The sequence below is a fragment of the Drosophila tropicalis genome, unplaced genomic scaffold (genome assembly GCF_018151085.1).
Source record: "Drosophila tropicalis isolate 14030-0801.00 unplaced genomic scaffold, ASM1815108v1 contig_859, whole genome shotgun sequence".
NCBI lineage: Eukaryota > Metazoa > Arthropoda > Insecta > Diptera > Drosophilidae > Drosophila > Drosophila tropicalis.
Window position 1 is genome coordinate 9,671,399 of NW_027173353.1, and position 72,089 is coordinate 9,743,487.

The 72,089-nt window shown below is 39.6% G+C and overlaps 2 protein-coding genes and 1 long non-coding RNA gene across 4 annotated transcripts; 2 read left to right on the top strand and 1 right to left on the bottom strand.

Annotated features, from left to right (window-relative positions):
- The first annotated feature begins 253 nt into the window (after positions 1-253).
- LOC137583046 (uncharacterized) lies at positions 254-15,464 on the top strand. Its single transcript, XR_011033346.1, has 3 exons — positions 254-283; positions 13,883-13,931; positions 15,402-15,464. It is a non-coding gene; the product is annotated as an uncharacterized lncRNA (long non-coding RNA).
- A 2,902-nt stretch (positions 15,465-18,366) lies between these two features.
- abd-A (abdominal A) lies at positions 18,367-39,587 on the top strand. Of its 2 annotated transcripts, none has more exons than XM_068296156.1 (6): positions 18,367-18,405; positions 20,659-21,686; positions 22,327-22,577; positions 25,221-25,268; positions 36,960-37,183; positions 37,326-39,587. In XM_068296156.1, exons 2-6 carry the CDS (start codon positions 20,833-20,835, stop codon positions 37,713-37,715), a joined length of 1,767 nt encoding a protein of 588 aa, XP_068152257.1. In that variant the 5' UTR covers positions 18,367-18,405; positions 20,659-20,832; the 3' UTR covers positions 37,716-39,587. The 2 variants fall into 2 exon arrangements, with proteins under 2 accessions (XP_068152257.1, XP_068152256.1); XM_068296155.1 differs by lacking the exon at positions 18,367-18,405 and adding an exon at positions 18,607-19,948.
- A 25,439-nt stretch (positions 39,588-65,026) lies between these two features.
- On the bottom strand, positions 65,027-66,556 carry Glut3 (Glucose transporter type 3). The gene has a single exon (XM_068296703.1). The coding sequence runs from the start codon at positions 66,554-66,556 to the stop codon at positions 65,072-65,074; it is 1,485 nt and encodes a 494-aa protein (XP_068152804.1). The 3' UTR covers positions 65,027-65,071.
- Positions 66,557-72,089: the final 5,533 nt, after the last annotated feature.

Genomic DNA, 72,089 nt, shown 5'->3' on the forward strand with positions numbered 1-72,089 from the left:
GTCATTAGCCGCTCATAAATTAACAAACGTATGTTCTTCTACTCTCCAAGCCGCCCCACCCGTCCCGTCCCAACTCTCCCTCCCCAAGCAGTCCAAGGTACAGGCACGATCATTGGTGGAACAGTTGGAGAGCCATTGCCAAAGATCTGATGGCAAATCCGCTGTTCTGCAGCGATCATCGCCACCGGAGCAGCCACGAAGAGGTGGAGGAGGTTGCTGACAAAGACGTTATTCCAGTTTTTAATCTGCTCATTGGATGGACCAGGCGGGAGAGAGGCAGTGGGTAAGGCCACGATATGACAGTATGCGAATACAAAGTAATTAATATATTGTATTGCATTAAATGCCCATAATCAGGCATTTTTATTGGGGAACAAGGGAAACAACACCATCCATATTCTTTTTGTTGTCACATTACACATTAGGGTGATTCACTTTAAAGAAATTGTTTAAAAAAATCTCAAATTAAAACAAACATTAACAATTGAATAACACTCAAATTAAATAACGTGAAAACGATTTTAATCTCACTAATCCCAGCAAAGTATTGAACCCATAAATTCACAGTTTGAGTTCCAATGAAATTTGATTATTCCATGAACTATGAGAGCTTCCATTAAAGATGGGAATTCATTTTTAATTGGTTTCTTTCGTTTTTTCGTTGTTTTTTTGCAATGGCTGCCTCTTATTGGTAATCCGTAATGAGCTTTATTGTCAATTAAAGACAGATTTCAATAATTTTATGACATCATTTGCCGATCAACAACAGAAGCGAAGGCAGTGGCAATCTAGCCGGCTTTATCTCATCCCATTGTCGGACCCTGGCTTAGTCTCCGTCTGCCATAATGCTTTGTTCGCAGCAGCGGAAAGCAAGAACAAAACATTAATAATCATTTAATTATACATAATCAATGACATTTTCACCCGCATTCCAAATAATTGAGCTCAATAAATGTGAAATGGCAGCCAAAAATTGTAATAACCAAACATATAAACTTCATGCATATATGGACTTGATGCGATCAGACATTGAAATATCAATTCGACTCTACACAAAGCCATATCTATTCACATAAAAGTTCCTGTTGGGTGTATCTTTTGAAAACAAAGTAATTGCCATTAACAGGTGTGAAGTAGAATTGTTATTACAGTACTTTGTGCTTAGCCAATAATAATTTGGCCAGACCTCCTTTAAACGCCCCATCGACTTACACAATTCCCATCACAATGTGTATCTTATGACTTTTAAGCATCATTATATAATTATATATTCGATTCCAGGTATTCATTTACACATCAAAGTTTCTATTTGAATTTCTCTCTCGATAACGTTTAAAAAGAATTGGACTGCTGTTAAGGTGAATCGAACTTCCTATGAACTAATAATTAGTATCTTGACTAAAAACACAAGTTTCTTTAAAATCATCTAAAATTAAACTTAATAGTTTAATTGAATTCAATTTCTGGTAGTTTAATCTGAATAAGTCTTTGTTTTGCGAGCTTCTTATTAACTTTTCATACTTTTCAAACTTATATTTTTATATTTTTTACATTTTTTTTTCTGATTACGATCTTCTGTATCCCATAATCAGATCAGAAGCCTCTCTTCCCCTTGTGAAAACTTCTATCTTAGCACAATTAGCTGTAGTTAATAATATTTTATCTATTTGTCCGTTTTATTTGTATTTGTCCCCGTTATCGTGTCGTCCGAATCAGGTTATGTCCTGGTGTCATATGGGCCACTTGTACATACTTCGCATTGTACGCTTCAACGTCCAGATAATACCAATTAATTTGTATACTTTCTGAGCTCTAAGTGAATAAAACTAACTTTTCAAAGACGTTTTTCAATTGTTAACAAAATGAAACTATCAATCTTATTATTTAAACTAAAGTTTGTACATTCTTTGCATTAGTTGATGAGATAGTTAATTTTTAATAGTACTTTGTTAGTTTTCAATTTTGAAGAGATTTTGTGTACACTTTGGTTCAAAAGAAACCAAATATCACAATGGAATAATTCGTGCTAATTACTCGGTACATTGGGACAAAGAAGCGTCAAGTGGCCATTAAGAGCATTTCCATAACACTAACATAACAATATCAATACGCCAACCATTTGCATAATTTTGGAGTCTCTGTTTGGCTTTGGACTCCTTCGACTTCGACGACTTTAACGCTGAAGCGAGGAATGTTAGGGCAAGTCGCAAAAAGTCGCATAAATTGTGGGAAAAACGCGATACTTGGCTAACAGAAAAACGTTAGTTGAAGTGCGACAGAAATTGGCAATTAAATAAATCGAAAGATGTCACAAAGCGACAACACACAACGACAACATTCCGCCTTTTGTGGACTAAGGGGTGTGGCTGCAGCAGGAGTTGGACATGGACTTAGACTCTTAAAAGTGAAGACATGGACATGCATTCGCTTTCGCATTCTCATTCTCAATTCACATTTGAAGTTTTGAGTTTGAGTTTCGAGTTTGATATGCAGAACATTCACTTGCGTGACAGTCCAAGTGAGAGTTGTGTGAGAGTGTGTCTGTGTATGTTGGGGAGGAGAAGAGGTTATGGCAGAGGCATCGAGTTAGTTTGTTAGCATTTCGCACGCATCCGACATAAATAAATGAGATTTATGCCACAAGGGCTTAGATTCGCTAGAAAAAATAGCGACTAACATTGAAGGCGCATGAATACGATATGAAATCGATAATAAATTATCCTCTTTGGCGACACATTTCCTCCCAGACACACCCAGAAAATCCACTGTCAAATGTATCTCTTGCTCTTTCTTGCTCTCTTTCTATCTCTCTCGCACACTCATTATGCGCACACATTTTGTAGTCGAAAAATCGATGAGACCATGGAATATGCAAAATGCTCTTTGGGTATTTAGCTTGTGGCCGCTTCAAGTGGCATTCGCCTAAGTCAACATAAAGTTTGCCCTTCGTTCCACAGATTACCCCACTACTGGCAACATCAACAAAAACAACAACAACAGCAACCCCCAAAAAGATGGCTCCGACATCCCCCAAAAGTCGTCCGCATCACTCTCTGCCCTCCTCGCATCAACAAACTCTTTTTGTAAATGTAAATTTGAACAAGGTTTTCTTTGTTTTCTGTTCGCCAAAGGGCCCCAAAAAAAAAAAAAGTATTCAAAATGTTTTGCCTTCCAGTCTCAACTTGGTTTTCATTTCTTGGAGCTCCAAGAGTGGCTCTGTTGCTATCAGTAGGTACCAATGCCGAGATACAAACCAAACCAAACCACTTAGCCTCTCAGTCTCTTTTCAGATACAGATAAAGTTTCAGTTTGCTTTGCTTGATTCCATCGGATTTTCCAGTTGGAGTCTCTCATTTGTGAAGGTAGTCAAAGTGGTTGGCCTATACTCAGATTTGAATCGCTGGAATTTGTTTTCGGGCATGGAAATTTATTTGACAGACGAAATTTTAAGTGTGACACTTTAAAAACATTTTTATAGTTTATTAAATGAATATTCGATGCGTCCCAGACTTTCAATCTCACAATCAGCCTCACTAAGACAGACACGCTATTTTGAAATGCAAAGCAGAAACTTGTTTTTAATTAAAATCTAATTTGTTGGATCGCCATAGGAATAAAAATGGGAATGGCAATGGGAATAGGACACTTGACACTTGAGCGAGAGAGATTTGCCAATACATAGAGCCAAGTGGCCAAAGCATTCAAAATCTTTTGCGGAATATTCTCGGACTTTTTCTATATACACTAACACTAACACTTGAGTCCCTTTTAGGTATTCAGATACACACAAACACAAAATACTTACAAAAAAATCGATTGAAAGCCATAAAACGAAATGTTTATATTTCGAAAAAAAGTCAAAAGTCAAATACGTAATGTAAGAGATCAACAGTCCACAAATGCTTATGGCCATATGAGGCGGGGGGGCCTGAGAGTATCGTATATGTTTCATAAGGATGCAATTGGTGGATAGAATTTGTGGTGTGTGTGTGTGTGTGTGTGCATGGGGTTGTGGCTGGGAAGTCTGCTCTCTCAGCACTTGGACTTAATTGAAATTTGAAATATGGTATTATGTGCGCGCCGTTCAAAAACAGTTCATAATGCCAAGCCCGAGCCAAGTTCGAGATGTCGATTGTTGTTTATTGAAATAATTATTCAGTCGAGTGTAATGAGCAACTGGGCAAAGTGGAGCGAAGGTATGTACTTACTTGGGGCGCATGCTCCAATCAGCCAATCCCAGTGACTCGATGCCAACAATTCCTCTTTCCCAGTAGAAGAATAAGAATGTCGAGTGCTCTGTTTAATTAGCTGCAGATGTTGTTCTCGATTGTTTTATAATTGAAAATGATTTCGGAAATAGTTTCTATTATTAAAAAATTAAAACTATAATTTTAGTTTTCAAATGTTTTCTGATCAACTTTTGATAGGGAAATTCAAGAATTTCTCATCAGAAGTGTCAAATTTGGCTTCGTTCTAAATTTGTAGAATCGTTTTTCTTACTAATTTAAAAAACACATTTACCACAATCAAAACAAGTGCCAAAAAACAAAAAGTTTTTGCAGCTAAATGGCTAAAATGGTTCAGAAAATGGTTCCGCAATTGGGCGAATAATTTGAAGGCATTTTACATAAGCCTTTCCTCTATTTGCTTACCACATTTTGGTTTGTTGTAAATAAATTTGTCAAGAGTTGACACATTTACGATTTAAATTAATAGAAATGCAAAAACCAAAAGCGACAAATAAGTAAAAGGAACAAAAATAGATGGAATACGGCAAAATAGAGGAAAGAGAAGCGCCCACGCAGATCACTGGGAATTTCTTTATATAAATAACTAAGAAGACGCCTCAAAATCAAAACAACTTGGCCAGAGAATTTTGATCACATAACGGAATAAATAATAATGTAGCTCTTGGATCTTGATCTTGGACAGGGCGAACGAGGAGAAGGCATAACCAAGACTGTGTAGCGACACAAAACGAGCAAAAATAAGTTTAATGTTAATTTAATTGTATTTTTATTGATAGTAAAAACATTTTATGCGTTATACAAAATGAATTATGAATGAATTGGCATATGAGGAGAGACACCAACAACAGATAGATCGAGGGAGATAGAAAGAGAGGAGATAGAAGGTATTAGATAAGCACAAGCTGACTCTACTCCATTCTTAGATATGGCCCATAAAAGTGACACCAATAGAAATTATTTGAAATGATCCTACTTCTTTTCAGCAATACAGGATTCTAAAGTTCATAAGGGTCAGATAATTATGTAAACTTCCTCAGAACTAAAAGAATATATCATTCCATAACTAAACTAACAGCTATAAGCTTTTTGAAACCATTTTCTTTTTGGGGTTCATTTAGAAACCGGTTGAGTCTTCACAACCTTTTACCAAGTGATGGACTTTGGTGGACTTAACTCCACTCTAGTGAGTTTAAAATGTATCTAGATAAAAAAATGGATTGAAACAAAGCCAAGCTTGTTGTTTCCTTAACATTTCTACACCTGAAACTAACTGGAAAACGTTGTTACTTTTTATGTCAGTGCAAAATGCAAGCAGAAAATTCGCAGAACGAAACGAATTTGGTCAAGGACGTGGCTCGATAGTGCATTAAGGGTTACGCTCGAATGGGAAAGCATTTCACCATCATCAGCAGTTCTATTATGTCCTTGAGTTACGCAATTAAGCAGCATTATGTAATGCGTTTTTTACGACAGCTGAACGGATATTTTACCTGTTAGCCTTTCCTTTTCCATGGAATATCCTTTCTCCGACTGCGACTATAGTGTGTCCTTGAAGATGGGGTATTCATTAAGATACAAACAAGTTAATGTTTCTCTTTTTTCACCAAGGTGAACTCTTCTTGTGAGTTAAAAAACTGCAAACGGTTGGCTCTGTAAAAAATGAAATGTTCAGGGGATCACTTTGGCTATGTTCAGTCGCTGTCAACGAAAGTGAAGCAGTTAAAACTGTGACTGTGAGTGAGCACAAGGACCTTTGGGCTCAGGCCCAGAATAAGGCACAGGAGTGAGCTGCCTGAACTGGCCATAAAATGGCCAAACAAAAGATGAGCGGCGGTCGTAAAACGCGACAACATGGTGTGACATTTTGCCGATGTTGTTCCCTTTAGCTGCTTCCATATTTCTTGCCTCGTCGACCGATGGCAATATTTTGGTGGCCAAGGGGTGAGGTATTGGACGCGACATCGACCAGCTCGTCCTGCAGCGACATACCGCGACTTTTGTTTGCCATTTTATTGTTACTCTAAAGGGGTTTCCATACCATTTCAGAAAACGAAAATCCTGCATTTTACGACCCTTTTCTGCAATTGGACAGTTTAACCCTTCAATGGAAGATGGCATGGTGTGAAAACTGGAAACCTATTCACGAAATGTGAAAAAGTCCATCCATTTGTATTTGTGTATACAAGACACATTTCAACGACGAGTCCACCTGGAAATGCTTTGCCTTTTCTATTGTGAAAAGTTGTTATTTTCTTTGCTTTTGTTTGGGAAATGAAAGGCGTAACAATTTTAGACATATTTTGCGACTCTGTTTCTTAACTCGTTGATTGTGATTTATGTATGTGGAAAAACCAGAAAGGCAGAACAATGCCATTACCAAGTATTTATATGTCTAAAAGTTTAGAAGTAGTCTAAAGTTATGCAATAAGTCAATAATACTCTTCAATTTCTAAGTGATCTAGCTTTGACACGATCTCTGTCTCTGGATCTCTGTTCTTGGGACGTTTATCTACAAGTAATTCTTTGATTATTTTGTATTAAATGGTTTAAGAAAAGCTATCCAACAGATATATTTACACTCTCATTGCACGAAAAGTCTCCAAGTGCTGTCGGGCAATGGCCATAAAGAGAAACATTAAATTATTCGCATTATGACCACTGCGGCACTGTGGTCTGAGCAATTTATTTACGTTAGGTTAATCCCCCGCATAATTACGCACCACAGTAGTGGAGGGTGAGGTGCATTGGTGCACCGACCGAGCACATTCGCCTTCGAGGAACTCGTAAATATCGCCTTGTCGCTGTTCCGGCTGGCCAGCCGTCCAATGCCCGCGAATGCCACCTTATGGATGGCTTGAAACGGAGGCGGGGACCGACATGAATGTCCGACTGTGCGCATAATTGGCGTGCGTTCACTTTAGAATGATCGGGGAGGCCGAAACGTCTATTCCGCTACTAAAACTCTCTTTTAATGGCCATCAGCGATGATAAGGCCAGCGAGTTTATGGCTCTAGATAGCAAGTGTCAGTGTCACGTAAATTCGCCAGACCCATTCCCCAAATAAGGGAGACGCGCCATTGAAGGTTCTCAGACCTCCAGACTAAACCCTTTCATTGCCAATTTCATTATCGTTATATATTCTGGAGTTTCTTGTGGTCTAGCTTTCGGCAATTTGTAATGAGAAACCAAATTCTTACAGTGTAGAGAAATAAATAACCATTACCCCCATGAAGAGTTATATAATCTCGGGCATTGCTTCAATGAATTATCTAAATTTGTACAATACATTATTTGGTCTTTGTTTATGGAAACACACGTTTTCCATTATGGCACTGACTAGCAGCCATAAACTAATCTGAGTTAAATCTTCTCACAATTTATGCGTTGTCTCTCTCTCCGCCTCTCTTCCTTTCTGAACTCCTTCAAGTCTGTGTGCTGGAACTCACTTCAATTCAATTCGATTCATTTGTGCCTCAATCAAACAATAATTCGGTCAATCCCAATCGATAATCGGATGATGATGACCCAAGCATGCCAGAAAACGTCACAAATAACCAAAAACAACGCATTAAGGTTGAATGCCATCCGCAAGACTTGGCGATGGCCTGCACGATGAGTCAATGGCTCGAAACGGGTTTCACGCCATGCCGACAGATACCAAGAAGGAGAAAGAAAAAACACCGAATCGGCCTTGCCTGCCTCGTCCAGGCAATGGGGGAATGAGGGAGAAATGAGCAAACGAGTGCAGAAGGAAAAGGGGATGAACCAGAATCATGGCGGTCAGCTACTCTCTCTCTCTCTCGCGTTTGAAATCTTGTCCATGCGGTTTTCTGCGTTTGTTATCACTGCCATTTCTAGTCTCTCTGCTCATTGCTGCTGCCATTGTGACCGCCATGCCGCCACATTTAAAGTGGTTGATCCGGTTTATTGGACCCCCGACTCTACTCTAGTTATGCACGTACGTATATTGTATGTATGTGAATGCGGTCTTGTTTTGTCATTCGTGTGAATCTGCCGTTTCCCTGACTGCACATTTGGGCGGCACTTGCTCCATCTCTCTTGTTTTCCCATTGCATAATTGTATGTTAATTCAATTCAAAGTGTCCCGCCGGACACTCGAACCTACACTATCCCTGTCATCTGATTATGAATGCGCACTTAGTTCAATCGAATTGACTTCATTATACCGAATTGCGGCCTACAATTTGTCAGCATGCAAATTGACCAACCAATAGGCAGTTCATTTAGTAATTAGCTTTTTACTCCACGCTAATTTATTCACTTTCCAATGTGCATTGGAAATTGATCAACAATTGTAATTATATAATCTATCTAAAATGTCAAAGTCAAGGGCCCTAAATTTATTTCTCTTTACGTTGCTGAGTGATTTACTTTTTAAGCTGATGTCTAATTAACTGATTGTCATTCGTTTCACTGGCCTAATAAGAGAAAAAAAAAGGCCAATTCACCTGAAGAATCAGTCTATAGAAGAAGCAGTATTAATTTGGAGTATGAAGTAAAGCGCCATGAATACCGACACTTGAGTATGAATGAGGCTCTAATATAAAGCGAATAGAGGCGCAAATGAAATTAATATGAAATTTGAGCAAGCAATTTTATTTGGATATAATTTCTAAGATTAGCTCTGGAGTATGTACAATCAACCTTCTAAATGTTGTTCAACAATGAGGAAGTTAAGTAAATGGATGAGCATGTTGATATTGATTTATTCTTTGAATATTAGTACACATTGATTACCAAGAATAAGTGAAGTTGGAGTTCATTTGCCTCCTCCCTTTCAATCCTTTTTGCAGGCCTTTAAGATATGAGAATGCATCAGAGGAAAAGTAACTACTGATATTATAGTCATTTTTGGGACTGCTTTTTCAATAAAGATTTGTAATTTCAATCGATTCCAACTCTTTCAGAGATTTACAATAACAACTGTAATAAATTTCTTATCTTTTGCTTGAGATTTGTGCATTTTCTTTTTAAATTTATCGGTTTAGATTATGGCAAGTGGTTTAGAGATTTGGTTCTTTTAATGTTTCAAGATCTCAAATTGTAAGAAAACTTAGTTCTGGCCATTGAAAATCGGAGAAATCTGAATTTCGATCGATTTTCTTTTATTAAGGGTCTTGATCCACGCGAATCCGATGCCCCAAACAAGCGCCAGGCAAGAGTTCCCGCCTCAGCATTTCTCCAAATAGTCGCCCTCATTGGACGCCGGCGATTGGAGATGGAGATGGAGATGGCGATGGCTCGTAACTCATGTTTGTGGTCGTGTATGGAGGAGCGCCGAACAGACGGTTTACGAGCCCATCAAATTGCCCAACAATTTGAGTCTCTGCATCTAAGCAATATCGTGCGATTGTCGGTCCGCCCTGTCCGCACATCTCGACTATCGGCTATTGGAGCTGGCGTTTGGCTTCAATGGCCCGCTGGCAGAGCAAATATCTTTAAATTGTTGCAAATTGTATTTGATTGTTGGGGCCCTGTTGGCCGGACGTGCCGTTTTAAGAAGATGGGGCTCTGGGAATGCGGTCGGGCCCCGGGCCAGTGGAAAGATACATGCGAATTGTTGACGCGGTCGTGCCGTTGCATACGAGAATATCTCAGTGGTTAGCACATTTTTCCACTTTATTCCGTTCGACACTTTAACGAGTTCAAATACAAATTACTCATGAGTGGCTCGCGGGTTAAGTCTGCAGTTTGGCTGACTCTGTTTCTGACTCTGAGATCTTGTTCTGGCCGAGTTAGCAAATGCGAATGTTACGCAAAACCATAATTAACAAACATTCGTCGAATTGACGGAATTCATTTTACGACCTGGCTAGTGTGCACTCAGCACTTGACACTGCCTTTGATTTATTCGCCCAAGAGTAGCCCAACGAGTAGCCGATGGAGATTCCGAATCTAAGACCCTCGGCCGGGGCACGTCTACTACAAAGTCGTAAGTGTTGTCGACTCGGTTCAAGCAATTGTGGCAATGATTTATCCGAGTACGCGACATTGGGAAGTGCTGGAAATTATAGGAAATCCTTCCAGCAAGTCACATATTTCTCTCCGATCGTTACGCGGACAGTTGCCTGATGTATGTCCGCATCTAATGAAGTCGTCTGGTCATTGTCACCAACCAGCCCCACCACAGGCTATTTGCTAAGACTAGAAACAGTCTTTCTACGTGACTTTACCTACGAATTATACCCAAATGAGCAAGACAACTTAGCTAGCCAATAATCTAGCCACAATAGGATAGTCCAACCAAAAAACACATGAAGGAGAAGGCATATGAGGGGCCAAAAAATAGAATTCCTAATTGAAATGTTGACGTAGAGACAAGAAATGAAAATACAAACATTGCCATTGGACAATACTAATCCACGATTGGAGTTAAGGATGTTAGTTAGTTCATTAAATATGTAAATACATGACTATACGATCATACTAACTATTCTTGCACACTTTTTTGTCATAGTTCTTGAATTATTAGAGGCATTCTTCTATATCTATAAAGGCCACCACCATTACACAGACTATTCACAGGTTTGGTTGAAAAAGTTTTGATTGGGATGGGTTAAGAATTTCATTATATCGAAGCCACTATAAGCACTTTTTTCAAGATTTATTTGCGATATTTGTTCACTACTACAGCGATATGATTTTCCGCGATCCACACCAAACCAATGCAATTGCCACTTTGCCAAATTACTTCAAAAACGTTCTCATTGCTACAAGGGGTCTCTCAGGACCTTCCTCTTGCTCAATTGAACCAATGGTAGTCCTACTCATGACCACACCCACACAGACTGTGATCTCTTGCTCTTGCCTATTTCCTCTTGGCAGATCTGTTTGTTGTCTCCTTTACCTCACCTTTGTTTGCCACTCACCCTCCTTTAAAGGAAGCAGGACGAAAGCGAACTGCTTAGTGCGCACTGCTTCGTTAACGTTTAGACAGTTTCCCATTGCTGGGCACAGATGGCACCACAGTGCTATAACGAAAAAAGGATTTTACATTTTACCTTCATTGCCATTAATTGAAAGACTGCTCCGAATTCACTTAACAAAACAAGAAAAATAAGTTTAGTTTTCCCCTTGAAAATGGCATCCCGGACATTTTTGCTGTCCATAGACATAACCGCATCCGCATCCTCCACATTAACCAAACGACTGTCTGGCTGTCTGTTTGTTTGTGGCCTTTCATTGGCGTGCAAATGTGCATCTTTGTCCCCCGATACCACTCTCGGCCATATTTTACCGCTTTTAAGCAGCGCGTAAATACTCACGCTTACTGCAAGAGTCCATTAAACGCTCGTAAAAACTTTACGATTCCCAATATGAGATTCTCTTAATACGATTTTTTATGATATTGAAATCTCCTTACCCTGCGAGCCTCTATCATCCCCAAAAAGAAAACAACATCTTGGGATAGCAGGCAACATCTGAGGCCTCTCAAACTTTTGCTCAAATTCGACCTAAGGCAGAAACGGAAACCAGCTTCAGGTACGATATGTATGATGGCCGTCCCCCAGTCCCAGGCCCAGCCAGAGAATCCTCCCTACACCATTCCATCTATTTGGGGCTCATGGAAAAGGGGCGTGTGCGCGTTTTAATGTCTTGTTGAGGACTATAAAACACGCTCGTCATCTCATTGCGCAACTGATGCCCATGCCCATGCCCATGTCGATGCCGTGGCCTTTTCGTTTGGAATTCCCCTTTCCCCTCATTGGCCATCAATGGAAAAAGAAAAATAAATCATTCGATTGAAATTACTAATTGGGAATATGTATATTTCGGTTTGTTCTAAAGTAATTCACGTTCGGGGAGAAGGTTAATTAGAAAAGAAGCCCTAATAATAATTTGTACCTAAAAAAAAAAAAAAGAAAAACTCAGAATAAAATACATGCATCTTTTGATGGAATCTAAGTTACAATCTGGATAGTTAACAGTTTGTTAGGACATGCTGGAAAGCAAACCCATTGCGGGCTAAACCAAGTGATGACATTATTTGTATCTTAAAAGGCCTGGTCCTTTATTTGCCATAAGTTTTCGATTATAAGTGAATACTAATTGAAAATTTGTATTTGTGCGCTCAAAATATAAGTATTTGGAAAAAGCTCCTTTACTTAACCTTTTTCAATACTCTTTCTGGAACTAAATTTTACAACAGTACCTACTACAATTAGCGTAGATTTAGTTTTATTCCCTCTTGTGGATACCACATACCACAAGATCCGTCCTAAGCTAAAGAATTGGAGCAAATCTATAATAGGTGATATCATACCGGAAATTATTAAATTGGAGGAGTTGGTGTTGTTTATCAACAATATATACAAATAGGGTCAAAAAGTTGGAAAGGTTTATGAAATTAAAATTTAAGGGCTTAGCACGTGAAACAAGTTGCTGCTTTAGAAGGTCAGTCTGATGTCTTTATGAATGTAATTTGGCGTTGAACTCTTGGGCACAACGTCTAACTCATTGTCAGACATTGAAATTCTGCAGTGATTCCAGAACAAGAAGCGTTAAAGCGCCTCCTGAAGTGCGTAAGTCAATCATCCACCCAGAGACCTTAGCATCCCGTCAGTTAAGTGCAAAGTCCAAAGGTATGGCATTCGTTACTTCTGCAGGCTAGAAACCCAAGATATTGCACTGCCCCTCAATCTCCTGGACAACAAAAAAGCAGATTAGACGTCTGACAAGAAGTCACTCACTTGACCTGCCATTTAGACCAGAGACGGACTGGTGATTCCACCCCCATTTCATGATTACTTTTGACAATAGATCGCAAATACAAATAAATATGTATTAAGAAATGTATTTCGAATGAATAAACAGTAATTTGCTTTGGTTTTCTTTTTCTATTTTTTTCAAAAACCTGCGAAAACTTGAAAGGGCTGTTCCTGGTGGCTACTATACTGTCTGATCGTCTGTTTTTATCGCTTCTAAACGGTTTTTGTTAAAGTTTCCATGATTTCTTAAGTAATACTTACTACTTAGTTAACAGACATTCAACTATATGCACGAAATGTGGTAATAAGTTGTAAAGCTTACTAAATTTATGAAATTAAACAAGACATGAACTAGACAAACATATGTTAGCAGTATAAATGTATTGGTAGGATAATCGGCTAAGTAAAAAATTGCACACCCTTAAAAATTATATCATTCTTTTCAACTTTATTTTGTATTTCTGTTAACTACCAATTTAGGTGATAATCGCATAAGAAACAAAATTATGACAGTCGCTTGCAAAAATAACAAAATTTGGCCAAGATAGAACAAGAACAAGATCAAGAACAATTCTTGGTCGGGAAGAAACAGCTTCTGGTCAAGAGAACACACTCCATATAGTTGAAGATGGTTTCCAAGAATTCTGGCCAAAATTAATATTCTTTAATTTCTTTTTAAAGGCGAATATATAAGCGTCTTCCTATAGGACACACCATTTCCGTCAAACATTGTAGACATTTGGATATTTCATCAATTCGTCAGTAGCTCTTATATAAATAGTTGTAGTTATTTCAGTTGTTTATTTATTATACTTATTTCATAATAGATTTAGTTTTAGTTACAAACGCATTGTTGCACAATTGACTAATACTTGGCATCCTGTTTCCCAATTCTATTTCCAGTTAATCGTAAATGGCCAATGAAGAAGTCTTTAGGTCGAACGTGTTGCTGGTGAGTAAACAACATCACATTAAGAACTATGCTAAGATCATGCCTCTTTGGTTTTATGGCAGTTGTTTTTTCTTCTTCTTTTTTTAAATAATTTGCGTGATTTATAATTTTTATATGCTTCATTTACAAAACGGTGGATCATTAGGGCAATTAAAATGCAATAAACGTACGCAAATAAAAACCAGAACAAAACACATACAGACAGATAAATAGTAAAGTGAAGGGAAAGGGGGGATAGGGATGGATAGACTTTGGTATTGTACGAACAATATAAATTTCATTTTGTAGTTTCAAGGAGCGTTGAGTGCTATGCAGAGTGAACTTGCAACTGCAACCAAGAATGACACAGAAACCCATTTTCGATAAACAGAGAATAGATAGTGGGGCAAGCGGGTTGGGCAAGTCATAAAACACCGCAACGAGAATGCTCGACGACATTGAAGGATTAAAAAATGATGGCGTGAGAAGGCATTCTGCAATCATCATCATCCGAATCACTTTTAAAGCAAACATTCAAGAAGAAGAGGCACGCACTCCCTCCATATCGGGTGAACGAGAACCGCAAGAGCCAAAACAAGTCATAAACTGGCGCAATAAAAAAGTGTATCAAATTAGGGAACAAACGGAAGCATCAGTGGCAAACTGTTTAACCATGGTGGTTACTCGAAATGAAATGAAATGAAAATTCGTCTCCTGCATTGCCACTTATGAGCCACTGTGGCTGAGTGAAGTAGCTGACCAAACTAACTCAATTCCTAAGTGAGTGAGTGTGAGTTTGTTTTTGTCACTCTCTCCTTGACTCATTCCCATTGATTTTTATTGCCAGTCACCGGGCACTCGATGGGAATGAGCCATTTGTTAGTTTGAGTGCTCATTACCCCAACTGAAGATTGAGCTGAAACATTTTACAATCTTTTTATGGTCACCAACTTGGTTTTGTGTCCTCCAGTGAGTTTTACGATTGCAGATGCATACAGAGACAACAATAAGAGTAGAGCAATAGTTCACTTCATATACATACACAAAATGTGAGTTATGGTTTCAATTGTCTGGGGGCTGGAGGGTGAGATATATTTAATGCTCATTGTCAGATTATTATCAAAAGTTATATGTATTGACTTATTTTAGAAAGGTCATAAAGTGTAATTCGTTTCTAAGTATCTTTAACTACTTTTCATGACAAATGAGTGCATTAAATCTGTTCAAGTATTATTTAGTTAACAAAGTACTGACTTCGTGGGCGAGTCTTTGGGAGCCTCTATGATTGATTTAGCTCAACTGAAAGGAACATCCAGATAAATTTGTCAACCTTAAAGATAGCTTGAAATTTGCTGATTGAATATCATTGGATATTTCTTAGCTTCAATCGACTAATATCAGAAAATGTAGATTTAAGTATTCCTCCGTTTTGTAATTCTTTTATTAGTTTTGTAAATACCCTGTTTTGTTTTATGCTTGTTTTTATTTTAGATACAACCTGTTGCTTGGAAGATTACACGGAGTTGCAGCCACTTAACCGTTTTTTATGGTTTCTTCCGTTTTTTGTTTTGGAGGATCGAAAGAAACACCTTAAAATAGTTTGTTATCCGAACTTTGTTTTTATTTATATTATTATTGTTATTGTTATGAGTGTTATTTTAAGGCTGCACTTCTCCTCTCACTCGCCCAGCTTCAATTTTTATTAGTTTATTACGATTATTCGCTTTTAATGGCACTCATTCGCACCGCCGACGATGACTCGTTGTATCTTTTGTTGTCCGGGGGCTCGAGTAGTTGCCGATCCGCTTGGCCCCCACGGGCCCCGGCGGGTACGAGCAACGTGTGAAGTTGTTTTATTATTTGTTTTGATTATCAAAATGGACGTTTTACATTTTTCCGGTCGTTGGTCGGCCCACCTGCCTTCCTAGGGGGCATGGCCTGGTAGCCGCTGTAAATCACAGCTCGCCGGGAGTGCTGCATGAACGAGTCTAAGTGTGAGTGTGACTGCCAATGCGAATGCGAGTGCGTGTACTCAAATTCACATTCACACTTACATACATACATACTCAACTGGCAACTCGCACTGGCCGAATGACCCATAAACATAAACCAAAGTGTGGCAAAATGTTTAATTTGGAATTTATGAGCAATTAATTTTAAACACTTGGCTCTCCATTGGTGTCTGATGTGGTTGTTGCTGTTTTGGCCCCTGTGGTCGGTGCGGGCCATAAAAATTTAACATGCCAGTGTGCCAAAAATTTATTGTTAACCACTCGCTGATTGATCAATTATTCAATTGTTATCGCCAGCACAGAGATTTACCCATTGAAGCACTTTGATTCCAGTAGACAATAGTTAAAATCAACATTCAGACTCAATTACAATAAAATTGACCTCCATTTGAGTGATCAAATGAGATAGAAGTAGTTAATTTAAGAGATTTATGTACATTTTTAATGACATTCGATGAAAGCTAAATTGTAATATAAATCAAAGTAATTGTATTTGTTTGTAAGCAGAGAAATTAATATTACTTATGAAATAAATACATCATTTATTTGTGTTTAAAACTCAAGACTTTATTTGGAACATTTTAGGTGACAATGTAAGTATAAAGAGAAAAACTTTGCTCATCATGTAATCCAACTTAAAGTGTCCATTGCTCTTAACAATTAAAGATGTAACGCTAATTTCTCTTAGTGTATGAAATGTCAAATCTGGCTTTGATCAAATTTGCTAGAAATTTGTAAAAGATAATATCAACTTCCGACGGATTATACAAGGAAAATATACTGTAGAAATTGGACTTTCATTTTCAACATCGGCTAAACCTATTCTTAACTTGAAACTGTCTTAAAATCAATTATTACACTTAAGGAACTAACTAAGAACACTCTTTATCGCACAATAACTTGGAATTAAAGTCTCAAAGGTTTCTTTTGATAATCCTTTAGAGCACGTTAACCAAAATTATGCAACTATTTCGAGCAGTGGCCAAAAACCAAGTTGAAAAATTGCAATCTTGTTTCATTTCCGCATAAATTCAGGCCAAAACAAAATGCCATCTTCTTCTGTCTTTGGACGTTTGTCCAATTTAAATCGTAAATTTCAAATTTTTCATAAAAATGTCATAACAGTAATTTTAGCGACAATGCCCAAAAAAAAAAAAAGAAACACAAAAAAGAAACATGACAAAGAGTGGGCAGGGAGAATGAAAAGGCCAGAAAATGCTGCGGGCGGGAAAATATGTAAGTGAGTTTTTGGCAGAGTCGGCGTTTTTCATCTCTCGAATTTATGGATTTTTTTTTGTCATTTTATTTAGGGGTAAAAACAACACTAAAAGGACAGACAGAGACGCTGATAGGACAAGAGAAAGAAATTACTGTTTTTTACATGGATAATATGTAATAAAACTTTGTAGTGAAAACAAATTGTAAATCAAACCAATGACAATTCTTTCGATTGCGTTCCACAGTCTCTAAACAAATTAGATTTGATGAATTATTATATACAAATGGATGGATTTGGTCTATCAATTATTTCAATAGGCCAATGAGAGCAACAAAGTTGTCTATTTGTCGCATAAAAGAAAATGAATAATACAAAATAATTGAAATAACAATAACATTTTGCCAAACAAAGCATAAAACACTTAAAAAGACATTTCACTCACTCACTCACACACACTGGCACACACTCACTCACAAGACTCTAGCAGCAGACAAACATTCGCCCACTCAAAAGGCCCTCACACTCGGAGTCATAGTTTTGTTCAACGGCTTGTAGTATAGTTATTCTGTTTGAGTTGTTGTTCTTGTTGTTGTTGTTATATTCGTGGGTGTGCTGCTGGTGCTTGGCGCATACGCAATTCGCATTCTCACGTTATAAACATCAAATTAAAAACCGGAGAATCGTATAAGAATAATGCCACACAAAATGACTCTGAAATATCCACTCAGAAATTGCCCACACTCATCAGTCGCACTGCACTCAATGGCGACGGCCATTATGCCTCACACACACACACACACTAGCTCAGTCACTCACTCACTCGCTCACTCACACATGCAGGCCACATGCAGAAATAGTGAGAGAGTGGGTGCGTGTGAGAGAGAGAGGCCATGCGAGAGTATATTAGGCAGCGCAGTTGCTGCTCTCGCTTGCTCCATGCAGAATGTAAAGGCCAGAAAGAGACAAATAGACATTTGTGACCCAGGCAGACGGCGCTGCCATGTTTCTTATTGCCTCTGCCATCGCAGCTGGAGACGCTATGTGTGTGTGAGTGTGTGTGTGAGTGTGAGTGAGTGCTTGTGCTCCAAATGATTTGGTGACTGGACTGGCGGCGGCTCAGCATCAGCATCCAACAACGGCAACGGCAACGGCAACGGCAAAGTTGCCCATAAGAGCGTTCGCATGGCTTTTGTATTGCGCCATAAACGTTTTCGCTGCTCGTAACGCCACAACGGCCGACGCGGACATCGCAGCATAGTTTGTAGTAAGACCGTAACCGGGACAGACCCAGACACAGAGCAAGTGATCCAACACACACACACACACACTGACATACTCAAAAGCAGAGAGATTGAAGCTGAGACCCCGACCCCCGGGACAGGCTGACTGGCAGACAGACAGACAGACAAACTCTCCACTTCCATTCTACCAAAGGCAAAAGTCGCGTCGCTGCCGCCTCAGTGTCTCTGTCGCCGTCGACTGCACTGCCATTGCTGGCAGCAAGAATTACCAATTACACGAAATTTTTATACTCTTTTAAAAATTTCGTTTTATTATAATATTTATTATCGTGGCGCGCAGTAGTGTCTGCGGAACAGCGCTTGCCTCAGCTCAACGCTCCACTCAGCTCCACTCAACTCTGACGATCTCTCCGACTGCGATTGCGATTGTGATTCCGATTCCGAGAGTCGGTTACCGATTCCGATTCGCCGCCGCCGTGTTTATTATTTTGTGACCGTTCCCGTCTTATTGTCATTTAACTGTTGCCGCTTATTACGGCTTTATAGTGCGGTTTATAGTGACACGACACGCGCATAAAAACCATCGACAGAATCCATCACAATAATAATCTCATATATTTTAAGCACACACGCCCAAGCCCACGCCCACGCCCAACACACCACACAGAAACCGACGGTGATAAGGCATCCAATTCCAAATCGAATCCATCGGGAATCCATCAAGTAAACTTAACACCAACAATTGCCCGATCAGGATCACTTTTGACCGATTAGGAGAACTATCAAAAATATAGACTGTGTGTGCGACTTTTGTGTGTTTACTTGTTTGTTATCCAAACATAAAAATTAAAAAGTCATAAAGTTGACATCGTAAAAGGTTCGATAGTTCCACCAGTGTTGGCCTTCTGTACCTGTGCGTTAGAGTGAATCCAAAGTGTTTTATGACATTTTAAACAAAGCAATTAAATCACAATCCGAAACTATTACACGACAGAGAGAGAGAGGCTGAGAAAGCATTTCTCCCTACACACACACACACACTCGAAAAGTCGTAAAAAACGTCAAAGGAGAACGGAACGCCCACACACACACAGAAAACTGTGAATCATAGCAACAGCAAGGAGAAAGGCCATAAAAACATAACGCGTTTTAGGGCCGACTTTGTGTCCCAGTTCCCAGTTTACAAGTTTCCCGGTTCTCCCCGCCAGAGTACCGCCAAGTGTCAATTGTCAATTGTCGAGTGCCGAAAGCCGCCGCAGTCATTAAAAATCGCGCGTCTATAAATCAACCGACGGCCATATCCATAGCTCCGTTGCCCATCTTGTGCATTTTCCGTGTAATTGATGGACACTTTTTAATTACTTTTACAACAAATAAATGTCCCATACACACGCCCACACACACAGCTGAAACAACAACAAACAACAACAAAACCAATCAACACCAAATGCAAATTTAACAAATTTTGTTGTGGATTCACAATAAGAGAGAAAACAAAAGCAAAAAAAGCAATTAGCAAACGAAACCCAAAGGTTTCTAGAGAGAGATAAAGCCGCTAAGCGAAAGGTAAAGAAAAAAAACGCATTTCATAAACCCAAAAACCAAAATGTCTTGTCATCTCAATTGCAAGCTCATTCAGCATTGGATACATGGCAAAATTGCATTTCTCTCCCTCTCTCTCTATCCTAAAAACTACTAACTCTCTATTTTGCCATTGACATTTCGTATACTAATCCATGGACCCATCCTGAGTAGTTGCTACTAACCATTTGGCATTGTGCAAAGTCAGGGACACTCCGAGAGGAAAACTTAAACAACAAATTCTCAAATAGATATAGCACATAAATCACTTCTATATGTCTGAATAAAATGTATTCAAGAAAAATATCAAGCAATCTCAAAGATTTATGCTCAATCTAAACATATTCAATTTACTTAATGCCCCATTTTATGTATTCTTGTTTAAATATTTTCAAAAATATCTATATATCTATATCTATATCTATATAGAATGTTTATTTCAACACATTCACTCTAGCTAGTGCTTAATATTGTCACCATTTGCTGGGAAATCTGTTTATATATTTTCATGATTACCGTTTATGACAGATTTTAGTTCAATTTAATTTGCTCTAATTGGGCATTTCAATGAATTTAGAATGCCATGAATTAGCAAAGCCATTCAATAGAATTCGAAACCAAATTTGTTAAAGAAAAAAACACACACAAAGATCCGTGAGACTCTTGTTTCAAGTTTAAAGATTTTTCAACTGTAGGCAATCGAACGAAGCGAGAAATAAAACTTCAAATAAAAAAACGAAAAGATAAGAAAAACATTAATCGACATCCAGTATATAGAGTATATCAATCGTCTGCTAATAAAATTTAAAGAAAAAACCACCAGACCAAAAAAGAACTCGTCGGTTCTCGGCCAGAGAAAAGTATGTGCAATGTCAAAATTTGTTTTCGATAGTATGCTGCCAAAGTACCCACAGTTCCAGCCATTTATCAGTTCGCATTTAACCACAACCCCAAACAATTCGTCATCAGCAGCAGTTGCCGCCGCACTTGCCGTTGCCGCAGCCACCACAACTTCAGCGGCCGCCGCCAGCATCAGTAGCAGCATTACTAGCCAAAATAATAACAACAACAGCAGCAGCAACAACAACAACAACAACAACAGCAGCAGCAACAATAACAGCAACAACAGCAACAACATCAACCTGCAATCATCATCGTTATCGCCCAGTTCCAGTGCGTTGCATCTTGGCAACCAGTTGCATCATCAACATCTAAGTCAATCCTCCAACTCACCGGTATCCTCATCGTCGCCATCATCATCCGCCCTGTTCCAGCAACAGTCGCATCAGCAACAACAGCTCCATCACCAACACCATCACCACCAACAGCAACAGTCGCAGTACTCCTCACTCTCGGCCGCCCTTCAGCTGCAACAGCAGCAGCACATCAACAAGCTAGCCGCTGCAGCTGCAGCCGCAGCCAGCTCCCAGGGATCGCACGCCCATCAGCAACTGTTGCTGACACCACCCTCGGCAGGCAATTCGCAGACGGGGGACAGCAGCTGCTCCCCATCGCCGTCGGCCAGTTCCTCGCTGCATCGCAGCCTCAACGACAACTCACCAGGATCAGCAGCAAGTTCTGTAGCAGCTGCCGTTGCCGCGGCCAGCTCCTCGTTTGCCATACCCACCAGTAAGATGTATCCATATGTGTCAAATCATCCCAGCAGCCATGGCGGCTTATCCGGCATGGCGGGCTTCTCAGGCTTGGAGGACAAATCCTGCAGGTGAGTCGAAAGTTAATAGATGAAAATAAAGATTAAAAGTCAAAAGATCAATTTCCTTCTTATATGCAATTTGATGAATCTTCCATTCATTGAGAAAATCGCACATTTCCCATTTCATTGTGCTTGAGTCAGCAGGTCTAGAATTGGTTTCGGCTAACCACAAGTCCATTTCGAATATGCTCTAATTATTGGCTCGCCCCTCAAGTATCATTGAATGGCCATAACGACCAGCCCAGGGCCAGTATGTTTCTGTGAATGACTGTTGGGTAATGGCATTGGACCGCTGGGCAAATTAGAGTAGCACTGCGGTGGCTTACAGCTACCAATTTGTCGCCCAAGCCACAAGATTCGCACGCACATTGACCTTCCTTGGTGAGGGCCATTTGCATATTGGCCGGACCACGCTGCGGGCGTGTTGTGTTCTATGCTGGGGATTAGTGCGCAATTAGAGGCAAACACAGTGGTTTCGGACCTGGCCAAAGAGCTCGATCTCATTAGCATTTGACTTTTGATTTTTAAGCCGGGTTCATTTTCTCACACTCTTACACACGTACATATATGCTAATTGACTTGCTTTCTTTATCTCTCGCGCTCCCTCTCTCTCTCTCTCTTGATTCGTGGAAATTCGTGTCCCTTTTAGCAGGTACACAGACACCGTGATGAACAGTTACCAGTCGATGAGCGTACCTGCCTCGGCGTCCGCCAGTTTTGCCCAATTCTATCAACATGCAGCCGCTGCATCCGCCGTATCGGCGGCCAGTGCCGGAGCCATTGGCGTCGATTCTCTGGGTAATGCCTGCACACAGCCCGCCTCCGGCGTGGTCCCAGGAGCCGGTGGAGCTGGACAAAGTATTGCCGACTTACCGCGATATCCATGGATGACGCTCACAGGTGAGTTAAAGAGTTAATCACAAACTGAATGAGTATATTCGTTATAAGGGGGGGGATGGGGGCTCATTTAATCGCTTGTTGTATCGTTAAAAACTTATTTATTTAACATAAAAATTCTATAAAATTTTCGGCATAAATCAACCGCAAACCTGACCAGGGAGAAACGGGGGAGTGGTGGGGCGGCAGGCAATTTAATTTATACCTTTATGGCCATTGGGGCATATAAACAATAGATAAACGCGCTCGTCCGCGCGCAATTCCCATTCTGATTCTCCTCCAATTCATGAACACTTTCCAAGTCGTTTATTTCGCATAAGTCTTCCAGTGTGGAGCTGCGAGCCGAAATGATTTCTTCCATGGCGACAGGCAGGCCAGACGACGAGCAGAAGCAGAAGCAAAAGAGCTAAAAAAAAGTGGCAGTAAATAAAAAATGAAAATAGTTGAAAAATGTTTCCCTTCCCTTGCTGTCGTTTGTTTGTTGTATTCAGTTGAGTGGCGCGTCGATTTGTAATTTAAATAGCTTCAAGGTTGCCACACACACACACACACACACACATGTGTGTGTGCCCCCGCGCATACAAAACTCGCAATCAGTCAGCGCCAGAGATACTCGACAAAAGATAGAGATACATTTTATTTCGTTTTGGCTGACTGGCTGGCTAGCTGACTGTCTGGCTGGCTTCTCCATCTTATTGTTGGCTTTTTGGGCGATCTCTTTTTTTGTTGTTGCTTATGCCGCAAACGTAGTACGACAAATTTGCCCGAAATTTATGTGGGTCAGTTTAATTTACGCGAATTTTTGCATAGCAGATTTATTTCTTCATTCGAACTGCACTCGATTTTTCCTTGGCTCTCCGCGATAAAGAAATTGAACAAGTCAAGTCGTTTGAGTTCTGTCCAGTTTTCCACACGTCGAGGTTGAATGCCTTTTTGTGAATTATGGCAAACGAAATATGAATAGACTGCCAATTAGACTGAGTTATGAACTGACTCTGGGCCCGACCATAAAGAGAACAAATGTGTATATTTCGTTACTCTGAGCAGAGAGTGCAGAGATTTGCAATGAATTTATGGCAAAGAGTGTTTAATTAAATGCTTGATGAATGGACTAAAGGCATACCGAAATATAGATAGATAGAAACCAGTTAGGCCCAAAACTGGCCACTAGACGCATCGCTAAAAGATAAACGGTATTTCGCACAATGAAATATTTTGCATATCTCTTGCTCACAGCACACAAGCGATAAAATTGTCAACGAGATCATAGACGACGACGACGACGACGACTCAAAGACGGCGACAACGACAACGTCGACTGCCTGCGATGAAAGTAAATATGAGTATGACGCCATTACAAGAGCAGCAGGGGGAGGTGGAGAAGGTGGTGCCCCCCTTCCTTCATCTCACTCTAGATTCTAACGCCCACACAACCCAGCAGTTGGTTGCATGTGCATGGCATGGCACGGCATGGCATGGCTTTGGAATTGTCAGAGACGCGACACAAGAAGCGTTAAGGCATCATGCCACAAGCTGTACACATACACACACACACACACAACCTTAGCTATGGCTTTCTCTTCGTCTGCCAAGCCTTTAGCTGCAGACCAAGACCAAAAACCCAACCCGGACACAACAACAACAACGGCAACGGCAACTGCAGCGCTTTACAGCTGAATGCTTGCCAAATGCAATTTAACTAATGAATTTTAATATTTTACGCCAAAGAGTCTGAATGAATTTTCATTTTCACATCGTTGCACCAGCCAGGCAACAAAAACAACAATGTTGCAACCAATTGGCTCTCTGTGTGTGGGTGTGGTTGCTTTCTGCCCGATTATGCTGATAAGAAAGCAAAAAGGATAACTTTTCTTAATTATCTGGAAAAAGCAAAATAGAAAACTTAAGGAAAACCATTTTCCTTGTATTGCCAAGAACACTCGGAGAAATCACGACGAAAAAAGTAAATTGAAATATTTTTCTCTCAGTGATCCCTCTCGCACTCAGTCTGGTGATAAGGAGCGGCTGGCGCATAAATTTCTCAATTATCAATGCGACAAAGAGCGCAGCAAAAAGCAACTGACCACCGCACCCTTCTCTTCCATTTCCCCTCTCTGCTTTTGTAGACATTAGAAGAGGCTGAGGCTGAGGCTGAATTCTTCCGTCTGCTCGTCTGTCTGTCTGTCTGTCTGTCTGTCCCATAAAGTGCCAACAAAGACAAGGCAAATGCACAGAAATTTGTGTATTTTAATTAAAAACGCGCCGAGCAGACTCATCTGCTTATTAATTAGGCGTCTCCTCGTAGCCATCGTAGTCAGAGACAGAGTCTTGGTCCACTTTGGCTGAAGCCGGTTGAGCTGGTGGCCACTTGGTTGGTGGTCTACAAAAATTGCAGTTGCTTGTGCTTTTTGCTGATGGCGCTGACAACTAAATTGAAAATTGGCCGATTGAGTGGTTTATGGGGGCCAGGCCAAGCGGAGGCAAGGCGAAGCGAGGCCATGTGGCGGACGAATGGTGGCTACTCAGCGTGTATTGCCCAAGGTTATTTCAAGCGAAGAATATCGCATTAGACAAAACATTTAATAACATTCTCCTTAAAAAAACACATTGGCTAACAATTATTTTTTATTTCTTTTCCCTTTACAGATTGGATGGGAAGTCCTTTCGAGCGTGTCGTTTGTGGCGATTTCAATGGTAAGTACCGTAATTACCGAAACCCTTAAAGTTAATGTGTTGACTGACATTGGAAATCAGTCGGAAATCCTAATGGGTTATATCCGCGCAACCAAGAAATATGAAATATGAAATACTTTCAATAAAATGTCCTTGAAGACAGACAGATCACGAAGAGAGAGAGAGAGAGAGAGAGAGAGAGTTTACCTGCTGCGACTCGACTTTCACGCAACTGCAAAACATCGAACCCTTCTTTCCATCTGCACATTTGTCACATGGTTCACTCCTGCTGTTGCCTGACTTTCTCTGGCTATCATAAATCCTTCTGAGGCCTGACTTCTGTCATGCCCTTTGTTCGCTTTCACATTGTTGCCAATATGACAAAGGCAAGGAGCTGGCTGGTCTGTCTCCAGCTCCATGTGAAAGTTTTTGCCCTTTTAAATCACAAATCCAGTCAGTGCTATGCTAGTCAAGTGTCGTGCAAGATCGTAAATCACATTGATAGACCCCAAGCAACACTCTCTGTGAATCGAAACGATCATGAATGGTTATTTTCGGGCCCCCACTCATCCATCCATAGAGTTGTTTGCAAGTCTAACAAGAAGTGAAATCTCAGCTCGAAAGCAAGCAATTGTAAACCTTTGTTATGTGTAAGCCGTGCCCCAAACTCGGTTCAACTGATCGATCATTTGTTCGATCGATGGATACAATCCTATCACCGTTGACCGTTTGTTTCGCCTGACGTCGTTAAATTGCTTTTACGATCGTTTTATGATCTATTTACGATTTTACGCATGGTCTTGTGCCGCGCATAACGATGCCGTTGCTGACTACCGCAATGAGCAGACCACGACTTCATTACGGCAACTGGCAACGGCATGGCAACCGATCATCATTGTCATTTTATGGGTCCGATAATGGTATTGATTATGCTGGGCCCATCTCGCAGAGGCCCTCCCAAGCAATTCGTTTTCATTAGTTCAACAACATTGTTTATGTATATATATGAAACTCGCCAGCTCAGTGGCAATAATGCGAAAATTAATGCCCATAACGTGAGGCTAAGAAAACCCTACAAAAAATGGTTGGAGAACAAAGATTTAAGCTACTTTTCGGGTAGTAATTAGTTATTACCAATAACATATTTGTAACCTAAGAGACTTTCGTCTCTGAGGGACTTTGGTTACCTTCCGCAATGAAAAATGCATATTTGATCATCTTACCCATTCAGAGAGTTTTCTTACTACTCCCGACAGTGGCGACAGTAGTTTAATTGCCTGCAAAAAATGTATGTGGAGTCGAATAGTCTGCGCCTAAGAGTGAAATCGGAGTACAAGTGTGAATACTGACTCCGGACAGAACGTGCCCTTCCCCTACTTTAAACGTCACAGATCGTTTGATATTCGAGTTGCTTTCTGCCAACTTCTGCCCCTTCTCGAGACCTTCGACTCTCTGCAATTGTTTGTTTTGTAAATAAATCAACCTCCTCCGCCATCGAGTGGAGTCATTTGCGCAATTTACATTACTTAGAGACGCTGTTTGACAAGTAATTAACTTGCCGAGCTTGCCATTTCAATGCTCTATGCTGTGTGCCAAGGGGAAGTCTTTGTTCAAAAAACAATTCAGTCAAAAATGTGAGATCATATGGGAAAGGAAATAGATTCTCAAAGAATTTTCTAAGTAAAAGCCTTGCTATACACATTAGTTACCTTCTTATGTTGAAAGTATTTGCTTTTCTTTGCCGTCAGCTAAACAACAGTGTCCATTATGGTAATTGTTCGGGCTGTAATCGGGAATCTTGATAAGGCCAGTTACTATAAGTGAAAACAATCACAGCCAGTCATAGGGCACTCTGAATCCAAGTCTCTTCAGAGTGTGATATGTGTGATCGGTCTCTCATTGTCAATGGCATCGACATCGAAATCAATTGCCTCGCATATATATACATAGGGCGATTGTTTCAATTTCGATGATCTTCTGTCAGCAGTCGCGGATGCCAATGTCATTGACAGAGACAAACTCGGAGTCTCGGGGTCTGGGTCTGCATCATTTTGCCGGCTCTGGGCAGAGATAAACGATTGTAAAGGCTACGACCTCGTCGACCCTAGCTACCACTTAAGGCATCTTTCTCTCACTCTCTCTCTCTCACTCTCTCTCTGTCTCTATCTCTATCGCATTTGGTGTGTGATGTGGGCTTGGCAAGCTGCAGGCGTCCCATCCGACCGCTGCAAAGGGTTAATTTATGAGGCGCGATAAGCGAATTCCATTTCGTTTCGGTTTTGTTTAATTTCCGATTTCTCTGTGTTATTTTTTTTCCTTTTATTTGGTGTTGTTGTATTTACATTTGCCTCGCCTTCTCCATTGCTCTGTAGCTCACTCTCTCTCTGTCACTCTCGAGTGGGTGGGCGGTGTTTGGGGTAGGGTGGCTGGGTGTGTGGCTTGTGGTGTTGGTGAGGAGGGGGGGAGGAGGAGAATGTGCGACACCGTGTTATCGGCACGTTTTGTGCCGTTTTTTCACTCCGCACTGCGGAAAATTCAAAATGACACGTTTGCCAGTCCGGGAGCGACTCGATGTTTTTAACTACCCCGTGCTTGGTTGTTAATCTGCGGTTTTAATGCCCAAGTGGCGCAAATTGGCGAAAGGGTTTGAATTACACAAAAAAAAAACATAAACAAAAAAACAACAGAGAGCGAGAGAGAGAGACAAGGACATCATCATCCCAGCAGGCAGACAGACTGGGACTAGAGGCTCTTTGTCCTGCCTCATTCACTGGCAGACAGACATGTAAATTTGCAGACGAAATCAAATTAAAAGCTTACACGTTCCACAGACACAATCCCCAACCCCCCTCTACCACTAGACGGTGACAAAACCTCAGTCGTTCAGAGTTTATTCCTCTTTAGCTCGCGCGCGTTACACATGTCGCCAAAGTTTTCGCATTTCCATTTTTTCATTAATTTAAATTTTCATTTACTAAAATCTAAAATGATCATTTGTATTTACATAAGTCACTTTTGGCCTTTGTAACTTCTTCTATGACTCTAACCAGTTTTTCAACTCTTTGCGTGCTCTTGCTGCATTTCCCTGTTTTCCCATACCCATACCCATTGCCCGCCATTTTCCGCATTCCGCTCTATGTCTCTACCTCTCTATCTCTCACACACTCTTGTGTGTGTGCGTGACGACTTACATTTCGAGACTCTCTACCTCATTGTTATTTATAAGTATTTTGTGTAAGTTGCAATTAGTCGTTAATATTAATTTAATTACGAAATTATACACGCCGGTTAATGCACTCGGTAAATTGTTTTATATTTAGCATTAGTCGCATTTATTTCTTACAAGTTCTTTCAGCTCATCTGTTGGTTGTTAGAGATTAACGTAATCCATCCTACAACCAATGGAATGATATGCGTGAGAATCAGAACAGGATTTACGCCATTACGAATTGTGCCTAGGACTCGTAATTCTTGTTATATGCCATTGTTTGAATCCTTTGCACTCTAATAAAGCCATTCAGGTAATTTCGATCTACGACTTCCAGTTTCAAAGTTCAAAAAAGGAATCAAACCTGTCTTCATGACAAAAGATTTTGAGTGAGCCACCATTTTCTCAAATTACTTTTATGTAACCATTAACAAAAGGCCCTTTACACTCTCTCACATATGTATGTATGTGTATGTGTGTGTGTGTGTGTGTGTGTTTAAGCCATTAATCAAGTTTGTCAGCTAACGAAAAAAAAAGAGATGGAGGGAAATTGAGAAACCAAGAGACTCAGTCTACGTTTGTGGTCTGCGGCCAATCAGTCGGCAATCAATTTGTATGTGTGTCAGAGTGTGTGTGTGTGACTCTCAGGAGCATACAGGACCACACCTCAATCCTAAAACGACTCTGAGATGAGGACAAAGTCTGGGGGTAAGCAGGAAGGAGAGGGGCCCCCAAAAACCTAATATTAACGAGTATTCTGCACCGCAGGCGATGGCGACCCGCGCATATTGAAATCGAGACCACCCCCCCTCCCCACCACACCACGACTCAGTCAAACTTATATACAGGGGAGAAGGCGGGATAAGCATGAGTTATGCTTACGCTTAGGTAAATATAGAACCCGCAGCAAATGCGTTTGTCGATCGATCGATGCTTTTTATATGAATTTAAATGTCACGTTTTGTTTTTGTTTGAATGCGGGGGAAGCGATTGGTGCGAGTTGGTGGTGAGGGAAAACAGGGGAAATTGGAGTTGGGAGTTGGAGAGAGAGAGAGCTATTCCTCGAATGGCATTTTAATACGTCATCGTTTTAGTCGGCCCACGCAATCTAAGTTATGGCCGACATCTGCTCGTGTTTGTTTTTACCAAATAGGTATAACCCGTACCCGTGTAGCCGTAGCCATCGTGTGCATTGGGCCATGAAGAGCGCATTGGTTTGTTTAAGCCGAAAAAGGCAAAGAAATCGAGTAAAAAGAAAAAGCTGCTCGACTCCGACTCGCAGTGTTCTCACTTGAAGGCATACAAGTCGATATAATGTTGCCAAGGTTCATGGAACGCGCAAATGAACTTGGAAACGGGGCAGGAGCAGCAGCAATAACAACAACAATAGTGTCGAACCAATGAAGGCAATCAATTTCAATTCAGTTTCTTCGCCCTTTCCCAAATGGCCAAACCCAATGAGGCGTCTGAAAGGGCAAGACGAGGCCAATTGTGCATTAGCCGAGGGAACCTTTTTTTTCTTTTTGATATTGTCTACCCTATATGAGAGGGTATGTATGGACTTTTCGGAAAGCATCTGGCATTGAGGAGTATCCAAAATGAATGAAAGTTATATTTTTCTTGGTTCCTTTGTCTTATTTTATCGAGCTCAAACAAAGAAGTCGAAAAGTGTTAATGAACCCAAAAGCAGAACGAAGAACAAAACACAGAGCCAAGACCAATCTCCATCTCCAACTCCGACTTGTAAGCATTCTCTGCAAACACTCACAACCTCACATTGGCGCCACTTCATTGTCATCATGGAATTGCCGTTGATTGTCGCATCGATTGGCGGCGATTTTAATCGCAATGGGCGAGCATTAAACGCCTTTCATTTGCAATTAAATTGAGGCTCAAACAAACACACAGAGACAGAGACAGTAACAGAAAGAGAGAGAGACACGCACATTCATTCATTGAGGAGGGTGTTCAAGTTGCGGTCAGTTGGCGACACGTGGCCCGGAAGCTCTGGTTACAACAACCACAAGAACAACTAGTTACCAGCAGGCACACAGAGGGACAGGGGACGGACGTTGCTTGCAAAAATCCTGCGGATTACCAATTCTAGACGCCTAATGCCATTTATAGGCCATCTTTACAAATGTTCCATCTGTCTGTCCGTCTATCTGTCTGTCCAACACCACTGAAGGTCCGAAAGTCTGGTCTGAAAGTTTGCCCAAAATTAGTTCCTCCCCGCCCATCTGCCTCCCGGGTGAGGCAACAAATTTATTGAAACTGCTTAAGGCGAGATGGAAAAGCATTGTGGATGTGGGATGCGAGCTCTCTGATTTTGCCTGCTTCCTTTCGCTCTCTCTCTCTCCCTCTCTCTTCTATGTGTGTGTGTTTGGTTCTCTTCCGTCTTTCCTTTTAACTTTTGGCCATATATTTTTCACATTTATGGCGGGTATTTTGTCTTATCACACCCTCGTGTTTGTAGTGCGTGCAAAAAATGCCGTCGCCTTCCCAAAGTCTGCGACTCATGGCTGAGGAGTAGAAGAAACAGGAGCAAGGACATGCCACAGCTACAGTGTGGGGTGGCAGCCAACCACCCACGAGATTAAAAATGCCATAAAGACAGTAAGGGTGAATGGGTCTAATGGCTGCCGTTGCCGTTGCCGTTGCCGTTGCCATTGCCGTTATGCGCTGTTTCATTCCCTCACATTGCCACAGTCCTTCTCCCTTTCTCAATCGTTCTATGTAGCTCTCGCTCTTTCATTCTCGCTCCTTTTGTTACTGTTTCTGTTACCATGGCCATATGCAAGTACACAGAACAACTATTTGGGGTGTCTGTGACGTCGCTTAAAGGAATTTCTCAGTGCTTTGTAATGGAAACACGGCATAGACATTAGATATAACAAATATCGAAACCGATAAGGAAGGAACATATGATGATGGCTGCACTTATACAACACAGATAATATATCATTCAAATCGATTATAGTTGCTTTCTAGAGTGCGAAAATAGGAATAAAAGGATGGTAAAGATGTATTTCTAAAGTTGATAGCCATAGAAATCTATTGAATTTGTATCTACTTTGAGAAAAGTAATATCACCTTTTTTACCTATGTTGGATGTATTTGAAACAAATAATGACAAAAGTCAAAGAAGCTTTTTCTAATTATTACTAATATAAATTATTGTAGAGCCCTTTAAAATATGTCTATTTTTAAACTAAAAAGTATTTCATTATATACATTTACATCAGGTAATAGCTCCCAGATAGTTCATTCGTTTTAATGAATATTAAGGAAAATGTTCATGAAAATGCTTTTCTTTTCGTTTCTTATTATGGCAATTGAAAGAGTTCACTTCCAGTTATCTGTCCCACTGAACTATTCAATCGGATGGCCGTCTATGTTTGGAGTCTTTTGTTACTATGTTTCTCTCAACTCATTTCAATGTTAATGAAACATTCTGTTGTAAGCAGCGACATGGCAACAAGCAATTCCAATAATGGCGTGAAATATTTAATGAGAATATATTAATCCCCAAAGACAGAGTCAGGGAAGAGGGGGTTAGAAATGGATGAGGTTTTGCTGAGGGTGGCATCGCGTAATTCTTGAAAATATTTGCAACATTTGCTGGATATTTATTTGGTTCGTTGTGAGTCCTTCTCTTCTCTTTGGTGTGGGACTAGGGCTAAAACAGACAACGACAGCTTGCCATATATTTTCCAAGATTAAGCACACAATTAGCAATTTATGCTGCCGAGTGCCAAGAGAGTGGAGGCGTAGAGGGTGTAGACTGTGTAGAGGGCGTGGCCGGGCAGAGATAGCAGATGACAACAACAACAGCAACAAGATTGGCAACGCGTTGCACATAAATTGCAGAAAAAGCACCCCAGACCATGGCTTCGTTTCGCCTGTCAGTGCCAGGTTGTGTTGTGTTCTATATGGAGTGCCACCCCCTCGGCAGGAATATCATACCTCTGCAATTCCCCCCTCCCCCTTGTACAGCTTCAGCATTACCATCTCGTTTTCTTTGCGCAGAAAATTCCGTGCGCCTGATTAAATTTAAATAAATTTAATAAACATAAATTATTTGCAATGGCAGGCAGACACACAGAGCTAAGAAGTTGCCACCCTTGAGTTTGAGCACAAGTTAATGGCGCCGCTTACCTGCCCCTGCTCCTGCCCCACCCCACTCCACATATACATTTTCTTTTGCTTCTCCGCTAAAAGCCATACAAAGGCAGCAGATGTTGCCCGTGTGCCTTGTCAGCCTTGGTAGCTTTTAAGCGGCTTTTCTTTCAAAGTTTAATTAGTCCAGGCACTGTCAGGAGCAAGCATTTGCATATCCGCGGGATACACAATGTCCCCGGGGAAGTCATTTTACGCTAAGAACATTGCAATTTGGACTAAATGCTCGAAAGATCTTCTTCCAGTCCAATGAAACAATGAACTCCCCGTTTCACACTCGTATCACACAAATTGTTGAGGCATCATTTTCCTATTTTCAGTTTTTGTGGAGGAGGGGGGAGTGGGAGCATTCTTCATTTTGTATACGCATCCATTTTTGTGTAGTGCTGGGATGGGCATGTTAAATGTCTGACGATTGTTTATATATCTTTCAACATGCCATCCGGGAAGTTCGTTTCGAAAATTCATAGCAATTATAAACAAATCAGCATAAAACATACGAAACGAGCACAAATACATTTTCGAATGAAATAAGTTAAGCAAACGAGAAAATAGATAACAACTAACATCATCCACAACAAAATGGAAAGTTGAATCGACATTTTTCGAATAAATAATAATCAAATAATCAATCTTAAAAGTTTAAGTTGCATAAAACAATTGATCTAATTTTTATATGGCTCATAAATTCACTCCGATTGAGTTCTAAATAAAATGAACTACTCAATATATGATTGATTGCTTAGCAATCATTTGAGAATGATTCATAATGACTCAAATAGCAAATACTCATCTTGCAGTTTTGATCTAAGGTCAAAGTAAATGATTCGAAATGAGCTAATCTATATACTTATCTGTTATCTGCCAATAAACTAACAATATATCATAGAAATCTATGATTGCTGGTCAAATTTAAAGGGCAACAGAGATTAGGTAATAACTTAGGGGGTAGAATCATTCTTGTTCTTTGTCTCGCAACACTTTGGAAATGCTTAGGCAGCACTTTTTCGGGTTTCGTACTTGCGGATTCCGAAAATTCCAATGAAAACAAAATACACAAATATAAATTTTGCCCGCCAAAAGTCAACAAACAACTGCAACAACCATCTGCAGCATCAGCAACAGAAAAATGAAAATATTTTGATTTCAAAGATGGCCAAAATTCAATAGTATTGTTAAAACTTTTCATGGTTAATGTGGCCATTTATATAGTTTCATTCGAAAACCGAATCATCATGTATGTGTAGGGCAAACATTTTTTCTCTTTGTCAAACGTTTCAAACTAATTACCAACAACCACAATGGCCACAATGTCACAAAAGTTTTGGTTGTTATTTTGTCAAATGATATGTAAATTTGTTTATTATTTACTCAAACACGAGGCAATAGGGAAACATAAGATAGAAAGAGTGAAAGGGAGGGAGAGCATACCAGAAAATAGAAACAAAACACACATACAAAATGTTTGTTTATTGTACAATTTTGTGTCGTTGGATAAACAAAAAGCGAAGCCGTCAATGTCCCAACGGGAACCACTTTCAAATGCACACACACACACACACACAGTCTCGCCACTTGCTATATAAACTATAACGCTTTTTATACAATCTCCCCCACACATCCCCACCAACACCACCACCTCTCGAGCAAGTGTGTGTGTGTGTGTGTGTGCTTCTTTATTTTACGTTTTGAATTGTTTTTATGATATTTATGTCATTATAAGTTTCAGCTTGCTTTTCTCATATGTTTTCGCTTATTTATACGCGCCGCTGTTTATTGAACAATTACGTTTATGATTATTAATATTTTTAATTGTTAATGTCATTGTTATAGACGTTGTATATATACCGGCCATTCCCGATTCCCATGACCATTCGCAATCTCTTTGCATTAACAATGTTGACAGCGGTGCCATGGGACAAATGTCCCATTCTCATCATCATCATAATGAGCTTGAACATTTCTGTCGTCGGTTTCCAACTTCCTCGTTTTCTTTCAATTTGTGTCTATTTTGTTTCTCCCACAATGACCAAACTGGGCAAATCATTTGAAATGCCAATTAGATCGTGAATCATATGCCAATTTAGACTTTGTGTAGCTTAAAACAGCCTCATCAGTCAATTGCAATGTGAAATTATGGTGCACTAATTGATTTTTTATTGCAAAAAATTGATTTTTCAAGGAATTATGCAACTAACCGGTTCGACTAGCTAACCCAGCTAACATCAGTCTCGGTCTGAAATGATTGCAACATGCATTTTTGTAGTCTTTATCGTAATTGAAAACTTTATTAATTACAAATGAATAATTTGTATTCACACGGATTTGAATTACTTTGATTACTATTGATTAAAGTGAAACATAATTTGTTAACAGAAGTGGATTCAATAAGTAACATAAAAGGACCCCATCTTCTCTATAAACTTCAAACTTTGTTTAGGTTTCTTGCCAGTTCCTAATGAGTTTATTGTTTATAATGGAAATGGTAGAAATTATTTGTCGATTAGAAAATTGTTATCATGGTCAGCACTTTTACTCAGTTATGATCGAGCAGATTTCCAAAAGGTAATTCTTTCTACTCGGAAATGAATCACAAAAGGGAATTCTTACTTTAGATTCGGACAACTCAAACGCAGTGAGTGAGAAAACTGCATTGAGTGTAAAATGTTGAAATGAAAAATCAATAGTAAAGCCAAAGACCCGTCGTCGTCGTCGTCGTCATGTCATGTCATCTGGCTCAAAGAGTATTCTCTGCTCATTGCTCTCGTTCCACGTGTATTGCGATTGCTCTCAGCCATTCCGGTTTTTGGCCGTCTGCGCCGACTCACCACTCATCTCATCTGTGGTCTCCTCCTCCTACTGCTACCCTGTTGACGCTGCCATGACAACGGGCCCGGTTTCCGAGTGACTTTGTGTGTGAGTGTCTCTACCTGTACATCACACACACACACACATGCACACACACATTCATTCGGCTATAGTCTGTGTGCGGCAGCCATGTTGGATTCCATCACTCCTGTGCGCACCAATGCAGCCATCTCACTCACACTTGAGAGCGGCCATTGCGAGGCTCGTAAATCTTTTTTAGGGGCGCGTGTGTCCTGGGAGTCGTGATTTATGGGACGAATTGTAGCTGCTCATTGTAGCGTGTAAATAATTTAGATTAGTTTGGCATTTTCTGTATTCACCCTCTTCTCCCCATTGAGAGAAAGGGGGGGGCAAAAGTTGATTACAAGTGAAACTGCATTTGGTTTGTTTTTCTCTTATTCTCCATCAAAAGGACCTGAATTAAATCGATTTCATTATGCTTTCTCTATATACCAAGAGTATGATAGTTGGACGGGCTAGTTACCTTCTTAGTTTTTATTTCTCTCAATTGCCACAGTCACGATTTAATCGATTTTCAAATATTTTGTCAATAGACCAGGGAGCAAATTTATGAGGAAACGATTTACAACTGTCGACTGAAATTGGCAAAAAATGCACCTTTCAAAATATTACGTAAAATTGACTCGTCTTTTGTTTGGCTCTTGCAACTTGTGAAACCATAAAAAATTGCTGCCTTTTACCAGAAACGAAAACGTAGACACACATACACACAAAAAAGAGAGGAAAAAAGTAGAAGGAAAGGAAAACGAAAGGCCGCATGCCATAAAACAGCAAGCAAGCGGGAAAAAAGTGAGTCTAAGGCTGCAATTTGCAGATAGCGAAATTTTGATTTCCGAAACATAAACACGAATCCCTTTGTCCCATTCCCATTCTCCCGCACTGTCGCGCAAAAAATCGCACAGGTAGCGTAGAAAATTTGCTAAAAAAAGCAAAAGGTAAAAAGGGAAAATCGAACGACCATGTCGACTCCAGGAGAAGACCTGCCACGGCGAAGAGTCGGTGTTGTTTCACCCTTTAATACACCGCACGGCATTCGGTGTGTACTTTTGGCCCCGGGGAGCCAATATCCTGCAGTGATGCCTGGTGACGTCAGGCGTTCTTCTCTTCTCTCCGAACCTCTTGCTCTGGCTCGTAACTTATTCAGTGCATTCACATTGCCCTCGGGCTCGGCCTCAATTAAGCAATTGCCAAAAGCAAACCACAACGCTCCATCCGCGTATCTGGCTAATGCATGGACACAAATCAAATGGCGACGCCTTACATGTGTTGCAGCCAATAATAAAACGAGCGCGGCAATTCCATTTTTGTCTGTCTGACAGCATCTTCGCAGCTAATTAAGAGTTGCCAAAAAAAAAAAACTGAATAACATCATCGCATGCCCATTCATCGAAATATGCGTGACTAACGTGACTTTCTTTGTTCTCCTTTCTGCACAGGCCCCAATGGTTGCCCGCGTCGACGAGGCCGACAGACCTACACACGTTTCCAGACTTTGGAGCTGGAAAAGGAGTTCCACTTCAATCACTACTTGACGCGGCGGCGGCGTATCGAGATTGCGCACGCGCTCTGCCTGACTGAGCGACAGATCAAGATCTGGTTCCAGAATCGCCGCATGAAATTAAAGAAAGAGCTGCGGGCGGTCAAGGAGATCAATGAGCAGGTGAGTTCTCCAATCAATTTGCATATCGTCACAAAGATCTCGTGACTCCAATTACAACAACCACCACTCGAATCGAATAACTCATATCAATAAATGCTTTCTTTTCTCTCCATTCTTTGTCATTTTCTCTGCATCGTATTAGGCTCGACGCGATCGCGAGGAACAGGAGAAAATGAAGGCTCAGGAGACGATGAAATCCGCCCAGCAGAACAAGCAAGTGCAGCAGCAACAACAGCAGCAGCAACAACAACAGCAGCAACAACACCAACAGCAGCAGCAGCAACAACAGCAACAGGATCATCATTCGATCATCGCTCACAATCCCGGCCACTTGCATCACTCCGTGGTTGGCCAGAATGATCTCAAGCTTGGTCTGGGCATGGGCGTCGGCGTTGGAGTCGGCGGTGGTCTTGGGGCTGGCATTGGCCCTGGTGGTCTTGGTGCCGGTCTCGGTGGCAATCTGGGCATGATGAGTGCCCTGGACAAGAGTAATCATGATCTGCTGAAGGCTGTCAGTAAGGTGAACTCTTAAGGCAGCTGCCCCAATCCCGGCCACCACCACCAAACCAACCAACCAACCAACCACCACCACCACCGCATCGTCGTCACCGTTCTGGCGTTCTATCGTCTATTTCTGTCAGTGTAGTGCGAAGAAGTAAACAAACAAAAACAAAAGTTGATAACTTAAATACGTAAAACTTTACATAGTAAATAGTTGCCTAAGTCTACAAATAATAACGAATAATGCAAAAACATAAATCTAACTTAAAAGAAAAAAGCAAATGCAGTACAGTACAGTAAACTCACCAAGGCATGGACACAGTGTAGAGGATCATAGCCTATGTGATAGGCAATGCCAGCCGGAGAAGAATCGCTGAGAAAGAGCAGATTCCTTCCAAATGATTTTAGGTCTCATTGTGCCCCAAACCTAGGCGAATGCATAATATAATGGATAACTTGATCTATTTAGAATAGCCGATAAATGCTTAAGTAGTGCTACAATATATATATATAGCTACCACATACATATACATATATATGTCGGAGATGTATTGGAGATATGAGCGATATTTGATAGTCAGAAAAACCCCGTAAGTTGACCCAAAATGGCAACGAGACGAGTTCCGAGTTCAACTGTAAAATTATTTGCGACTGCTGTAGGATTACATACCAACTTACTCTAGTGCTAGTGTGTGTGTGTGTGTGTGTGTGTGTGTGACAACACATTTAATTCTATATATAATGAATGTATTATATACACACATACACACACATATAGATCGTATCGATGTAGTTTGTATCTATATATATATATACATACCTATTTATTGGATATTTCTGTTTTATTATTATTGTTTGTTTCCCATTGCGTAACTCTTCCAATGTTTCGTTCATCATACTGTGTTTTTGCTGTATTTTGTTGTATGCCAATGCTTTGAACTTTTAACTTGAACTAGGCTTAGTGAAGAGCTAAATACAATAATTTCTTCAATGCCATATTAATATTAATTGTGCCCCTAAGATAAAATTTAAATGAAAAACACAAAAAATATTCCCCTTTATATAGAAAGCAAATTTTAAGTGTAATAATGAGTAAAAGTAATGAACGGTATGCAACATACCCAAGAGAGCATAATCACGATTTCAAATACGTAATAATATTAATAATATAAATAATATTGATAATGATGATGATGATGATAAAGTGAAACATCAAAATGCAACCCATTGAAAGAAAGAAACGTAAACAAATACTATATGGAATGTCCTTTTGCCAGTGACTAAAATTTTAAATTAAATACCGTTTAAGAGTAATCGAAAGAAAGCAAATCAAATGATATGAAATTCGGAAATACGTACTATATTAGCATAAGGTTGCAGCAACCAACAAACTGTAGCAACATGCAACAAGATGGACAATGGACAAGGAGAAGCGACAAACATGAAAGAGAAACCCATATACGTAGATTTCTAACTTCCCCAGAATAAAATTTACCTAGGCATAAATAAGAGATGACGATTTAAACACTTAACAACAAATTATATTACATCAAATATATTTATATATATATACATACAAATATGATCCAATTTGAATACCTTACCTTATACTTATGTGTATATCTGTATATGTATCTGGTGTGGCTAATATTTTGTCACACTTTGGACTAATTAGTGATACAAAAGCCAATCCAATCTCTGCATCAATTTCAAACTAAAGCTGACTCAAGCCCCGCCCCCTTTTGATTCGAGTGATATTTTAATGTACATATGTGTACCAGGAGGATCCTTTGCCTTGTTTCAAATTCAATTTTGTTGCGTTTTTTGACTTTTTGTTAAAAGAATATTTTTGATTTTCCAGTTAGTTCCCATTCGCCCCTTTGCGCTCTCTCATTCTATCTATCTCTCTCTCTTTTTTTATTATATAGATATTTTTTTCTTGTTTTGCTAAACTATTTTTGTTAATTTTAGTTTAAGTTTAGTTGTGACAAATTGTGTATTATATAATTTTATGCGATTTCGAAATATGAATGCAAAAGATAATTAAATGAAAAAATTCACATTGATTTTGTTTTTTACTCACCGTCTATATACATACATATATATATATAAACCGATGTATCTGGGACTGGAACAGAAACCCATCCAAAAGTTGAATCGACCAATCCTTTTGGTCGTGACACTAACTGAAAATGACAAAATGGAAGTAAAATTAACTAAAATACCTAAAAAACCTACAACATATATACGTAGAGCAACAACAACAAGATTCTCTCAAATATATATTAACCAAACAAAAACAAAAAACAAACACAATTTTATTCACTCAGCCACAAGTCGAAATGAAATATGACAAATTGCGATACATAAATCCGCATATACGTAACTGAATTATATTCAAACAAACTAGTATTAGACCAAGTAGAAGAAGACTCTCTACACTTAACCCCCCCACTCCCCCCCAGCAAATTGTCCAAAAACATAGTCACTTTTGGCCATTAAATATTGTAAATAAAAATGCAATGCAAGTGCAAGTGCATGGCGAAACTATTATATATGAAAAGTGCATGAATCAAAGTTTTCACCCCAACCCCCTTCCATTCACAGTATAATGGAAAACTGATAGTTTCAGCGCTGTATGAATAACAAAAAGAAAAACAAAAACATTAATCATAAGCCTACGACAACAATGAGAAAATTAATAAATAAATAAAAACTTAAAAGATATCGTTTCAAGTGAATCAAATGGTGAACTCTCAGAGAGAAAATATTCAATTTATGAATGAATGAAAAGTGGGAAAAATGTTGACTAACTATTTATGTTTAGAAACAACAATGAGATATATTTGTGAATCGTTTCATCTTAGAATCAAAAACCTCTTTCTAGCAATTTTCATTTGATCGATCAATTTACCTAAAACACTTTATTCAATAGTAATTCATCTATAATAAATTAGGTCGTAATATAAATTATAGTTGTAAAATGGCATTCATGTTGGAAAATTTAACAAAAAAGCGATGTCATTTCGACAGTTTTGGAAGAATTAACAATACGTAATAAGATATGCTTTCTATCCCTTGTCTAACCCAAAAATTAGAGTGCCGATTCAGGATAGACAACAAATCAAAGGAAAGGCAAGATTTTTCATAAACATCATTTAAAACCAGAGGGCCGGGGCTAACTTCAACCGCGTCAAAGTTTGTATACCCTTGCAAATTTTTTGGTAACACTTTCCTTACCTATTAGCCAGCAATGTGGAAGAACGTTTTATCTAAAAAGGCTTGTGTTTGCGAAAGAACGGCCTACAATCATAGGGAATAACGAAGATATTGATCAAAGTCACTGTTTTCGACCGGTCGTTGATATCGGAGTTATATGTTATAGTCGCCCGATCTTGATCAAATTTGGCACAGTCATTAACAGATATATTAAACTAACAAATGTTTAATTTGAAAGCAATCGCGTTAAAAGTAACGAAGTTATTTACAAAAGTCACTGTTTTCCACCGATCGTTCCTATGGGAGCTATATGATATAGTCATCCGATCTTGATCAAATTTGGCACAGTCATTAACAGATATATTAAACTAGCAAATGTTTAATTTGAAAGCAATCGCGTTAAAAGTAACGAAGTTATTTACAAAAGCCACTGTTTTCCACCAATAGTTCCTATGAGAGCTATATGATATAGTCACCCGCTCTTTATCAAATTTGGTACAGTAGTTTATGGGCGTAATAAACTCTCTAATAATAAGTTTCACGATAATAGCGCAGAAAATAACGAAGTTATTGAGAAAAGTCACTGTTTGTGACTTTGGGGTTTGTATGGGAGGTATATGATATAGTGGTCCGATCCGGCTGAATTCGAATTTTACTTAAGTCAACCTACATTCGAGTGAATCTCAAAGATAATTCTTGCATACTGATTTAATAGAATTGGACATTCAGATTCTCCGGAAAACAAAGTTTTAAATTTCATACAAATTATACCAAATTAATGTAGATATATGTATGTTTAAATTTGTCTTGAAGTCTTCATGATTAGTCATGACCTTTTAAGATACTTCTTAATCTCAAATACGACTACAGACTTTTTTAAGCACCAACAGCATTCAATTGTTAACTTTTCTAATGACAGGATGTCTATATAGAAATATTGGACTTCTAAATGTGCCTGTCAGGTCAAGTAAACAGTAAAGTTAATGATTCTAAATACTATTTATAAATATTTGGCAGCTCTAATAATATGCCTAATTGTGATTTTTTCATACATACTTGATTCTAAAAAGAACAAAAGAATATTTACTCATGAGGAGGAGGAGTCAACTCTGGTGGAGGAGGACAAGTAGTCGTGAATCAGAAATGAGAAAATAAAGTCATTTATATATATTTCAATTAGAAAACGGATTGGGAAAAGTTCTTTAACTGGGGGTTATTTTTGTCTCCTGAAATGACTTTAAGTTGCATGAAATTTGCAGAATTTAGTTTAGTTAGTTTATTTTGTCTTGGAGAAGTTATTCAAAGTGACATTTTCTTGGGATTTGCTTCCAATTAAAGTTTAAACTTTTAGTGAATGGAAAAGTTGTAATTATTATCTAAAAGTTTCTTTGAGATTCATTCTAATGTAGATTCGAATTCATTTGAGAAATTTCCCCTCCCTTTCTGCTGCTTTTCGGATTCTCAAATCTGCTTATATGTATATTGTGTAATGGATGTTTGTTGCAGGGCATAAATTGTCACTTCTTAATGCCGCAAAATATTAATTAAGGCAGACCATTTTATGGAAATTGATTTCACGCATATTGCGGGAAAGTGCAAGGATTCGGGGTAACGAAGACAGAAGAAGGACTGCGACGAGTAAAATTGGCCGTTTTGGCTGTAGCTTTGCAATTTGTCGCTTTTGCCACGTAGTCGGGCAATGTTGCAAGATGCCTTTAATTAAATTTAATTAATGCGGCAACAACTCAACGGATTATGATAATAAGCGCACACATAACGACGGCCTTTATGACGCACACATGTGCAAGCCCCACCGACAAGGAGGTGGAGGCCAGACGTCCTCCTCATCTTCATCCTGTTTTTGGATGGAACAGCGACACAGTCGGGGTAATGGCTGCGTCAATGTCTTCGATGGCAGCAAAGCAGCAAACGGAAACGGAAGCACAAGCACGCAAATGGCTCATGTATGCAATAAAAGAAACTTTCGAAAACGTCAAAATGGCGTTCCAAAGATTGCCCCATTGATGGAGAGAGAGAGAGGAGTGTGAGTGCGACGGACGAAAGGATACTGGCTCGGATGCCTTGCTCAACCATGCCAAGCACGTAGAGGGAATACACAATTCTGGGCTGGGCATAAGTTCACATTTGGATGCTGTTATTAGAAAAGTTGCTCACATAAACTGCCCCAAAAGGCGATCATTGCAACGATAAGGCAACGTTTCAAATATTTTATTTTATATTTTCACTTGAATAGCAAAAACGCTCGACCTGTAAATTGTGATTTCAACTGCCCCAAATAGTCGATTCTGATTATTGTTAGGCCAATTGATTAATATTTAGAGTATCTTTAACGTTTTTTTCCCCCAATTTGGTTAAAATTCATTTTCTCACCCATTTTTATGGGAATAAAGTGACAGTTTTTTGACTTTTATGCCCGTTCCTGCCATATGTTTTTTTTGTTTCTTCTTTTCTCGTGGCCATCTCAGCGCCATTCAACCGTGTAATTCTAATGCCGAATCGCGCATAAACTCTCAGAATTTATGGCATTCAAATTCGTTTGCGACTCGAACACAAAATTACAATATTTTGACATGCCAAACAAAGCCGCAAACTGGGAGCGTTGATCCTACTTTAAATTCGGCATCAGCGCTGAGCTGAGCCGAGTTGAGCTGATGTGGCATATGCGAGTCCTAATTATGAGAGCGACGCAGATGTTGCCATTGCCAGGATAATTCAACGGCTCTGGCTCCATCCTCCCCGTCCTCCTCTTGTTGTGATTCCATTTCCATTTGAAATCCTTGCTCAAAATGGCGGCCAATTACAGTGCGCGTTTCGTTTAATTGAAACATAATTTTGCATAAATAAAACAAGGCATAAAACACCCTGTTCGATCCCCCACCAACAGCAGCAGCAACAACCTACTTCTCTTTCTCCTCCTCCTCTTTTCTGCTGTAGCTCATCCCTCTCTGGTCGCCATCATTAATGGGCAAAGGGTGTTTTATTTTTGTTTTTGCTGCCTTCTTGTTTTTGTTTAAAAAAAAAAAAAAAAAGAGGAAAAACAAATGCAAACAAACGCGCCCAGACCCACGAACCCAAACCTCCGACCCCACGTGTGCATTGTATGTGTTTGTGTGTTGGTTGTGTGTGCAAAAAAGGGTCCCAATCCCAGTCGCAGTTGTTGCCAAATGATGGTGTTGTTTTTGTTGTTGCCTTTGCCATGATGATGCGTCGGGTGTATCTCACAGCTCATTGCGAATGCACAGGTTGATTTTATCCCCTGGCACTTTTTCATGTTTCCTCCAAAATAGATTGGCCGTGTGTGTGTGTATATCTCCCTTTATCTCTTTCCCACTAAGTGTATGTGTGTGTGCAGATAGGCCTCAACCTCTTTGTTGTCGCCTTCTGCCTCGTATTTTGTTGCAAAATTGCACATCCCATCGCGCTGCTACATCATAATTTATTAACAAAGCCAAATGAGTTTTTTTTGTGTCTTTTTTTTTGGCACCTGCCGTTTCCATTTTAAAGCCCATGGCGCACATTTATCACAATTTTCCATTTTCCAATAGGGAAAAAATTGCGAATTTTCAACTAATTGAAACTGAAGTTGGGCAAAAGCAAACATTCAATTCAATTCCTTTTCAAGCAAATACATGATATTGCTTTTGCAGTTGTCTCCAGCCATTTCAATTAAAATTTATACTTTCCAATGCATTTCATAGTTCTATAACCATTTATACTTTAAGAAGGAACCCATTAGAAATCAAAATATGAGAGAAACCAGCTAAGCTTGAGGGTAACCAATTTCAGGGCCATTTTGGCCAGCCATGATGTGCTGCTTTTATTGTAAAAACCCCCAACGACATTAACACTAAATTTCAACTAAGCGATCTTCAATATATTATAATAATCCGCCAAGAAACCAACCGCAATCCAAAAATGAAACACAATCTTTTTAATATCCAACCCAGCCACGAACCGTTCAACGAACCAAACCAACGAAACCAACCGCCAACCAACCACCCACCAACACCCAAGCCAGACACCCAAAATATTTACTTTCTACACGTAACCACCCCCCGAATACAAGTCCAAAAACCCAATGCCAATCCCAATCCCAGTGCCTTTTACTATGGCTACTTAGCCAGGCTCCCACTCACTCTATATTCCGCAACATCCGCACGTGAACCTTGGAGGGCTGAAACACGTTGCCAACATTGCAAATTTTTGTTGATTTAATAAAATTGCACCCACGAGACTAATTTATATGGAATGTCGGTAGTCGAAAAAGAGGCCGAATTGGTTTCATCCTAGTTGAATGTACTGTGGGATCAGTTGACATTTTCCTAAGGATATTTGAACCATAGGGAAATCTTTAAGCAATAGATTAAAAAATATAAACGAAACTTCAAATAAATGTTACCTCACGTTGATTTTTCATTTCATTTCAATCAATTCATTCTCAAGCTCAAAAACTAGTTAACAACAACTGCATTATAATTCCAAGATATCGAAACATTCAGTAAACATTATACATTCTAAGAGAACCTTTTCAAAAAAGAAAAATCCAATTCATCTAACTAAAAAGTTTCTTCTTAAGTTAATGAATATTATTCGTTAAACCGCAATCCTTTCCATAATCCTCGATGAAACTACCTTTTGGTAAAGTTTCGAAGTTTGTATTTTTGCTAACATTTTCACTGACATGGCCCACTGTCTCCGGCAACAATGCTGGCAGCACAGTTGGCTCTTGGCGTTTCACGGTTGCCTGTTACAATTTCAGAACTTCTGTTATCATTTCGAATTAAAGTTGGTAAACAACGCCGCCATCCTTGTACCTGCCTGGGAGGATTTCACCCAGCAACAGTAACAGCCACTGCCACCCTACAACTACAACTCCATTTCCATTTTCACTCCTCACAAGCTGTGTGTTCTGTGTGTACGTTTCAATGCCATTTGCTGATTTATATAGCATAATATTGTCGAGCTAAAAATTGCCTCCACTACGGCCGACTACCGACTAGGAGGACTATGACTATGGTTATCGTCATGTTGGCATCATCGCGTCGGAGCACACACAATTTGCCAGCTAATAAGCATTATGGCAATGCACCGACTCCAACTTCAGGCTCCGACTACAAATGTTCCCCGTAGTCCTTGGTTTTTGTGTGCGGTGGCCAATTGTTTTGATCTGCTACAATTTACGAGATTCCTTCTGGAGTATTTTTGTTGCTTCTGAGAAACATGGCTACGTATCGAGAGGGCCAAATCTAATCGCCAAGTGGCGCAATATCCTTATCGATGGCCATTTGTTGAGCGTTTTCATAATTTTTGTCATGGCCGATGGCCCTTTTATTGGGAAGCCGTCCGCCTTTCGTGTCCTTCGTCTCATCTTTTTGCAACCACTTGAACAGATGTCAACGGTGGCGCGCATTTCTTAGCCAATTTCCAACTTTCACCCAATACAATCATATTTAATAAGGCATTCTTTGGCATGAGTTTCGTTCAACGACAACGACATCATATACCGCGACCTGTACCTGAACTGAGAGAACTGGCTGAAGTCTCAAAAACTGAAAAGGAGAGGAGAGTATCCGTGACGTATCTGTCAGATTAAGGAAAAGTCATAAAATGTGGTGAGAAAGGATGACAACAACAGCAACAGCAAACGCAGCGATACGGCCATTGTGATGTTGTCCTCACACAAACATGGCAGTTGGTATTACTACCCCTGCCCTTGCCCCACACCCCTGAATTCTACTCTTGATACATCTCTGGTTATAATTTTAATTGTCTGGCCGTGGGCACTTTTTTCTTAGAGATATTCGATGAGAGAATGTGTAGAGAAAGATTTCTTGTCTATGGGTAGTATCTATCACTGTCTCACTCTCTCTATGTTGTCTGTTATTTTCGTCTTCTTCTTTTTTTGTGTTTTGCAATTGAACATTTATGACTGTAAACAGACATTAAACTGTCGCCTTGCTCGGTCGGATGTCGGCACTCGTCCAAGTGCTCTAGGCGACCCAAATGCTCCTCGAATTTGATCCTGCGGCAGCTTCTGTGTGCGGCGATCTTTCTGCGCCTTCAGCAATTTCCGCTAGCCCATTGCCGGCCATTGCCGGCGACAGTTATGACTCGGTACGGCACATTAAAATGACTTTAACGACAGTAAACAGTTCGTAAAAACTTGGAACTCTTCACATAGATGCCACTGCCAATGATGATTTTAAAATCCCAGATTTACTTTATTTGATTGATCCTCCAAGTGAGATCTTTTAATATCTCTAAGAAGTGCAGGATATTTGTCTCTCAAATAGAGTCACAATGAATCAAGCAGATGGGAGAAGTAGACATAAAACATGAACTGCTGAAACACTTTGAAGAATGCAAATGATATTTGTAGTAGGGAAAAAGGAAGCGAGTTCTTTGAGAGAGGAGAATGCAGCAAAGAACACAATTTGGCAGCTTCCCTTTTAATACCCTACCTTCCTCTGTTTATACTCTTTCATTGTTGATTGTTCGATTTACTATCTGATATTCTTTAAAATATAATGCCACAAGTCTGTTTCATTGCCTCTTCTAGATCTTGTGATATCGACATTGAGTCAAGTTGATTTTGTTTTATACTAGTCGATCGAAATGTATTCATGAATCAATTAATCGAAATGCATATAATATGCATATTATTATTACATAGAGGCTTTTCTCCGATAAGACACAAAGGCAATCACAGATTGACTTGTATTTTTAGAGTAACACATTCCATGCTCTCGAGATAAAGAAGAAACAATCGAAGCGATTGCAATTTGAAACTAAATCAGACCGCAGCAGTTTACCAGGAACAGTCAAGTTCCATCGGTTCCATTGGCTCATCTGTCCATCGACGCATCGGCCATCATGTGTTTAGTTTGTTATGTATTCAAGAGTTACCTTACCCTACCTATCTACCTACCAACCTACCTACCTGTGCGTGTGATCCCCAAGCTGCAATTTATCTTTTTTGTAGCCCCTTTATGGGCCATCCAGCTCTTTGTTGTCTTCTTATTAGCAGCTTGGGTCTTTTGTATTTGGTTTCCTCGATGCGTTCATTTCTCTCTTTTTCTTTTTCTTTGGCTTTTAAAATGGAATTCTGATTCCGAAGATACGAGGAGATGGAGTTGGAGATGGTGATGGAGACAGAGACCCAACGACCTAAGACCGCTGTGGCTTGGTCCCCGTATCCCTTCCTTTCTCTTGCCTTGTTGTCGTTCACTCTGGCGAGTTTCAGTCGAAATGGAACGAATGACTTTGTCTGTGATAATTTATGGGCCACAGACCGAAAACTTGCACCACAACTGAAACTCAACTTTGTGTCACTGCTGCGTATCTCTCTCCCTCTCTTTCTCCCACTGAGCGTCCATGTGTGTGTGTGTGTGTGTGTTGCCACAAAAAACTTTTTGCCATACCATCCATACCTGGTCTTGCGGTTTCGGATTACCATTTACCCCTTCCGAGACTAAATGCGGGCCAAAGAATCACCCGCAAGCCGGATTTTCAGTCAGAAGAGAAAAAAGGGAGGTCCAAGCAGAAGGCGGCGGGAGTTTGCCTGCTGGAGCCTGGGCTACGGGCCAAGTTTACAATGTTCGTTTTGAAATTCTTTGGAAAAGTTTTCCTCAACGCGCGCGTCACACGAACTAATTAAAAATTTTAAATCGTTATTGTAACTGTTCGTGAACGCGCTGGAGATGCGCCGTGTTTCTTGAATTCAATTCGAATTAAATTGAATTCAATTTCATATGCAAATGGCGGTCATGTTAGCTTGATTATGTGTTAATCTCGTTGGGGGCTCTCTCGCTCCCCTTCCCGCAAGCACATGTCTCGCCAGCTGGGGGACAGCTTGGCAACTTTTTTTTTATCGACCACAACATGTCGTAGGCCCAAATTTATCGCGGTCATTAATTGCAACATAAATTTATTTTATTTTAACATTTCGCATCTTGGATGTGTGTTGTTTTTTTCGCTTAGGCTCGATCGAGAGAAGCTTTAAACTTATAACTCGACATTTAGCCAGAAGTTGAGTCGCAACGAATCGGAAACTTGTTTCCGTCCAGTCCAGTCCAACAACAATAAGAAGAAAAAACCGTTGGCGGCTTTTATTTCAGCCAAAACGCCAATTGAATCATTTTTATGGAGCTAATTTAAAACACTGAAATATTCGCCCCACATCCAAAACTGTCGTCTCTATTGGTCGCTGTAACTTAACTGGTAAGACTGTAACATGATGAGGGAGTGACAGAGACAGGCGAGAAAGGGAGATGGATAAAAAGTGATGGATAGAGGGAGGAGGCGGCAGGGAAAGTAAAACGTTCGTTCAAGCCATTAGTGTAATCTCGCTCGATAAACTGAAATAAAGTTAAATCTTTCAACTTTAGTAGCCAATATGTTTTATAGTTTTAGTTTTTTGGTCATTGATTCACATAGAGCATAGGTTAATTAGCTTCTACCAAGATGGATTAGAGGGATTAGAGGGTCGAATTAGCTGTGGTCTCAACGCGTCTTCTCGTTATGTATATATGGATGTTTTAATCACGTATTAAGTTATAAGTCAGCAATCTGATTGACCTTATAAATATAAAACCAGAGGGCAGAGGCAAACTTCGATTGCGTCAAAGTTTGTATGTCCTTGCAAGTATTTTGTGTCTTCCTTCCTTACCTACCTAAAAAGTCGATTGTTTGCGAAAGAACGGCCTACTATCTTAGCATAGCAAATAATGAAGTTATTGACAAAAGTCACTGTTTACCACCGATCGTTCCTATGGAAGCCATATGATATAGATGCCAGATATATAGAACTAACAAATGTTTAAACTTAAGCAATCGAGTCAAAAGTAATGAAGTTATTGCAAAATTTCAACGAGAAGTTTGAGTTCATTCAGACGGACGGAAGGTCAGACGGACATGGCTATTTGATCTCGTCTCGTCGTCCTGATCAATGATTTATAAACTTTATATGGTCGGAGATGCTTCCTTCAATTCGTTGAACACTTCTGACCAAAATAATATACCCTTTTTGCAAGGATATAATGATTACCATTTCGTTATGACGATAACTTGGCTTGATTAAGATGAACATTACATTTTCTGTCATTCAAAATGAAACTCTGTATCGAAACTTTGACAAAACTTTGGGCAGCATTAAAAAGAGTTGACAATTGAATGCTTAAAGTTACATATATCTTCTTAATTATCTAAAACCTTCTCAAGCCTTGATCTAACAATAATCCTTTAAGTAAGCGTTGACAATATCCTTATAAAAGACATCCTGAGTGTTATTATAATCGTTCATTCAAAATGTGAGAAATCATGTTAAAGAAATGGTCAGCAGAGCTAATGCATTGTGGTACTGATCTACGTCTTACTAGATTCAAGTGACGTAGAAATTCACCAAAAAAGTTTTGCTTTATAAACCAGATTTCGAGTAAGAGTAAGAGTTCCGTTTGTATGCAAATGCATTGCAAGGGCGTTGATGATTTCAATCGATTGACAATGTTTTAATAATATATTAATAAGATAAAGCCAAGCAATTTTTTAAGCTCTTTTATTATTATTATTTTAATTATTATAAGTATAGTTGTAAACTGTCAACCTAACTATATTTTACAAGCACTGGCAACTAAGGCCTTCGGCCTACAATTAGACGAAAACTACACCCATGCACTAGCCTGGGATTCGAAGCCGGGTCCTCGTTGTTCAGTTGCCCAAATGACTGGGTCACTTATTAATAAATGACTGGGTCACTTAGACAACTCATCAACCGAGTACTGCTCTTCGATTCTAATAATCAAATTTACACCTGAATTGGAATGATAAAAAAGTGTCCCCCTGATGCGCCCATGCCTCATTGGGTTGTCGAACGGGAATATTTAATTCAAATAAAGTTGAATTATTGAACCCAGTCATAAAATTAAGTTGCTAATTATTAAATTTTGCGATTATCGTTCAATTTGTTGCTTGTTTTTTTTTCGTGCTAAATTCGCAATAAACAAATCAGCTTAAATTGTTCAAATGTGTCGCTTATTTTATATGTTAATTTCGAATTTTAAATATTGGTATCAGATAAATTGCATTTATTATTTAACAATTTAAATAAATTATAATTTCAAAATAAGAGATAACAATATTTAAAGGGATTAATTAATCGGATAAATTATTTGAATTCCATCTGTCGATAAAGTCACCTTATTTTCCGGTGATAAGTGATTGTGATTTTAACAGTATTTTCCTTTTCTTTAAATTTGCCCGCCATCACGAGCCATCTGGCATGTAGTAGCAGTCGTCACTTCTGTACAGTGTCGCCCCCTACCACACATGCAGGTAATCGAACGAGCCATCTGGCATGCAGTAGCAGTACTGAGTACGTTCCGCTTACCCGTTTAGGCCTTTGCACGCGTTTTCGACCATTTTCCTTACCCGCTTAGACCTTTGTTTGCCACTTCGACCACTTACAATTCCTTTGCATACTTTAGGCGGCAGGAAAAGGACTAAACGAATTCTAAATGACTTCAAAATTTATGTTGCATAACGCCAAGGGCAAAATATATTGCGCGCCACAATTTGAAGCAGAAATAACGTAACTAATTAGAATTATCAAAAGCAATATTTATTTAATATTTATCTTTTGTTGTGAAGTCATTAAAGTGTAAGTGGATGTTTTTTTAATTTTAAAAGTTGCAATCTGAATATTTAATGTTATTATTAGGCTGATTTTTGAACAAGAAACGCACTTCAGAAGTAATAATGGCGGATCTGGAGCTGTGAAATTGAGTAACTTTATACACCAAAGTCAAGGAATTCAGATTAAGAAAAACACATATCTTTTTTGTTGTTAAGTACATTTCAAATCTGTTCATACTTGAACAATGATTAAATTCGATGGAAAACATATTAAACATGGCATTAGCAAAAGTTCACTCAAAAAGCAAAGCCGCAGAAGGGTTCTCAAAAGGGTCTTCAATCGTCATCGAATGGATAAGGAATAATCATAGAAGCAAATATTCTTTATAGATAGTTTTTAGGCACAGGAAAAGTTATATGTTTGTGAAAAATACCTATTGGATTCATTAAAGGGCTAAGTTCCCTTAGTTAATACCTCTAAGTCCGCCTATGAGTATGAGACCTTGCACAACTTAACTTTAAGTCCAAAAATTGATTGAAATAAATGCCAAAAATAAAATCTGTTCTGCTAATATAAGAGTTCACAGATTGTCTATAGATTTAGTTTAAAATAACTCGGAGCTCGGCTCAAAGTGGTGAAATTAAATATTTATGTTTAAATTTATATAAATTTAAGGATCGCTCTTCCAATCCAATTATAGATGCAACTCATGGGTGGTCGGTTTCTTAATTAAGATAAAACAAAAACAAAAATGATCAGCGAATAAGGCACAAAAACGAATAAATGGAGAAAGACGCCATTAAAATGAACATTAAATGGATTTATGAATCGACTGACAGCAGAGAAACCCACAAAACTAGTTCTCAGCCACTCCTCCGACTTGCGTTCGGACCAATATAGAAAAAAACACGTATCTGGCCAGCGCATCGACCGGGGAATGCCGTCGTCATCGAATGAAAAATAACAAAGGTCACAATTAGCAAGAAACAATGTTGCTTAAAGACCACACGATGTCGTAATTCATTAACCATATTGCTGTGGGTTATGAAACTAAGTGTAAGAGAGCCCGACAACTGTTGCGGGAGATGGCACTTACATTCCGCTTTTATCTTTCAGATTATGATTGACTTGTTACTTGATGTCTAAGCCGCACTTTCCCCTTTGATAGAGTACCCATTCGTCGCTACAATTGGCTTTAAACTGATTCTCTGGTTTTCATATTAATTCGCTTTTGAATTGCACATTCGCCAGGACGTTAAAATGCCACCAAAATAGAATCAACACAACATTTGGGCCAAGGATTGTGGTGGGTGGTGAGCCAGTAAGCCAGTGTCGTCGTGGGATCTTGATTAGAATTCTCAAATATTTATAAAAACACCAGCAGAAGCAGCAGCACAGCCCACCGATGTGCAGGTAGGATGTGCCACGCCCTCGTTTCAAAGGCAGTGGAAGGCTCAGGGAATTTAGATGGCAAGCAAATAAATGGCACTACAGTTTGTAGTCGGGCACGATTCGGGTTATGAAATTAACATTTCGAACGGGATAGAGCTGAGGCAGCACTTTCAACTTGGCCGCAACTAAAAATGCGAAAAGTCGACAAAAAGTCTAAAAACTTTTCATACCCATTCAGAGAGAGAGACCGGCTAGAAGGCGGAGTTGAAACGAAATGAAATTTTCAGTTCAGCTGGCACAAGCACCCCTCATTCTCCCCCCTGGCATCCTCAAAATATCAGGGAAGGGTTGGGGGCAATCGGAGGGGTGGCTGGGCCAAGAGACACGGACAGTGCAACAGAACTGGAGCTAAAGCTGGAGCTGAAGCCGGAGCAACATCGACACAGTCGACACATTTAACGATTATTGCTGGCCATTAAAAATAACAAGCAAAAGTTTTGCGCATAAAGCCGCTTCGGGGATTCATTCAGCGAATCCAACAGCGGGCGAAAACTCTTTTGCCGAATCCTTTCCCAATTGCAATTGTTGATCCTTTCGCAACTCGAGCATCTTCAATTGGTTTTGCTTTTATATTTGTATTTTTTTTCTTTTGTGTTTTGTTTTTAGCCAGAATTTCCCTCTCAAATCGCAAAAGTTTAAATTTAAGTCGTATTAAGTTGGAATGAAAACCTTTCTCGAACAAACCATTGATTGGTCTATCTTGTAGATATCCTTTGGGTGAGCTACCAAGCGAGAAGAGTGTTGAAAGGTTCCTGCTTTTCGCACATACCCCAAGCTAAATGCTTTCTAATTAAGTAAATCAGCTACTGACTTTTGGGGTATTTTGGCCATTTATTATAAACTTAAACTTCTAGCAGTCACATATGCTCTCGGTGCCGGGTGTTCCGTCTTGAAAAAGTTAAATGACACCGCTGGCTGTTTGGGGTGCATGGATGGCACTTGGCAATCGAAGCACGTATCGTTCATGTTTGGTGATTATAAAGTTTTAACGAATACGCACCACTTGTCCTGTTCTCCATCTGCATCTGCATGGCATAGGATCGACTATGGCCACGCCCACTTGGAGTATTTGCGGCACATAAAATACCATTTCATTTTTACAACAAGCCCGTGCACAGATAGATATTAACACGTACATAGAAAGCACAATACATGCCATCGAAACGAATGTCTTCAATGCTCTTGCAATGCATTAAAATGAATGCCCCATCTTCAGGTCACTCAACGTGGGGCAAGAAATGAAATTTCAATCCATTTATGCAACACTCATTGTCTTCGTTTCAACATTCAATTGCCTTTTATTTCGCGTTTACTCATCATGAAAAACAGACGCCGATATTAAGATATTTAGATACTTTACCCATTATAATATATGTGATCCTGGAATGTCCCTCGGGAAGGTCAAAACATTGCCCAACATAGACCAAAAATGTTTTCAAAATTTGTCAATATTCTTAACATTCTGTTGCTGCTTTAGATATGAATTTCAAATTGGCTTTAACCGTAGGATTGGGCAATTTCTAAAGAAGACATGTTCAATTATTGTAAATTCTGAACAAATATTAAGTATAAGAATAATTAGCAATACAATAACATCAAATGGTGAGACACACCCACAATTTGGATTCTATTTTCATTGGCTGTTTAGGATAATGAATGTTTGCCACAATTCTTTCATGACACCATCCTGTGTTTGTTCTTGAGACTATGATTTTCCAAATCTTTGTGGAGAGGATCACAAAATACCCCAAATAGAATTATCAAAATCAGCTCAGAGTTCAGAACGTTTGACATCACAAAAAGCTAAGCAAGTATGCTCTTGGATGCTTAAAAACACATTAGCTATTCGTGAAATATCAGTATGAGTAGGTTATGGATAAATTGAAGAATTACAAAATAAGAATAATAAAAATTACCACACGAAAGATCAGACACCATGTTCAATGAAAGACGTTAGTAATTCTTGAATTAATTAAATGTTTATTTATTTATATATATATATAGGCACTAGCACATAAACAAGTGACTCAAGGTTGTCGCAACCAACATATAAATTGGGTGGACTTTGGAGTGAGATTACAAAGGTAGAGATGGGGGCCAAAGACCCAGCGATGCACACCCGATGTAACTACAATTGGTATCTGATCTTACTAAGAATAATGCATTTCTTTTATAGTAAAAATAGAGAGCTCACCAGTGCATAGTTCGAGATAGTGTTAGGTCAGCAAAATACGTCTTTATTGGTAATCGCTAACCATAGCAGCTTAATTAACTAGGTCTTTATTGTTACTGCTGACCATATCAGCCATCAATATCTATAATCGGGTTACATACTTAATTTGCCATACATTTTCATTTGTTCTATTTTAAATATAATTGTCTTAATGTTATATTATTTTATATAATCTAAACACCAACACATCATATTTAAAACTCTATCCTTACATGATATCAGCACTTTGAGTAAATTACACCAAGTATCTCAAGATTAAAAACAATAGCGACAGTGGCGTAGTAACGGGGGGGGTTTTGGGGATAATGCTGAAAAATTAGCTGAATCAATAGGAGAAAAAATTGAAGTTCCCAGGATTGTTCAATTTCAAAAACACCGACAAAATTATCAGAACAGCTCGGCAGAAAAATATTATTGGCAATCAATATTCATACCATTCCTCGATCACTTCATATCTTCCTTATCTGACAAATTCGTCAAACACAAAAAGACATTGTCAAATATTTAATATATCCTCCCTGAAAAATTGGTTAAAAAAGGAGTTGAAAATGGTATTGTTTCTGAAACTGTCGAAGTAATAATGGATCAATGGCCAAAAGCTACTGAGGCAACTGTTTCCATAGTAATAAATGAAGTCCTATTGTGGAGACAACGTTGGATATTGGCAGAAACTCATCCGAAGACATTCATCGACGCATTAAATCTTTGCAACGAAGGACTTTTTCCCAACGTTTCAAAATTTTTGAAGATATGATCAACGTTAGCTGTGACCATTGCTAGCAGCGAACGGAGCTTTTTGGATTAAAAATTCAACTGGAGAAGACAGGCTGAACGGACTTGCTCTAATGAGTATTAACAGAGATATTAATATCACGGCGGAAGAAGTTATCGACAGATTCGCTCAAAAAAAAGGGAAAATCGATTTGTGATTTCGTACATTTATGTTTTTCAAAAGTTTTTTATGCTCCAGAATTATCAATAAATTGATCAATACTTATTCAATACAATATGATTTCAACTGTTTTTTCCACAAACAATTATTTACATGTAAATATTGTTTAGTTACTTATTAAAAATGTTTCATCCATAATTAAACTTAGTATAAACTACAATGGAAAATCGTACGTCAAATTTTATCTTGAGATGCTCATATAACATACACTCTATAAAATTAAATTTTTATATTCTATACAGCATTTCAATATACAACATCCTATATATTACACATTATCTAAGTGATATCTCATATTTAGAATTTTGGTCAATATCTTTGATCCTAAAACATGTTAACCCCCCCTGAAAAATTTTCTGGCTAGGCCACTGAATAGCGAGATTCAAAAGAGAGAAGAATTCCAAAAAAAAAAAGAAATGGAAATCTATTTCTCAATAAATAAACAAAGGATAATAGCAGACAAGAAGAGAGTAAGTAACTCCAAAGGACCACAGAAGAAGGGTATTTAAAGAAGTTTGCTTAAATAAGAATACATTTATTTAAACTACATCACATTATAATGCTATCACTATAACATTAATTGATGAAATTACATTTTAATTTTGGTCTGTTTTCAAAAAGTTTCGTTAAAAATTAGTTGAAAGATGTTTTGGAAAAGCATTTTCCACACCTGCCTCCACTAAGGTATGTCTTAAACTTAAATAAGTCGAATTATGTTCTCTTTCGAATTTCCCATCTTTATTTGCTTTAAGTTTTCCTTTCTCGCATACCTTTAGCATAATAATTTGAATTTTCGCATGAATATTTTCTTTTCAACTGTGTGCAATTCAAATTTTCCATTCCATAATTATATTTATGCAAATGCGCCGCACAAACACACACACACACACACACACATGTGAGAGGCGTCATTCAGGAGTCTGGGCTGGATGGATGGATGGAGACTGGAGGCGACACTGAGCTGAGTTGGTATGAATATACTTTCCTGGTGGTGGTGGTGGTCTCTGGGATGGAAAATAATTTTCATTTTTAATATTCTCTTGCATGCCGGCAGTTTGTACATTAAATTTATTTATTGGCGCAAATATTGGATCGGATGCGAAGGGCTTTGGGTATCTATCTCCTTCCACTTGCATAGTATATGCATGTGTGTAGAGTAAATGAAAGTAATGGAAAACTGAGTATTATATATTTTGAAATTTTTAGTACTGTAATAATATTGATATTAAACATGAGTCTATTATTAGTTGAGGTTTTGTTCTGGTTCTTAAGGTGCTTAGTTTAGTTTCTGGTGGGACTTTCTTAAAGGCGAAGTGGTGACTGTTTGGCTGGGTGGGTGTAGGAACGGAAGGAGAGTATGGGGAGGTGCTGGCCGTTGTTTGCTCAAATGAAATTTCCAAAGTCGTTTGGGTCCTTATTTTTCTCGTTTCGCTTTTCTTAAATGCCATTTTTCCATTTCGTGCGTCCGCATACAGGCAGCTGCCGGAAGCTGCTGCTGCTGCTGCTGCTGGCGCTGCCGCCGCGTGGGTGGCAGTGCGGCATTCCTGAGTAGAAAAACAACAAGAGCCAACAAATGCCACGAAGCAAACCGATGACTACGATGACGACGACGACGATGTCGACTCTAAGAATGGCTGTAGCAGGGGCAGGGGCAGGGGCAGAGGTTAGAGTTGGGGTGAGTGAGGGAACATGGCTGACTGCCATAACCCACCCTTAAGACGCAGTTGCCATTTGTTTGCTTTGCCGCATTTCTTTTGGCGCTCCTTGGAAGCCAACTGCTAACTGTTCAGCCAGGAGCAGCAGCCGTTGCCGGAAAGACTCTAAGAGTCTTTTTTTTTGTTTTCTTGTTTTTTGGGTACTGGGGGGCATGGGGCTCGACTTGAGATGCCATTCGAATAGTTTGCTTAGGTTCATTTTCTGTAACGCTGAAGTTGGCCCAGGCCACGGCAGTTGGAGATGAGAATGGTGGCTGGGTGGCTGGGGTGTGAGGCAGCGGCCATTGTTGCCAGAGTGTGCGCTCGTAAAGAAGATTTATTGCGAAGACGCGCGCATTTCTTGGGGCGCACGTTCCATGGTCGGGCTGCGTAGCAAGGCAAGGAAATTGGGTTTGCTTTTCCATTTTCCGGGCTGCGACTTGGCCTCAGCCCAGCCCAACTAAATTGCTTTTTCTTTGGGGGGTCTCAAGAAAAATTACTTTGCACACACCACACACACAACACACACACACACAGCTTAGAGATTGTTGGCAAGCTTCTTCTATCTGGGCATGGGCAGGCGGTTAGACAGTTGGGCACTTTGTGGGCGGGGATATTCCTATATCTATATCACATTTCTCACATCTGAGACTAATGCGATTGTATTTTTTTTTTTTTGTGTGTGTTTCTTTTTTTCTATTCTTTTCTTTTTTCTAATTTGCATTTAATTTTTTGCAGCTGTTACTGTTCTGGCTCTGGTCTAATTTCGCCCGCCTTTAAGTCGTTAAAAATTCTGAAAACGTTTCGTTTTAGTTTAATGACATCTTATATTGAAAGATAAATATTTGAATGGTCGGATTAAGCTCACCGGGCCATTTGGTATGCAACAGGATTCCGCCATTAGCTGGAATCACACAAAAGTCCTAACGATCTGAGCTGAATTTGGATTAGGCAACTTTGCAGAGGTTTACAAATTATAAATATAAACTATTTCATTTTGGTTTGAAACTTAAAAACAGTCTTTAAGCCATACATTTTAAGACTGCTTGCGATCGATCCTCGACCACCCCAGAGGCACTTGTCCAAGGCCAGGACTAAGCGTTACTTAGCCACATTGAAATATCTGACAATCAAGGTTAATTACTAAATATTGCGTAATGACCATCATTCATCCATATTTCACGGTTATTAGCTTTATGCTATGAACTTTGCACATCGAATCGTAAAAAACCAAAACAGGTAAAAGGATATCCAAAGGTAAAGAAAATGTGCAAAAGATATTCGAGTCCTTGTCCTTGCACTTAAAAACTCATCCCAGTTTTTGTATTGATGTAGTGGGCAATGCGACTAAACAAATACCCTTACAATAAGATACTCTTGTTTACTTTGCTTTTAGGGTATAGAAGATTCGAGTTGGGTTTAAGTTGCTGGTTGGATAAATAAAAAAATACTAAGCAGACAGCCTGTAAAAAGATGCGCGAATATATTTCTTGGAATTTCCCACAAGACCAATAGACGAAAATCGAATCCAAGTCACGAAATGCCAGAACGGAGTACCTGTGTCCTGTGTCCTGTGTCCCGGTTACACTTGGCTGCCCTGCGCAAATCGTTTTGTTTTTTGCGCAGCCTCAGCCACGGCGTTCTTAATCTCGTTTATAGCCTCGTATATCCTTGTCATGGCAAGGGGGAACCCAAAAAGCCAAGGCATGCGAATATGGTTGGCAGGGGGGAGGGGCTTGGGGGGCTGTTGCGGCGCCGGTACAACGCCCATTACAATAAACAATGAGGCGGTGGCGACGCTATGGCTGGAGGAACTCAAACCGTGTAGCCCATCGCGTATCGTATCTTCGGATGTCATTTTTTGCCATTTGCCATGCCAGCATTGGCCGCGGAGAAAAAGTCAAACACTTTTTTGCAGCTTCTGCCTTATCCTTGTGGGATTTTGTGCCATTTACGTGAATTGCTTTTTGGGGAAATTATGTATGCCCCGTACGGAGGAGCTTTAATGTTTTATAAATTCACATAAGGAAACCATTATCACCTGAAATATGAAAGCAATTTTCATGCATCCTTTCGGCTGTGCAATGGATTTTTCTCCTACCATAGGTCGCTTATCTATATGTTCACTTTGGCCTAGACGATGGGCCCTGAATTGGGAATGGAACTGGCATTTGGATTAAAAAAAGTAAGTCTACTAAAACCTATACTTTTGTTTGTTTTAAATATTAAATCATTTTCACTTAGAATGTGCAACATTTTCCGTCGGCATTGCATCTTGAGCCAACCTGAAAGATAGTTGCTCTCTCTCTCTGTCTCTTCACCCACAAACAGCATGTCTCAGCCTTGGCCAATGCTCCTCCAATGGCAGCTGACTCTCTGATTGTGGGTTCTGGGCTCTGGTTCAACCACAAGCCGAAGAGGACGACGTCAATTGCTGGAAAGCATCGTTGGCGCTATTTCGGTGGCCATAACAATTCTCGTAATACTTCGGGCATCGCCGACTAAACGATAATCGCGCGTAAATGCGCCACTAAAATCAATACCACGACTCCGACGAGCAAGTGGCATGTAGCAAGTAGCAAGTAGCAAGTGGCTGTTGTTTGCTACATCCTAGCTAACGGTTCTCGGTTTCACCTTCGTTGGCCATCTTCTTGCCATCCTTTTCGGTCGAATATAACTTTTTTCCCTCCTTTTTGGCCACACAAATGGGCGGTTATGCACATGCGCTTCCAAGTGGCAGCTCCTTTTGTGTGGCAGCATCTTAAGTCGCCCAAATGAAGTCAACTTCAACAAATTGAGTGTATTTCGGAGTTTATCAGATTTGGCCAACGACTGCTGTCATCTGGCCATCTAATGATCTAAACTCCAATGATGGCTCAATGACACATTGCAAAACAATTTGCATACATTTCTATGTTTAGTGTGGGAGAGTCTTGAGTATTTAAGTACAGGAAAAGTATGTATCTGTCTACTGCATCTGAGAGAAGTTCAACAAGTTCAGGTTTTAGTGGCATTCACATGTGCATTTGGCTTTATAAATTCACGAGAACTTTATTTATTTATTCCATTTGATTCAGACAGGTCGGGGGAATAATTAATTTTCCATTTCAGTTACAGGAATTATACATTATAATTTCGTTTATCGGTTGGGCCTTAAGCAATCGAGAGACATTCATAATTAACGATCAAGAAACCCGACCCCGAAGCGAAACATTTTAATCAGCCCCTGCCTGCCTGACCAGTGTGTGTGTGCACACATGGCGGAGTCCTCCATTAATTTATGCCCCCAGCGACATGGCGATCAGTTCGGAGAACGATCCCAGCGGGGCAGGTAAGCAAAATGAGAAATTTATCAAATTTATTGGAGGGAATGAATTGAGATATAACTCAAAGAAATTACAAAGACAAGTCGGCGGGCCAGGTATATACACACACACACACACACACACACCAAAATGGAGACTTAAAAAACCTAATAAATAATCGAAACAAACGAACGAAAAACAAAAGGTGGTGTACCAACTGCTCACAAGGTCCTCCTGTCTCTCTCAGGTCGCTGCCATTGGCCATTTGGCAGAGGCCGTCCCACGGCTTAGCTACCGCTTGTGAGAGGAGAGGCAATCGCAGCATTGGACCAGCCGGACTCTAACTCGGACTTGGCGACCTCATGCTGAGGCCGTAATTAAAAGTCATAAACTATTTTTATGGTACCTCGTACATTTGACGCTCAGCTGCGACCACAAAATGTCAACTGACCGAGCTCTGGTCTACTCTAGTCTCTTCTTGGTTTCTGTTTCAATTTGCATGCGGCGCTCGTGGGAAGCTGGCACAGGGACAGGTGATCAGACGCATTAGTTTAATTAATTGCGGATAAATAAATAAACAGAAATCATGCGAAATTGCAATTGAAAATGGTCAAAGTGAAATGAGAGCTAAATCTACATAAGCAGATTAAAATTATACTCATACTAGCAAACTTGTACAATTTCTAATTCGGCCATTTCTGTAGAACTTTTTGTCTAAATCTTTACAATATTTCGTTCTGTCTGGTGAATGCTTTCAGCGGTTTCTATTTGCTTACTAATCTGGTCGAGGCCTTAAAAAGATGACTCATTTTTAATCACCTGGAATGGTGTCAGTTGATAAGTAAGTTGATAAATGGGGACTCGTCTCTGGTCTAAATTCTCTTCAGATGTCTAACTGCTTTCTGTTGTCCAGCAGTTTGAGGGGCCAATACAAAATCGTGGGTTTCTAGCCTGGAGACGCACCGAATGACATACGCACTTAACTGCAATGATGTTTAGGTCTCTGTGGAAGACTTAAGATGCCCTTCCTCAATTCTGCGTTGAAGATTGTTATAGAATCGTTGCAGAATTTCAACATTTGAGTTAGACGCTGTGCCCCAACGAAGTCATTGCAGATGCTGAGATCAGATCTCCTCGTGTTTACTATATTGTATATTCAGATCCCTATGCAGATCTTAAATCTTTACTAATCAGCGAGGTAGCAGATTGAATATGAATCCTTTGAAATGAATGTTAAAATAACCAAATATCTTCTTTTTCTAACCAACTTAAGTAGTTTAAACTTTTATGATTCATTTTGATCACAAACATCCAAAAACGTCATACCGTTCTATCTGATTTTGGAGGTCTACTTTTCGTTTCAAAGTTGCATTTATCGCAATATTCCTCTCGTACGAATGCAAACTGAGTTTGCAGTGGCTCATTAATTGGACTTTATGATCATCTAAATCATTTGACAACATGCAAATTAATATTTATAGACACAGACAAGTTTGCATTTAGTAGTCGTTGCTCTGGAACTTGATTCCACTCGTTTAGTGTTGCTGATGTCGCTGCTGTTGCTCATGTTGACGATGTTGCTGCTGCTGTTAATGCAACTTGCTGCACACACACAAGCAATAAATTCATAAATGTGCCACATTGCCAATGAATTTACAGTGTAAAACATAATTTTTAATTACGGAACAAACGCAAATAATGAGACAAAGACGACAGCCACTGCTTCTGCAATGTGCAAGTCTTTTAAGTAAGTGAAAAGGATTTATGGAAAGAAGCGTGTTGAAAGTTAAGGCGGATATAATAACTGAATATTTAAGGAATAAGTAAATTGACCTTTTTTATAAAAATAAGAACAACATTTACTTTACGAGGAATATTTATTACTAAAATACAGCTTCATTCTCATTCCAAGTTGTTTCCTTTCAATGAACAATATAAACAACTTTTCAACAAAACAAAACAAAACAAGTTTAAGTTAAAGTTAATGTTAGCTTAAACCTTCCTACTTAAGTCTAGAGACGAACTCTTTGGCCACTGACTACCCCAAATGGGTTTTAGTAGGGTGTCAGTAATTACGTCTTTGAGAAAATCAGTTTTGTTAGCAATAAATAGAAATGAACTAGATCACTTTACCAATTTTCGTTTGTAGTCTCCTATGTGCAGCCCGACGGACATGCCTAAATCGATTTGGTTGTTGATGCTGATCATGAATTTATATGTACATATGTAGGGTCATTCTGCCTGATGGTCAAAAGAGTTTGACGATCCGTACACAACTAAAATTCTATATACTTCATTAATCCGTCCTATTCTAGAGTACGTATCCTGCAAATGGTCACCTCAAAAACAATTTCTGCTTTTTGCTCTTCGCGGTCTAAATTGGGATCGCAATGTCAATTTGCCATCATACTCCAGTAGGGTTCTTTTAATCAATCTTCCTTCTTTAATTAATCGTAGAATAATGCTTGGTGCCATTTTTTTAATTGGTGAAATAGACTCTCCTGAGCTATTGAACCAGTTAAACCTATCTGTACCCCATAGACCTACTAGAAATTTTATTCCTTTATCCTTAAAACACTGTACTTCTAACTATTCCCTGCATAAACCTTTTCGACTTCTATCTTCTGATTATAATCTTCTGTATCCCATAATCAGATCAGAAGCCTCTCTTCCCCTTGTAAAAACCACCATCTTAGCACACTTAGCTCGTAATTAGCTGTAGTTAATAATATTTTATCTGTTTGTCCGTTTTATTTGTATTTGTCCTGTAATTTAAAAGCCAGAGGACCGGGGCTAACTTCGACAGCGTCAAAGTTTGTATACCCTTGCAAATTTTTTGGTAACACTTTCCTTACCTATTAGCCATCAATGTGGAAGAACGTTTTATCTAAAAAGGCTTATGTTTGCGAAAGAACGTTTTACAAACATAGGAAATAACGAAGATATTGATCAAAGTCACTGTTTTCCACCGATCGTTCCTATGGGAGCTATATGATGTAGTCGCCCGATCTTGATCAAATTTGGCACAGTCATTAACAGATATATTAAACTAACAAATGTTTAATTTGAAAGCAATCGCGCTAAAAGTAACGAAGTAATTTACAAAAGTCACTGTTTTCGACCGATCGTTCCTATGGGAGCTATATGATGTAGTCGCCCGATCTTGATCAAATTCGGCACAGTTATTAACAGATATATTAAACTAACAAATGTTTAATTTGAAAGCAATCGCGTTAAAAGTAACGAAGTTATTTACAAAAGTCACTGTTTTTCGATCGATCGTTCCTATGGGAGCTATATGATAGTCATCCGATCTTGATCAAATTTGGCACAGTCGTTTATAAGCGTAATAAACTCTCTAATATTAAGTTTCACAATAATAGCATAGAAAATAACGAAGTTATTGAGAAAAGTCACTGTTCGTGACTTTGGGGTTTGTATGGGTGCTATATGATATAGTGGTCGATCCGGCTGAATCCGAGATATACAACCCCTGCAGTATATACAAGCCTACGTGCAAAATTTCAGCTCTGTAGCTCTTACGGTCTAGGAGGAGGTTGCGTTGATCCAGACGGACGGACGGACGGACATGGCTAGTTGAACTCGTCTCGTCGTGCTGATCAAGAATATATATACTTTGTATGGTCGGAGATCTATGCGTTGCACACTTTTGACCAAAATTAATATACCCTTTTCGCAAGGGTATAAAAACTTCCAATGATATAGAAACAACGTCAAGAACCGAAGTTTGTCCCAAGTGGGTGATGGTATAAATAAATGATTTTTTTCGTGAAAGCACTTCAATAAATTTAATTTGTTAGTGAACTATTCAGATATCAAGTTCACCCATCGTTTATTTCACTTATAAGATTATTGGATTTTCATGAACTGGAGGCATCTGTGCTCGATTGAACTGTTTCGATCTGTTCACTGTTCATAAGACCTTTCAGTTTCTTCATTATCTGATGGGTTGTCAGACCCTTGGTCTCTGGCACGAAGAGCAACGCAAAAATGCAAATGACTAGTGATATAATGGAGAAGAGAAAGAAGATCCTTGGTGGGCCGAAATATACGTAGCTGGTGGAATACCATCTGATTAGTACGAAGGCTGTTAGCCAGCTAAGAGTGGCCGAGATCGAACACACAAATGGCCTCATTCGAGGTGCAACAATTTCCACATTGATCAGCCAGGCTAATGGACCAAGACCAGCGGCGTAAGCTCCCATGAAAATACATAGACTGACCAGACAGCCAGCCGATAAAAGTCCAGTGTGGCTTTTCATTTTAAGCATGAAGCCCAAATACAAGGCACTGAAGAAAAGGGTGAATGAGGCCACCAAAAACAAAGGTCGCCGTCCAATGCGATCCACCAAAAAGACGGACAATAGGAATCCTGAAATCTGGAATGCAAATGTCATCATAATCCACAACCTTTCAATATTTAAATTTCGCAGAATATGAGGCACAAAGAGTGTAAAAATAATGCCGCCGGAAAGCTTCTGTAGAACCAATAGAGCAGATGCTCGAAACAAGCTTCGCCTGGTCTGCTTACGTTTGATTCTTGCCCAAAAGTTTCGGCGAATATTGGTAGTACTCCGCGAAGTATCCACGGCCAACATTTGCATCTCCGGTCTGACGTCGTAGTCTTTACCTCTCAGCCAATGAAGCACCACCTCAGCTTTCTCCATTCTGCCACGTCGCGCAAGAAAAACCGGCGTTTCTGGCACATATATCACCAAGAGGCACAGCCACATCAAGCAAAAATTAAGCATATTCGTGATTTTTAGCTTAATAAACTCGCCCTGAATGAAACTGTAGATCACACCAAAGCTGGTAGCGCCCGCAAAAACGCATCCCGCTGCTCCACGTTGATGCAACTGGGCGACTTCCACACTATACACGGGCACAGCCACACACAGTCCACCGCCGCACATGCCCAGGCAAAAGCGACCCGCATAAAGCCAATTCTCATCTCGGGCACATACAATTAGGCTCCAGCCAATGCTATAGGGTAACAATTGAGAGAGAATAACAAACCTTGCACCGTAGTAGTTCATCAGGACGCCCATGGGCAGGCACCAACTGGCGGCTCCAAGAGTCAAAATGGCGCAGACCCAAGCCCATTCCGCCTCTGTGGGTGTAAAGTCATAGGCTTTCCCATTCAGTACTTCTTGCTCCACTGTAGCCGTCCAACCCACCGAAACTCCAAAACAAAAAGTGCTGATATTGCTCAAAATCACAGCCAGGAAAAATTTTTTATTCTTCGCCGGAACGTGAATTGATTCGGTTTCGGCAGCAGCGTCGCTCTCAGTTGCTGGACTTCTTCTGGGCCAAAACGCACAGCCACTTGGCAACACAATATCCATGACAAACGCTGCTAATGAAATGTTTTTCCTCAACTCAAATTTAAAGTTAAACACAAAGTAAACTATATTTGAAAAAAAAAAAAACTGTCAAGTTTCTATTTCCTTGGCGCGAGCCAAAGGAGGACCTAATGACCATTTCTAATTATTCTATAGTTAGGCTAACATCGGTTATGTAATGATGTTGGTCTTGAATAAAGATAACATAAGCAAGCAATCCGATTTATGGTATTGCATTTCTAAAGTACCATTCCTGGAGCACATTGACAATAAACTGAAATCTGCAAATATTTGTTAAGCCTCCTGCTCTGCATCCGCACCCAAAGGCAACGCCCATGAGCTCAACTGAGGGGCACATATGTATATATCCACATGGTATCTGTGTGTCTGTGTCTGTGTATGTATTTCTGGCAAGTGCAAATATTTATGCGTATTTGATAGCACTAATGGGCCATTAAATGCGTACGCAAATACACATACGTATTCACGTGCAGGCCGAGTGCGAGTGTGTGTGTATCTAAACGAGCTTGTGTGTGGGTGCAAGGATGAAAATGTACCTAAGCGAATCTAAATGGCATCGGGGGCACCGAACATGCAAAATCATGTACTCGTAAATCTCTTTAATGCCAACGGCCTCCGGGAACGGCAGCAGGTGGGGGCGACTAGGTTGGGGTTGCGCTTGGGGTTAGGGGAAGACTCGACTCGAAGATTGACTGGGGTTTCTGGGCTAACCAGAGCCCACCCACTCGCACCCACACGCATGCGACATGGTGGATGCCTGGCAAGGGAATGCGGAAGTGGATGGGCCACTACTACTCCTGGTTGGATGGTTGGTTCGTAATGGAAGTTGATACGTTCCACCGGATACGGATGCGGGCTCGGGTGTTTGTATATGCTGGCTTGGGCGTAAGGTGCTTCGAATACGTATTACGTAACTAACGAAAATTAACGTTAATAGCCTTGAGTATCAACATAATGGCAGTAGCTCCACTGGCGCAGAGTCGAACAGGCCGCCTGTTGGTTGCTGGGAGAGGGCGTTGAAACCCTGCCGAGGTCCTGCCGGTTCACTCGACATCCATATAAATTTCAAAAACTCATTCCGGACTTGGGTGAAACGTGAAAATATTGTTACGACCTCTTCAGCTCCTTTCCGATACCGCTTCCATGAGAAACTTTTGGCACCTTCCTTCCCCACCACCATTTTGCCAGATTCCTGCCATCGATATAAATTTGATTTTAGTCGCAATATTACGATACCCAACCAGTTAATTGAGAAAAAGTGATGCAGCAGTTTTTAATTATGCTGTGATTGCTAACAAGAGACTAGAACTGCCTAACCACATAATGGGCTAGCCCATTTCAGTAGAATTATTATCATTAAACAGACAGAAACCCATCAAACAAAAAATACATCTCCGAGAGCCTTTTGCCTTTATAATATCCATCCTAATATCCATCCTTCTTTTTTCAAGAGTTATAAAAGAATTTTGAAAGTTTCATATCTTATTTGGCCAAAGTCTTTTTAATATATTCATAAACTAATTAAGCGATTCTCCAGCAAGAGATTCATTACAATAAAACTGAGTTTTCAATCCAATTGCAAAACAATTCAAAACAACAAGCATAACAACAAATGAAATAGTTTGTAATCTAAATGGAGTCACCAACTTTCGATTACTCTACATCTTACTTTTTAATCTGCTTCTACTGACTTATGGGATTTTGATATTGATTATATATACTTGGAATGTTTTCTTGGCAGATCAAACAAAGAGACTTATCAACTTAAGAACCAGTTCAAGAGAATTTTTGTTCTGCATTACAAAAGACATATACCACATCTATGTAAGAGTAAAACAGAGTCGAAACCAACATTCTGTGTATTGTGTGTACGTATAAATATCGTAAATTTTTATGGAATAGCTTTCGTGATCCTTTTTCGCATTGAAATCGAATGAAATTCAGTTTGTTGCTAGCTTGTTGCTGTCCCCCAGAATACATCCCCATTGAATTGGGTTTGCTCTCGGTCTTGGTCTGATGTGTTGACGCTGATGCTGATGCTGATGCCTCCTCCAATGAGGAAAACGCAATAAGCAGTTAAAAAATACTCGTAATTGCAACGGGATCCAAACCCCTCGAGACGAACATCGTATATGCTTCATATGAGCTGATGTTGTTTGTGTCGTTGCCAGTCATTGTTGCTGGAGTGGAACGTGCCCATTGACAATGACTTCGACCACCACGATTTCGATGGGGAGCAAGAATAGGAATGATACTCCAAGGACTCGTTTTTGTAAAAATTCATGAATTTCAAACTGAAATTGCTTTAAAGTGCGTAACTTGAAGAATTTCTACATTTTGTAGAAATTGTTCAGAAGGCAAAACATATCAATGAGGAATGCGTATGTATGTGTATGTAGGAACGAGTATGGCAATTATTTGTATGGTTCAGTTAACGTCGTTTTTATAAAATATTAAAGATATTATAGTAATGAGGAGAGACTCTATTTTGCCCTCCATTCCGTTTCCTTTATTTCAGTTAATGTGAACTTTTTTATACTCTTCTTCGATTCTCTTCAGAGAGAGAAGACTAAACAAACCCTTGCGTAGTATATACAATGGGCGACTATTTTAGTCCATTTTCTTTTCTTTGCCCTTCTCTTGGTTTGTTAGTTTTCCTTTTTTTGTCCATTCGTTATTGCCATAATATTGCTTGGCCATGTTGTTGCTGCTGCTGCTGCTTTCAACCATTGTTGTTGTAGTTATAATGGGCTAGTGCCATTCCGGGGCGCTTGGCAGCGGCAAAAATGTTTCACAAATGGGTTCATATTTTAACGTTTAATGTAGCGAAAATGAAGCAAGGATTTATGAAATGCGCACGTTGCCCTACGCGTCCCTTTCACTTCCAATGTGGGCAAAAATGGCAGCGAGTACACAAAAGCCAGCGAAGTGCAAATCAAAAATCAATTGCATTATTAGAAAGATACTCGTAATGGCAGAGGCGTACTAAGCAAAAACCTCATTTGATTTGAACTTATAGCCAAAACTGTCTAGACTCCAGACTCCTCTTAGAGACGAGGGCGGTGAAAAAAACGTTAGAGAATAACTTTTGAAGGCCTCTGATATTTGTTGGCCTTAAAGCAAGCATAGATAATGCCACCGGTGTCTTTAATGGTCAATGGGAAATGATGAAAATGCCATCCAGCCTGGTCTAAAGTTTGCTTAAATATTGCTAATCGACTGCTATGGGCACTTGATGCCAACCGTTGCCAGGATATTCCCCGGCTGCCAGCCGGGGACCTCGCCGTACGCCAGGGATCAAGTAAATTGCGAAAACTATGTGCAAGATGGGCTGTTATTGCAGCCGAAACGCTTGTAATGATGACTCTAAGTGTCGTTTCCTTAAGTGTATTACCTATAAAAAATTTATACAAAGATGCTGCCGAATTACACGGTCACGAGCTGAAACATTCCCATTGCCATTTCCACCACCATTATATTGCTAAAGGTACATATATACCCACAACAAATAGATACAGATACAAATATTGTTTCAAAAAAGGGGGAGAAGAGAGCTACCTAGCCCCTGGGTTTCAACTCATCTGCCCTGCCTCCTTCCGATAAGCAAGGTAAGGGCAGACACAACAACACAACACGGTCGCCTTTTGCGTCTCAGCGATAAAATGCAACATTAAATTGCTGATTTTTTCTTCCACTTATTTTTTTTTGTTTTTGTCGTTACCCGCATTGGCATTGGCCTCGGGACTGAGAATCTGAGACTCCGGTGTCTCAAGTGGAATTGGCAGCAGTTCATTAGGGTAACATTTGGTTTGGGATTGCATTGGGTTTGGGGTTGCTAGCCACAAGCTATGCATATCATGAAATTGCTATCCATAATCTGTTCAGGTCTATAATTCCGACAAATATAGATGAATCACAACCAAAATATATATCAGTCTAAAAAAAAAACAATTCTTTTCAGGATTTCTATTGGATTGGCAGATTTCTTTCTCGATTTCGAAAGAGTTTAAAATTTAGACAAGAAACTCAAAAGAAAAGCTCCTTTTTTTAGAAGACGCCTCATAGATGAATCTTCACATTTGAAATCCTTTCGGAATCCTTATATTTTCTCATTAATGAAAGGCGTAAATATTCCAATTAAAAAGAGGAAATGGCAAAAGGCGTACTATTTGCGATATAAAATGCATAAATTTAATTGAGCAAACTGGTTCCCAGCCAACTTGGTCGGTGTCCTGGGTGGGCCGGCTGGTATTGCCGTGTCCGTTCCCTTGGCGCTCGTAGTTTATGTTTACGTTGAAATTAAAATAAACGCCAAAATGAGATTTATTCAATGTTTGTATTAAGCTGCTGTCCAGGCAGCCGCAATGGAACTAGGAATCCACCACCAAGCCGACGGCCATTGCCATCATGGTGAAAGTGACTACGGCGACGGCGACGGCAATGGCATGAAGAGCGCATTTGGGGTGTTATCCTTAATGGTCGAGCGAGTTGCTTGGCCTTTGCTTTCTGTTTGCTCGCACACGCCAGCGATTTGGTCGGGTGGTGGGTTTGGCTGGGTGGACACCCTAGCGGTGGTGGGTGACGGGTTCTAGCGACCGGATTTAAATTCTAATCAAACGAGGACAACAGTGTTGCCGGAGCGCACTGCGCACTTATCCGGCATGGCGGTAATAGCTTTATCTGCCGACAGAATTATGGGCAGCCGCTTGATTCATGATCCAACTGTCTTTGTGTGTGTGTGTGTGTGTGCGTATAGGTTGGCCACCCCCTATGGACAGACAGGAAACGATATGGAAATACAGCGCACAATACTGATGACGACTGTCAATTTCAATGGAGAATCGACTGCATTGTATTGGAGCTTTTATTTCATCGTAGAGTACAGTAGACAACGGTTTTATGACACCAACTATTATTCTAAATGACAGTTAAAGATTTTCAAAAAATAATAATCCATCGAAATAATTTTCAGAAACGAGTTGGTCCTGTTTCTGTGACCTTTCAAGGTTATTTATTGGAGAAATGAGGGTTTCCTTTAAGGCAATTCTGTCGTTACTTACTTTTTCCGAACAGATCTGTCCGTTTAAGGAGCTTTTCCTTGGATTGTTCCACTTATTATCGACTTTCGAAAGGCCTCATTAAAGTCGTCTTAGTTAGAAATTTCTCATAACATAGAAAATCTTAAAAAATACAAAAATACTTGAAGAACGATTCTTATTTAAGGAAGTTTATTTAAGAAACTATCGAATTCAAAATGGCTCTCCCTCACAAGGTTATATGAGATTCGTCGCAGACATAGATTGTTTTTTTCTCGTTAATTGTTGGGAATAGTTTGTAGAATTTTGAAATGACAAATTTTTTTTCGTCGATATGGTGAATAATGTTTCTCAAAGCCATGATATTTAGTTTGATTTCATTTATACTATTAAGCATATTTAAAACTTCCTGATAATATGTATATGCTGATAAAGCTTCCCTTGATAATAAAACTAGTCATTAATTTGGTACAGAAATG

Coding starts and splice junctions, on each gene's coding strand:
- abd-A (XM_068296156.1), top strand. CDS start 20,833: ATGTCAAAATTTGTTTTCGATAGTATGCTGCCAAAGTACCCACAGTTC. Junction 21,687..22,326: donor TTGGAGGACAAATCCTGCAG/GTGAGTCGAAAG, acceptor TGTCCCTTTTAG/CAGGTACACAGACACCGTGA. Junction 37,184..37,325: donor TCAAGGAGATCAATGAGCAG/GTGAGTTCTCCA, acceptor GCATCGTATTAG/GCTCGACGCGATCGCGAGGA.
- Glut3 (XM_068296703.1), bottom strand. CDS start 66,556: ATGGATATTGTGTTGCCAAGTGGCTGTGCGTTTTGGCCCAGAAGAAGT.